Genomic DNA, 72089 nt, shown 5'->3' with positions numbered 1-72089 from the left:
AAATGTTGGGCAATCTTAATAGTAGGCAGTGCTACCAGCCCTGCTTATGATCCAGGCAGAAGACATTGGAGTTAAAGCCATTCTTGCAGGCCTCACTTTGACACTTCAGTTCCTGAGTGCCTAACTATGGAATCTCAAATATTAATAAAAAGAAAAGGAGTACTTGTGGCACCTTAGAGACTAACAAATTTATTAGAGCATAAGCTTTCGTGAGCTACAGCTCACTTCATCGGATGCATTTGGTGGAAAAAACAGAGGAGACATTTATATACACACACACACACACACAGAACATGAAACAATGGGTTTATCATACACACTGTAAGGAGAGTGATCACTTAAGATAAGCCACCACCAGCAGCAGGGGGTGGAAAGGAGGAAAACCTTTCATGGTGACAAGCAAGGTAGGCTAATTCCAGCAGTTAACAAGAATATCAGAGGAACAGTGGGGGGTGGGGTGGGGGGAATAAATACCATGGGGAAATAGTTCTCAAAACTGGATACTCTCATAAAGAACCAACCTTCCACACAAACTTCCTCATGGCTGGACTTTACAAAAACTAGACAAGCCATTTACAACACACACTTTGCTTCTCTAGAAAAGAAAATGGACACTAAGCTATCTAAACTAATACATGCCACAAGGGGCCACAACAATGGTTCCCGTAACCCACCCAGCAATATTGTTAATCTATCCAACTATACTCTTAGCCCAGCAGAAGAAGCTGTCCTATCTCGGGGCCTCTCCTTTTGCCCCTCCACCCCCACGAACGTGATACAGTTCTGTGGTGACTAGAATCCTATTTTCGACGTCTCTGACTCAAGGAATATTTCCAAGACACCTCTGACCAACATATTAACCCACAGAGACCTTCCTGCCAACACTACAAAAAGAAGGATTCTGGGTGGACTCCTCCTGAAGGTCGAAACAGAAGCCTGGATTTCTACATAGACTGCTTCCGCCGACGTGCACGAGCTGAAATTGTGGAAAAGCAGCATCGCTTACCCCATAACCTCAGCCATGCAGAACACAGTGCCATCCACAGCCTCAGAAACAACTCTGACATCATAATCAAAAAGGCTGACAAAGGAGGTGCTGTCGTCATCATGAATAGGTCAGAGTATGAACAAGAGGCTACTAGGCAGCTCTCCAATACCACTTTCTACAAGCCATTACCCTCTGATCCCACTGAGAGTTACCAAAAGAAACTACAACATTTGCTCAACAAACAACCTGAAAAAGCACAAGAACAAATCCGCACAGACACACCCCTAGAACCGCGACCTGGGGTATTCTATCTGCTACCCAAGATCCATAAACCTGGAAATCCTGGACGCCCCATCATCTCAGGCATTGGCACCCTGACAGCAGGATTGTCTGGCTATGTAGACTCCCTCCTCAGGCCCTTCGTTACCAGCACTTGGTGATCTTCCTAAAAACACCATCCTAGCCACTATGGATGTAGAAGCCCTCTACACCAACATTCCACACAAAGATGGACTACAAGCCGTCAGGAACAGTATCCCCGATACTGTCACGGCTAACCTGGTGGCTGAACTTTGTGACTTTGTCCTCACAAATAACTATTTCACATTTGGTGACAATGTATACCTTCAAATCAGCGGCACTGCGATGGGTACCCGCATGGCCCCACAGTATGTCAACATTTTTATGGCTGACTTAGAACAACGCTTCCTCAGCTCTCGTCCCCTAATGCCCCTACTCTACTTGTGCTACATTGATGACATCTTCATCATCTGGACCCATGGAAAAGAAGCTCTTGAGGAATTCCACCATGATTTCAACAATTTCCATCCCACCATCAACCTCAGCCTGGACCAGTCCACACAAGAGATCCACTTCCTGGAAACTACGGTGCTAATAAGCGATGGTCACATAAACACCACCCTATATCGGAAACCTACTGACCGCTATTCCTACCTACATGCCTCTAGCTTTCATCCAGATCATACCACTCGATCCATTGTCTACAGCCAAGCTCTACGATATAACCGCATTTGCTCCAACCCTCAGACAGAGACAAACACCTATAAGATCTCTATCATGCATTCCTACAACTACAATACCCACCTGCTGAAGTGAAGAAACAGATTGACAGAGCCAGAAGAGTACCCAGAAGTCACCTACTACAGGACAGGCCCAACAAAGAAAATAACAGAACGTCACTAGCCATCACCTTCATCCCCCAACTAAAACCTCTCCAACGCATCATCCAGGATCTACAACCTATCCTGAAGGACGACCCATCACTCTCACAGATCTTGGGAGACAGGCCAGTCCTTGCTTACAGACAGCCTCCCAACCTGAAGCAAATACTCACCAGCAACCACACACCACACATCAGAACCACTAACCCAGGAACCTATCCTTGCAACAAGGCCCATTGCCAACTGTGTCCGCATATCTATTCAGGGGACACCATCATAGGGCCTAATCACATCAGCCACACTATCAGAGGCTCGTTCACCTGCGCATCTACCAATGTGATACATGCCATCATGTGCCAGCAATGCCCCTCTGCCATGTACATTGGTCAAACTGGAGAGTCTCTACATAAAAGAATAAATGGACACAAATCAGACATCAAGAATTATAACATTCAAAAACCAGTTGGAGAACACTTCAATCTCTCTGGTCACTCGATCACAGACCTGAGGGTGGCTATCCTTCAACAAAAAAGCTTCAAAAACAGACTCCAACGAGAGACTGCTGAATTGGAATTAATTTGCAAACTGGATACAATTAACTTAGGCTTGAATAGAGACTGGGAATGGATGAGTCATTACACAAAGTAAAACTATTTCCCCATGGTATTTCTCCCCCCCCACCCCACCCCCCACTGTTCCTCTGATATTCTTGTTAACTGCTGGAATTAGCCTACCTTGCTTGTCACCATGAAAGGTTTTCCTCCTTCCCCCCCCCCCCTGCTGCTGGTGATGGCTTATCTTAAGTGATCACTCTCCTTACAGTGTGTATGATAAACCCATTGTTTCATGTTCTGTGTGTGTGTGTGTGTGTGTGTGTGTGTATAAATCTCTCCTCTGTTTTTTCCACCAAATGCATCCGATGAAGTGAGCTGTAGCTCATGAAAGCTTATGCTCTAATAAATTTGTTAGTCTCTAAGGTGCCACAAGTACTCCTTTTCTTTTTGCGAATACAGACTAACACGGCTGCTACTCTGAAACCTGTCAAATATTAATGTGGTTCTTTGTATGGAATTGTTATAAAGACTATTTGCTGAGCATGGTACTTTAATTAATATAGTTTAGGTCCTGAATTCAGTGGATTATTTCAGTTTAAATTAGACAGGTGCAATGCAAACAATAAATTAGGAAAACAAAAAATAAATTAATTGTCAGCCAGCAATCAAAGGCTAGGTGAAAAATATTGGGTCTGAAGGTGGAGCTGAGTGTCACTTGTTATCTCGAGAGAAGAAAGTGTGCCAAGCATATTGAAGTGGCATGGAGGCCAGTCTAGAAGAAGGTGAAAATGGGAACATAAGAAAGAGCAGAATGAGCAGAAGGTAGTACCTATAGTGTAGGTGAAGGAGAGCAAATGGCTGAGATGTTGGGGTATGGAGATGCGTAATACCTTAAGGAGGAAGGAGGAGCTTAGATATGATGTAAAAAGGGAAACAAATCCAAATAATTCAAAGAAATGGGTGTTAGAGGTGAAAGTGAGGAGGTTTTCATAGCAGTGTTTTGGATAGACTTTAAAGGAATGAGAGACAGGATTGCTGGGAAGGAATCGGTTACAGTAGACCAAGGTATCAGCATTTCGGATAGATCAAATGTGCAGACTTCATAAATATCAGCCCTGATTCATTACTCTGTTACTCCAGTTTATGTCAATATAACTCTATTACTTTCAGAGAAGTAACATGAATTAGTGCTTGTCTGCATGTACTGTGGATTGATGCTGCGATGATCGATCCACCGGTGATCAATTTAGCGGGACTAGTCAAAACCCACTAAATCGACTGCCAATCACTCTCTCATCAATTCAGGTACTCCACCGGAATGAGAAGCATAAGGTAAGTCGGAAAGTTTCCCCCATCGACCCAGGACGGTGTAGACATAGCAATAAATCAACCTAAGATACATCAACTCCAGCTAAGTTATTCTCATATCTGGAGTTTCATAATTTAGGTCAAATTATCCCTGTAGTGTAGACCTGCTCTAAGCTAAAGTCTAGATTTGGGGATGTTTGGTACAGAGTAGTTGAAGGTGACACTGAGTTTGCAAGATTCATTGACTGGGACAAAATTGCCAATTATCAAGAACACTTGTAAAATACAGGTTTCAGAGTAGCAGCCGTGTTAGTCTGTATTCGCAAAAAGAAAAGGAGTACCAGTGGCACCTTAGAGACTAACAAATTTATTAGAGCATAAGCTTTCGTGAGCTACAGCTCACTTCATCGGATGCATTTGGTGGAAAAAACAGAGGAGAGATTTATATACACACACACAGAGAACATGAAACAATGGGTTTATCATACACACTGTAAGGAGAGTGATCACTTAAGATAAGCCATCACCAGCAACAGGGGGGGGGGGGAAAGGAGGAAAACCTTTCATGGTGACAAGCAAGGTAGGCTAATTCCAGCAGTTAACAAGAATATCAGAGGAACAGTGCGGGGTGGGGTGGGAGGGAGAAATACCATGTGGAAATAGTTTTACTTTGTGTAATGACTCATCCATTCCCAGTCTCTATTCAAGCCTAAGTTAATTGTATCCAGTTTGCAAATTAATTCCAATTCAGCAGTCTCTCGTTGGAGTCTGTTTTTGAAGCTTTTTTGTTGAAGGATAGCCACTCTAAGATCTGTGATCGAATGACCAGAGAGATTGAAGTGTTCTCCAACTGGTTTTTGAATGTTATAATTCTTGACGTCTGATTTATGTCCATTCATTCTTTTACGTAGAGACTGTCCAGTTTGGCCAATGTACATGGCAGAGGGCATTGCTGGCACATGATGGCATATATCACATTCGTAGATGCGCAGGTGAACGAGCCTCTGATAGTGTGGCTGATGTGATTAGGCCCTATGATGGTATCCCCTGAATAGATATGTGGACAGAGTTGGCAACGGGCTTTGTTGCAAGGATAGGTTCCTGGGTTAGTGGTTCTGTTGTGTGGTGTGTGGTTGCTGGTGAGTATTTGCTTCAGATTGGGGGGCTGTCTGTAAGCAAGGACTGGTCTGTCTCCGAAGATCTGTGAGAGTGATGGGTCGTCCTTCAGGATAGGTTGTAGATCCTAGCTTTCATCCAGATCATACCACTCGATCCATTGTCTACAGCCAAGCTCTACGATATAACCGCATTTGCTCCAACCCCTCAGACAGAGACAAACACCTACAAGATCTCTATCATGCATTCCTACAACTACAATACCCACCTGCTGAAGTGAAGAAACAGATTGACAGAGCCAGAAGAGTACCCAGAAGTCACCTACTACAGGACAGGTCCAACAAAGAAAACAACAGAACGCCACTAGCCATCACCTTCAGCCCCCAACTAAAACCTCTTTTACGCATCATCAAGGATCTACAACCTATCCTGAAGGACGAGCCATCACTCTCACAGATCTTGGGAGACAGACCAGTCCTTGCTTACAGACAGCCCCCCAATCTGAAGCAAATACTCACCAGCAACCACACACCACACAACAGAACCACTAACCCAGGAACCTATCCTTGCAACAAAGCCCGTTGCCAACTCTGTCCACATATCTATTCAGGGGATACCATCATAGGGCCTAATCACATCAGCCACACTATCAGAGACTCACCTCGTTCACCTGTGCATCTACCAATGTGATATATGCCATCATGGGCCAGCAATGCCCCTCTGCCATGTACATTGGCCAAACTGGACAGTCTCTACGTAAAAGAATGAATGGATACAAATCAGACGTCAAGAATTATAACATTCAAAAACCAGTTGGAGAACACTTCAATCTCTCTGGTCACTCGATTACAGACCTAAGAGTGGCTATCCTTCAACAAAAAAGCTTCACAAACAGACTCCAAGGAGAGACTGCTGAATTGGAATTAATTTGCAAACTGGATACAATTAACTTAGGCTTGAATAGAGACTGGGAATGGATGAGTCATTACACAAAGTAAAACTATTTCCCCATGGTATTTCTCCCTCCCACCCCACCCCCCACTGTTCCTCTGATATTCTTGTTAACTGCTGGAATTAGCCTACCTTGCTTGTCACCATGAAAGGTTTTCCTCCTTCCCCCCCCCCTGCTGCTGGTGATGGCTTATCTTAAGTGATCACTCTCCTTACAGTGTGTATGATAAACCCATTGTTTCATGTTCTCTGTGTGTGTGTATATAAATCTCTCTTCTGTTTTTTCCACCAAATGCATCCGATGAAGTGAGCTGTAGCTCACGAAAGCTTATGCTCTAATAAATTTGTTAGTCTCTAAGGTGCCACCGGTACTCCTTTTCTTTTTACTTGTAAGATATTACATGATGTAAGGGAGAAAACACAAATTGCATTATTCCTGTCACCATATATGCAACTAACTTACCAGATCTCTGATGGGGATTGCTGTTCTCCAAAGTTAGGAAAAAAAGCTCTATTTTGTCATGTATACTGATTTGCTGTAAATGTCACCAAAAGATAATAGATATGGAACCCAACAATGTCATTTTTACAGTCACATTTTTGGAAAATACATCAAAGTTTAAAGTATGTAAAATACTGTTCATTTATTGAAATTAAATTCTGAGTTGAAATTTTGTCTCTATCTCCCTATCTAAAGGTTTTAAACTGCTTCCCATCACTGTAGTTTCTGAGCATTTTCCATGTAAAATAGGTAGCAATAGCAAAGTCCTTAATGCATTTCTATCGCTGTACAGAATCTACCAGCTTTAGCCAAAATGTTTTGTTTAACAATCACATAGCATAAAGAGAAAATAAATTGATATTGTAGTAGAAGACTCCAGTGAAGAAAATGGACCAAGTTTAGTTCTCATTTCCAGCCATATAATCTGCCTAAAAAGATTGCATGCCATACACTATTTTACACACATATTATGCATTTTTTCTTCTGCAATCCACCTTAAGTAAATCATTATTAAAATTAAATATACATATATAAAGTAGGTCAGTAATGATTGTGTCCTCACTTTCAAGGCTCTTCAAATTCCTGCCCCTCCATATTTGTCATCTCCTGTGTCACACCTTTGCACTGACAATGATCCCAACCTTGTCCAGCCATTTTTCTCCCTCTCCATGATTAGCCAACAGGAAAGCATGGCCAGGCCTATGGAACCTGGGGAAATCCACTTTTCAGATGCTTTGATACTACTCAATACCAAATACACATCTTGATAAGTATGATACTGCTCTCTACTGTTGTTATTAAATTGAGCAGTGTGCTCTGTTCTAGTTCCTGCTATTGACTGCAGCAAGTGCAGAGGGGGATGCAGGGCATGTTCCCAAACTGGCTGATCATTCTTCTTTAGAGCCGTAGAGTACCATTATACAGGTTAGCTGGGTTATCTTCTAGCACTAGAAGTATCCCCTACTCTCCTCTTGGGTGTACCACACAATCCCTCCTCAAAAACAAGACTTTTCAAGAGCAGTTCATCAGACACACACACACCCCGCCATCCAGAAATAGGAGCATTTGAGGTAACTTTGTGGCCTCCCCTCAAGAACTAGATTTTTTTTTTAGTGGGCAAGAATTTTTGGATCATGGTTCTCATCCCAGCTGTAGAAGGAAACAACAGTTTGAGTGGTCATGGTCCAGCAGCATCTCTTTTGGATGCAACTGCTGCCTGTTTTCATTCATGTCAGTGTGGTTCTGAAAAGGGTTGTACAAAGTTCCAATTCTCAGAAAGGCATAAATCTGTTCTTATATTGCCTGAACTGGTTCTTTCATTGGTAGCAGTATTATCTCTTTCCATTTCCAACAGTTCCATGATGCTCTTTGAAATGGTCATCACAGTATAGCATCATTTGTAATGGGGCATAGTGCTTGGTACTGAAAGCACTGAGTGCAGTCTGTAGATAGAGAAGGAACCAGGAGAGATATGAGAATGAGCAGTGACAAGGAAAGTGGGGCACAAGAAAGGACTTGTTGGGAGTGTTGGAAGGAATGAAAATATGTGCTTTTTACCCTGAGACCGTAGGGGATCTGAGGAGAACTTGTTCATTGTCACCTACACTGGAACCACCAGAATGAAGATGGCTATCATTAAGAATGAAGTAAGATACCTGGTTCGGGAATTATCCATTGAGAAACTTTAATACTGAGCCAAAAGAAAAGAAAAGAAAAGATGTTGAAGGCAAACCGGATGGTTAAGAAAAGGAGTTTAGATTTATGCCATATTAGTCTTCCTGTATCTCAAGAGGAATATATGGATTGGATGGTCTAGACTGGAAGCCTTAAGGAGTGCTTTTAAAATAAGACTGGACAAAGCACCAGTAAATGCTCTACACTAAGAAAAATGTTGTTCTGGGATTCTATCTATCTCTGACTTCTGCATTTCTAGAGCCAGCTACCTAAATTATGATCTAGTAGACAGCTTGGGAGGGATTTAAAATAAGCACTGTGGGTGGAAGGATATGAAATATGGGGATATATTTCCTCAAAATAGTGTCCAGGGTCTTGCAAAGGTAAAGAAAAGGAATAATGTGACTGGTTAAAAAAATGCTGATAAAGAACTAAAGTGGAAGTTAAGCAAAAAAAAAATACATCTTTATACTAATACTTCAAATGCGGGAAATAAAAAGGGGAAAATAAAAGTTATCATATGTGAACACAATTTTGATTTAATTTACAATACTCAAAATGTGTGGAATGAGACCCAGGAGTTGAATGACAATATACTGTAGAGGCATATAATCTGACGGAGGGAAAGGAAGTTGCATGTCACTTTATAAGAAAAATATATACTCAAACTAACCAGGTGAGGAAGGCAGAAAAAATTGGTTTTTGTTCAGTGTGTCAAGTGAAAGTACATGTAGTTACATTTTGTAATTTTAAGAGGTGTTCATCAAACATTACAGATAATATTCCTAGGATTACGGATTACAGAATGTTGGACCAACAAATTGAGGATTGGTGTTGGCTCCAGTCTCAACTCAGAATGTTTTTGCAATATGGAGGTTACATTTTGCACACAAGAAAACACAGAAGGATAAAGTTCTGATCTAAAGACCTTTCTTTCCCTCTCCTTCAAATTCATAAACATCAAAAGCTGGTCTTAGTGAGATTCATTCTTAGGAAAATCAGTGTATTTTGCTCTATTTCCACCTATGTGTTTGTAGAGAATAGAGAAAAAAGAATTCCAAATCAGCTGTCTCTTGTTCATGTTTTTTATTTAACAAAAATGTTTAAGATGATCATTCCTGACAGCCACATCAATTCTGTGAGTTTCTATAGGCCTTAAAATTTGGTGCTGTACTTCTCTCCCTCCCCACAAAATACACATATCCGATTAGTCACAGTGTGGTTCTAAACTGGCACGTTGGCAACAGCTCTGACATGAAAGAGGTACTGTAGTACCACTACACTGCAACATTTTGTTTACAGGGTTGAGTGTTCTTAGATAGTTATGCAGCTCCTCCCCACAATTGCCTGTGTACCTCCTCTCTTCCTTGACAACTAGTGCACAGTTAAAGCTCCTTCTTTAAGTTGGGCAGCCGAGCTCCAGTTGATACATGTGTGCAACTAGCCATCTGCTCTTGATATTCCTTCTGGCTCTGCTTATTGCTGTAGATCTCCCTCCTCCACCTTTACAGCTCCCTTTTTTCTACCTGTCTGCCTCTCCCCTACATCCTCTGTACCCTTTGCCTGATTGTTTAATATAGCCCCACCCTCCATGCATTTGTGACAGCTAGGAGACCTACAGGTTTCAAAGGAGAATTCTAAAGAGAATCTGTGATTCCCATTAGAGTTATTCTGCTAGAAATAGAACATTTTGGGGAGTGCTTCTAGAGGTATGGGGTTTTTTAATAGAGAAAAATAATATATTCCCTTAGGGGGGAAAAGATGAGTTAGTAGTTTCCCAGAGCTTAACAGTTTATAGTTTAACAAGGAATTGATTGGAAACCCTTATAACCTCTTTTACCACAAAAGTTGTACTTTTCTGTAAATTGTTTTCAAGAGACAAATACCTTGAAGGCAGAATTACATGTCACCCATATCATCTTAAAATAGTTGAAGGAGGATTTGTTCCTTTTGAAAGGAAGTGGTCAGGTGCACACCAAAACAAATTATATGAGACAAATTTTCAAATGTAAAGTGTTTAAAATTATACGTCTAAATAACAGTTTCACAGCTGCTAAAAACCCAGCACTCCCATTGACGTATTTTATGTGCCTAAATATGGATGTAGGTACCTATCTGCAGTCATCCAAGTTTAAACATTTTAACTATAAAATATTCATATTTTGGATTGCAGTGCTATGTTGGAGACTTGGGGCCTGATTTTCAGAAGTGTAGAGATCAACAATTCCAACTGAAGTCAACAGGAGCTTTGCATGCTCAGCACCACTGAAAATCCAGCCCAGGGTTCCAGAGCAATCTTAGGATTCCTATTTCTCATGCTTGTAGTTATGGGAAAAACCAAAAAACCCTGTCTGTACCAGCCTCTGAGATAGCCTGAAGCTTAGCAAATAAGAAAATACTTCATCCTGAAAGAAAAAACTTTTTAGAAGAGATTTACTACAGATAACTGAATACTTTGGGAATCTTGTCTTCATTACAGAAGGTTTTCACAAGAAAACAAAAGCTCAAAATATGTCTTCAATGGAAAGACAGGAGCTCTATTTGAGACATTTGAGACTAAAGGAAGCTTTTACTGAATAAGAGAAAAGTGTATTTTATTTTTCTACAAAAGAAAGAAGATACTTGAAAGCCTAATCAAAAGTTTTTTGATAAAGATTTTATGACAGGGTAGCAAAGAGTTCAGTTAAATTGAAATTGCTAGTGTAAGGTGTTAGAAATATTTATATTAAAATAATAATAAAAAGAATGACAGTGTATCAGTAATTGTTCAGCCCTTGACATTAACTTGAATAATAAGTATACTAAATATTCCATATTTAGAAGTAAAGTTCAGTTAAATGAAATATTTAAGAAATACAAAGTCTTTTGACTCATGAAGTATAAAATACTGTTTGTCTGTTCCAGATGATTAGGAATTCAAGATTCTTTTAACTGGTGCTGCTGTTGAAAGGTGTGCAACACTAAGGATAATGGGACACTAAGATTGAAAAGAAGGTACAGTGGTGCCTTCTCAATAATCAACGCACGGTTATCTTATTGTTATTTAATATGCATATTACAGTAGTGTCCGAAGGCCCTCTGACGAACTGGAAACCAATTTTTTGCTAGATGATCTACAAATACAGAACTAAACAATGTTCCTGCCCAAAATATATGCTCTAGAATTAACATCTACAGCCTTCAGGAACTGGAAGGACCTACCCAATGGATAATTTGTGTTGGTATGATGCCTTCATTTTTTTTATCATCTGGTAGGAATTTACTGTATCCAACTAAAAATAAATGTGATAACAGTGCAGAGGTTGCATCTGGGACAAAATGCAGCTGCTAACCTCCTTCAGAAATCCTTGTGGCCAGATATGGTTTGGGATGACATGCACACATCAAGCCAGCGTGAAAATCTCTCCCTGACTTGCAGTCAGTTTCCATGGTCAGTTTAAAGCCTTAGGAATTAATGGATCGAGCCACAGCTACGTTAAAGAGTGAATTTCAATCTATGAAACTCTAAGCTGTGCTCCTTTGGAACAAGGAAACAGATCACAACGCTTAGAATGAAGCCTTTTAGAACTGAAGGAAAAGCATTCTCCATTGAAGAGATCTGGCTATCATATTAATTTACAGGGTAGATGATATGAATCCAGAGTTTGTCCATCTTTAGAAAATTCTGAAATTCTGCAAATTCGGACAATCCTTTCCACCTTAGTAAAAATAATGTTCAGAATGACATCTCCAACAGCCATTTCCCTTACAATTCCAAAGAAAGAAATAAAAAGAAGAGAGACTTAAACAAACAAATTAACCAAATAAAAATAGTCGTAACCCAAGCAGAGACTCCATGAAGTCCATTATGAACTCTGCTATTGACAGTTTGTTTTACTTGGTAGGTGTTTTGTTACTGTGGTGCTTGACAACAGTGTAAAATCATAAAATATATTGATAGAGACTGTCCTCTAGATTCCAAATATTGATTTTTCTTTAAGATCTACAAAGCCACTGTGAGAAATGTATAGAAAAAATATACAATACTGTTATGGCTGGCATCACTAGGTGGTATTGTAACACATAATCTTATAAAATCTGTTTTGAACCATTTCAGCATAATTCAATGTTTGGAGAAATATTTGTAGTGTTGGCTTTCTGTTACAGATTATTTTGGAAAGCCCTGGCAAGGTACTAGGGAGTTTCATCTCTACCGTAATATCTCTAACTAGAGTCATTTCTTAAAGCACATTTGCTCCCTTACAACCAGATGCTGGTGTTTGGGCAGAGACCTCTGAACAAGGAGATTTCCTGTGCACTGCTAGCAACCCCTCTGTTCCAGGACAGATGTATTTGTCTAAATAAAATGAATTTCACAAAAAATATACCTGGATGTCACGGATTTTTTCCTCCAATGGGAAGCTGATCTGCATTGTCCCAACATCTGCTACTACTCAGCAGTTTGGCAACAATATCTAGCTTCATATTGTAGGACCTAGTCATAAATATAGTGTGCTACTCTGCTGTTACAAAGCCCATAAAGAGAGCACACTTTAAATCATAACCCCAGCACCCAGAGCTGTGCTAACCTCATCCGTTACCCTGATGTATTAATAAGAAAGTAAATGGTGGGAGTGGAGCTGGAGAACTTTTATTTCATGCTCCACTTTAGACCAACAGGAAACAATCAATACCTGTCAAATAGAAAACAATAAAAATGGGTAAGAAATTAAATTTTATTTTCAAGCTTCTAAAATGTTGTTAGAAACAACAGTGTAAAGAAATTGAAAAGCATAATATCAAAGTACTTGACCATGTCCTTTTAATGGCCAGACTACTGAGGACAGCTATCCTTCCACTGTATTCATTTGGCCAGCAAAGAGAAAAACGGCAGCTATCTAACGTTTACATATTCCTATATGTCAGTTTTATGTAACATTACAAAAACTTGGCTTTGTTTCAATGTTTTACTTTGGGATTATACTTTATCAGCTGATTTTCTTAATAGGATGATTTTATTGTAACAGTTATCATTTTAAGATCAACATTAGAATAACTATTTGGGGAAGATTTTCACACTACCTTCCCTGTTTAATAGAATGGCAGTAGTTTAAAATGACTGTGTAACAGGGTGGCTCACCTCTTAAAGACTGGAGGGGCTGGGACTAGTCAATCTTGATTACACCTGGATTGGAGGTGGGTGGGAGGGGGAGATGGAGAGTGTGTTTGTGTGTCAGAAAGATCCGTAAGAGAAGACTTAAGCTCCAGCTGGGCAATGGCTATATTGTGGTTTTCAATTTTTGGTTTGCTATTTTGGGAAATCAGAAGTGAATAAAAACCTCATTGAAAGGGCCCGTGAATGAAGTTGAAGGGCCCAGAGAAAGGAGGACCTTGTTAGAAGGACACTCAAGGGACCCCAGGCCACATGGGGGTGCATAGGAGGTGGCAGACCTATTGACATCCAGAAATATGCAGTTTATTCTGGGTATTATGTAGAATAGTTGCATGTTACATGTCCAGGTGTTACTGTGAAAGAAACTGAAGAAATAGTAACAAACTAATCTAATTGCCTGGTTATACATTTTATGTAAAAGGGAGGGGTAACATGGCAATAACATACAGGAATCTCTAGAGCTCTTTGCTGCAGATAGAACAGTGTTATTCAGCATACTCACAATGCTAGAACCTTGTACAGTATGATGAAAGGATTTGCCACATATTTTTTTATATGGCGAATTTCTGTTTGATTTTTCTATTAAAGGGACACTGATAATTAGTCTCTAGGTGGCTATGTAAAATAATAAGGGAATCAAAAATAATGCCAGGGAAATTAGGGACTCAAACTTTGAAAGAAATCAAGAGATTTTAAAGAAAATTCAAAACTCTAAATATTTCCCCATACTTGGAGCGTATGAAAGACCTTTCAACTTGTCAAATCCATGTGTACTAGGATTGGAATTTCAAGCATCTCCTGTACTTTTATATTCTTGAACAATACTCTTTTTGTTTGAATAGAAAAGGGCTTGTTTCTTTTATTTTGTCTATAACTAATGTTATGTGAAGAGCCCTAAATTACATGTTGGAACCCAATAAATTGAAGTCTGTAATCCAAAATGTTGGTTATTAGACAGTGAAATATGATTATAATTGCAGGCTTAGTTGGCACCATAGATTGATATTTAGATTATATTGTGAAAATTGTAGAAGACTGGGATTCAAATCCATCTTTTAAAAATATTAAACCCACCCATTTTTCTTTACAGTTTAAAAAAAAAGCTATGCAAAAATTAATTATCTGTATTATTATAGTTCAGCAAGGGCATCTCTTAGAGTTGTTAATGTAATGGTCAGGCATTTCACTAAGAATATCTCTAATAGTTCTAAAGATGTTAGAATTATCAAGCTGCCCTTGCTGCTTTTTATTTTTTTTATCCTGCATGTGAACATTGATTAAACGAATGATAAGATCCATGATGGATTGATTGTTTTTTTCACATTCCTAATTTGGGAGCTAAAACTTTCTGTCACAGCTGAGGTTGAAAATTATGGCTGAGATAATAGAGGTCTGAGTCCACTGGAAGTTAAAAAGGAAAAAGTTGCCCCTCAAATGTCAAGGCACCTTGTGGTCCAGGATGATTAAAACTAAACTGTTTGCTATATGAATCCCAAGGTGCTGCTATATCTCAGCTACTATGACATTTAGCCGGTGACTTTTCATAGCTTGTTAATAATGTATAGCTGTCCCAATATAAATTAGTAGTGACAGAACTGGCCTGTTAGAGTGGAGCAGTTAACTAGATTTATTCTAGACAGGAAATGCAGGAAAAAATCATGACTAATGTAAAAAAAAGTGTGCGTTTACAAGACTATTTTACTCAAGACAGTGACTGAAGATTGGTACTTTTTGCTGTGATCTATTGTTGTGTCCAGACTCCTAATTATCTCTCAGTGAAATATTTTCCAAATGTTCCCTCACTCATCAAGATTAATACATGTGCAGATAAATATATGTCCTAAACAAATGTATAGTATATACTGGTCCCTAAAGCTCATTGATTTTATTTGACATATTTAATCCAATAAACAGGTAAAGATTACAATTACATAAATGCTGTCTAATAAGTGCAATTGCTGTTAATTATTTTTCCCGAATACATTCAATACATTGCTGTGTTGTGGGAAGCCAGTTTTTAAGACTACAGCCTTAAACCTGACAGATATACAAATTATTCATAAGCTGTGAAATGTCAGAAGATAGATGAAGAGAGAGGGGGAGAAAAGAGTACAGATAAAAAATAGAGACAAAGAACAATGGGTTAGAGCAGGATATGGATTAGTGTTGCAGTGAAAAGTTAGTTTGACATTTGGATAGTTGCAGATCTTCTCTGGAATTGAAAAAAAAATCACTCCATCAGAAAACAGTTGAGAAGCTTTATCCATCTCCATTCCATCATGAAAAGAGCTATAATTATTACAAATCTAAATTCCTTTTTAATCTCCCCTCCCTGCCAGAAAATAACAAATGCAACCCTCAAGTATTAGATCACTGATAAATCAATTTAAAAAAAACCCCAGTGCCTTGTGTTTTACTGTCCTTTTTGTGCCAGGACTCTAGAATAACCTTTAATTACAATGTCATAAGCTGAAACAGAGAACAATGTCATGGTTACAACTGCATGTTTCAGAAGCATCCTAGCACACAGGATAAATAAGATTTACATACAAAATCACCATCAGCTAAACAAAGCACTGAATTTAATAAAATACAATATATGTAATATAACTATATAGCATTGGAAAGCACAGTTACTTTCGGTCATTTGATTGGTGATGGGTAAATACTTCTCCACTTAAAATAGAACTTATAATTCTTGATTTACACTTTATACCCCATATTGTATATATTTATTTATTTAATAGTTACAGGAGTTTTGTATAGGATGTCTTAAGTTTTAACTGAAATCTTTATCCAGCAGTTTTTGGGTTTCAGCTGCTTGCCCATCCCCTAAATAGAAATGAGACACAACACAATCAAAACATCAGTATCGGTGGTAACCACAAAATATCAGTGAATAACTCCAATGACCTTTGAATAACTCCAGTGACCTATGAATAACTCCTCTGGAAACCTTCACAAGCTTAGAAAACTTGCTTTGAAAATTTGTTGAAGTTCTTTTAACCACATCTCCGCCACATCATACCATCACTTATGTGATCATTCAACTAATCATTTAAGTGCAGATGATATGTGTGTGTGTGTGTGCACGTGTGTTTGTGAGTGTGTGTGCGTGTGTGTGCACTCGCACGTGTGTGTAGTTTCTGGCTAGCTAAATAACTGTAAGGCTTTTTTGAAAGGATCTTCTGCACTCTTTAAGAAATGAGTCTGTTAATATATTTGTTTTTAATTCAGTCTCATTTTTAGGAGTAATTTAATTATGGGGCCAATTCAGACTTCTCTACAGTTGCCTTTTTGATCGGTAACAAAACCACCAGTACAAGAGACAATGAGGTTTTGAATACATATTAGATGACAAGCAAACAGTATTGATTTTGCCACTAGTGTTGCAATTGTTTTGTAGATTGTACCATTGCTGTGACTTTTTTTTAGTTTCTTTTACAGTCTTAAGCGCTCCATGGACATATTCTCTTTTATCAGAAAATGAGGAAAGATGAACTTGTGAATGACTGATGGCAGTCTAGATGCTGGGAGATCTGGGTCCTAGTCTTGCTGTGTGCCTCAGTTGTCCAGACTGTAAAAATACAAAAAATACATACACAATAGACATGCTGTGAGGTTCGTTTCATCAGTGTTTGATGTGCTCAAACAGTCTCTGATAAAGATGTTGTGTAATTGTAGTCATTATTAGCTAGTTATATTGCTGTAGCATTCAAAACATGGAATACACGTTGCCTCCCAAAAGAGCTTATAATCGGAAGAGACTCCCCCAATAAATACAATTAGTTAATTAGAAATTAAGCGTGGGAGGAAACAGTATAAAACACACAAACAGAGTCATCAGGGTGCTGATAGACTCATGTCATATGAGTTCTCTCTCTAGCTCTCTGTTTATTTATCCCAAAACTTAGTTTTAGGGTTTATCTTTGTTGTTCGTGTGGGAGACATTACTTGAAGAGGCAACTATAGCTGAACTGCTCTGTAATACTGACCATAACATAATTAAATGTAACATTGTTGTAGAGGGGAATAATACCCCTCAATACAGTAACATTTAACTTTAAATGGGAATACACAAAATTGAGGGCACTTGTTAGATGGAAATTAAAAGGAAATGCCAAAAGGATTAAATGCCTGCAAACAGTGTGGGGTCTATTTAAAAATATCATGATAGAAGCTGAGACTAAACGTATACCACAAATCAAAAAAGACTATAGCAAGGCCAAAAGATTCCAATATGGCTGATCAGCAAAGAAATGGAGGCCATAAGAGGCAAAAAGGCATCCTTTCACATTTGGAAGTCAAAATCTAGTGTGGCTATTAGGAAGGAGCACACTCTCTGCAAAGCTGAGTTTAAAAGTATCAGAAGTCAGGCTCAGAAAGACTTTGAGAATCAACTTCCTAAAGACCAGAATATAACAACAAGATTTTTTTAAGTACCTCAGAAGCAAGAAGCCTGCCAATCAAGCAATAGAGTCACTAGACAGCAAAGGTGCTATAGAAGCACTCAAGACAGACAAGGCCATACCAATAAGCTAAATTAATTCTTTGTATCAGTCTTCACTGCAGAGGATGTGGGGGAGATACCCACATCAGATCTATTCTGTTTGGGCAACAAATCTGAAGTACTATCCCATGTTGAAGTGTCAATAGCAGATGTTTTGGAACAAATTGATAAGTTAAACAATAAGAAGTCACCAAGACTGGTTGGTATTCACCCAAGAGTTCTGAAGGAGCTCAACCATGAAATTTCAGCACTACTAATTCTAGTGTATAACCTATAGCCAAAACAAGCCTCTATTCCAGATGACTGGAAGGTAGCTAATGTTATGCCAATTTTTAAAACGGGCTCCAAAAGTGATCCTCGCAATTACAAGCCAAAGAGACTAATTTAAGTACCCAGTAAATTGATAGAAACTATAGTACAGAACAAAATTATCAGCCGCAGAGATGAACATCATTTGTTTGGGAAGAATCAACATAGCTTTCGTAAAGGAAAGTTGTGCCTCACCAATCTATTAGAATTTTTGAAGGGATCAATAAGCATGTAGATAAGGGTTATCCAGTTGATATAGGGTACTTGGATTGTCAGCCTTTGAACGAGGTAATTCACCAAAGGCTCCTAAGGAACCTAATTAATCATGGGCTAAGAGGGAAGGTCCTCTCATGCATGAATCAGTAACTGATTAAAAAAGAGGAAACAAAGGGTAGGAATAAATCAGTTTTCACAACAGAGTGTGGTAAACCGCAGGGTCCCCCATGGATCTATAATGGGACCTGTGCTGTTCAAGGTATTCATTAATGATATGGAAAAAGGATTGAAAAGTGAATTTAAAAGATGATACAAATTTGAAGTTGATATAAAATTATTCAACTCTAAAGCTGACTGTGAAGAGTTACAGAGAAATCTCTCAAAACTAGGTGACTGCACAATAAAATTGCAAATGAAATTCAATATCAATGGCAAAGTAGTGCACGTTGGAAAAAATAATCCCAACTACACATATATAATGATGGGTTCTGAATTAGTTGTCATCATTTAAGGAGAGTGTTTAGTTTAAGGGTGTTGAACTAATCATAGATAGTTCTCTAAAAATTCAGCTCAATGCACTGCAGCAGTCAACAAGGCTAACAGAATGTTAGGAACTGCTAAAAAAGAGATAGAAAATAAGACAGAGAATATCATAATGCCACTATATAAATCTGTGGTGCACCCACGCTTTACATACTGTTCCCAGTTCTGATTGCCCCATCTCAAAAAGGATATAGTGGAATTCGAAATGATTCAGAGAAGGGCACCAAAGATGATAAAGGGTATGGAATGGCTTTGATCTGAGGAAAGACTAAAAAGATTGTCTCTTTCCTAAGATGAACAGCCCTAATTAAGAGGGTATTTGATAGAGGTCTATAAGATCCTGAATTGTGTGGAAAAAAGTGATTAGAGAAGTGATATTTACCCTTCCCCTGAGTACAAAAAACAGGGACCACCCAATTAAATTAATAAGCAGCACATACCAAAAAGAGGAAATACTTTTTCACAATGTTCACAATTTATCTCTGGAACTCATTGCCATGGGATGTTATAATAGTGAAAAGTAAAACTGAGTTCAAAAAGAACTAGATAAGTTCAGGGATGATAGATCCATCAATGGCTACTAACCAAGATGTTCAGGAACGTAACCTCATGCTTGGGAAACCATAAACCTCTGAGTACCAGAATCTGGGAGGTGTAGACAGGGGTACATTTCTCCAAATTGCCCTATTATGTACACTCCTCCTGAAACTCCAATCACTGTCAAAGATAGGATCTGGGCTAGATGGAGCATTGGTCTGATCCTGTATGGCAGTTCTTATGTTCTTATGAGGGAAAAAGGAGTGGTAAAAAGGAATTGTTGGAGCAAGACTGGAGATGGGTGGGTAAAGAGAGGCTGTAAAGGAGGGAGAGAGAAAGGAGGATGGGCAGGGAGAGTGAGAATGAATAGTGAAGGGCTGTAGTGGTAGGAAAAGGGGACATCATTCTGTGATGTATTACCAGGTGTGTTGTGTGTTAGACATGGGAGGTAATTGTCCCACTATAGTTGACACTGATGAGGCCTCAGCTGGAATACCATGTGCAATTCTGGGTGCCACCCTTTAGGAAAGATGTAGCTAATTTGGAGACTGTAGAGCAACAAAAATAGTAAAAGGTTTAGAAAATCTTACCTACAAATTTAAAACATCGGGCAAGTTGAGTCTTGAGAAAAGGAGTCTTGAGAAAAGGGGAGCAGATAATAGTCTTCAAATATGTTAAGGCCTATTATAAAGAGGACGGTAATCAATTGTTATCCATATCCAGTGACGGTAGAACAAGAAGTAATGGGTTTAATCTGCAGCAAGGGAGATTTGGGTTAGATGGGTTAGAAAAGTTTTCTAATTATAAAGGTAGTTAAGTTCAAATATAGGCTTCCTAGGGACATTGTAGAAGCCCCATCCCTGGAAGTTTTAAAGAACCTTTTAGACAAACACCTATCAGGGATAAGCTAGGTTTACTTGATTCTGTCTCAGAGCAGAGGCTGGACTTGCTGACCTCACAAGGTGCCTTCTAGACCTACATTTCTATGATTCTATAAGTTCTAGTCCTCAGTGTCTAAACTAATATTTTCTTGCTTAGTTCTGCAATAAAGTCATGTATTCATGAATTTGTATTCTGTTGATAAATATATGACCATGGAATCAGAAAATCAACTTGACTAAATTCTTACCTTGGATGTATGTACACATTTCCCTTTTATTCAAGTGGAAATTGTGCACTGCAGTGTCAAAGGGGAAATGAGTTATGTGATTGAAAACCTTTTGAAATACAAAGGATTTGTGAAAAACTCTTTTACTCCAATTTATCTGACAGCTTCTGCTTTTGTGGAAGTACCTGTTTAACTTTAAAATCACGAAAGATAAAAAACAAATAAACACACACTGATGTTCTTATAACTTTTTACCTGAGCTATATGTGATATTTTTTTAGATTAAAATACCATTGAAACAACTGATCAACTTCTCCTAAGAGGAAAAACTGAACTTAGGAAAAATTACACAGTAACTATATGAAGTGTCTGTGAATTAATGTTTAATAATTATTATTAGCAATAATATTTACTCCATATCATTAATCTCATTTAAAAAAAATCATAACTTCATGCCTCAAAAGAGTACTGTCAGTCTGTCCAGCAGTGGGTGCCCCTGATACACAGTCATCAAGATTCCCTACTGAGGCAAGCAATCACAATCAGGAACTCCAGACCCCTTGGTGGGGCAGAGCAAACATCAGTCTATATCAGGCCTAGTGGCAAGTGTGGGGAAGGAAACCCTATTCCACCGGATTCTGATCTATTAAGGGTTCAAGCCTCAGCTCCTAAACATTCCTTGAATCACTTCCCACCATAAAATCTCTGTCTTTGCCATCTCCTCAGCTGGCAGTTGCTCAGCATCCCCAACAGTCTCTGTGGTCAACTGGTCCTCCTCAGCGTAATCAGGGTGCACACCCTGGAGAGTCAAAGCTTCCTCTGTAGAAGCCTCAACATGCATCCTTCCTCCTCCTCAGCCAGCCCCTACTGAACTGGGCTGCCTCCTTTTAGCTGTCCCTACCGCCTGGAACATGTGCAGCAGGAGTGAGAGGGCGTGATCTCCTGGGCCCACAGTGATTGGTCATCCAGTGTGGGGTTGACACATCTCATCACACACCCTCCCCCTCAAGTTAGGACCCGATGGTGGTCCTCCCTCATCTTCCTCCCCTCCCACTCAGGAAAAGAATTCTGCATTCGCATGGGCGTGGCCTGGTTGATGAAGTACCTTGAACTCGCTGGGCCAGAGGGAGAGGGATTCAATGGCCCATTTCACTGCCAGTACCTCTGTTTCTATTGTTGAGTATCTTGTTTCCTGGGGAAATAACTTCCTACATAGGTAGACTATCGAATGTTCTTCCCTATCCTGCTCCTGAAATAGCACTGCAATGAGTCCCACCCCGAGGCATCAGTCTGGGATATAAACCACTTCAAGACATCCGGGTGCAGTAGGACTGTTTCTTGACTCAGCCAGTCCTTCAGGGTTTGAAAAGTATGTTCACAGTCCCTGGAGCACTGTACCCTTTGGGGCTGGGAGTTTTTTGTCAGGTCCATAAGGGGCGCTGCTAGGGGGGCAAACTCTGGCATAAAGTCCCTATAATAACCAGCCAGTGGCTCGGCATCCCTGTCAATCTCTGCGGTAGGCTGGTCCTCCGTAGTGTAGTCAGGGGCCACAGCATCAGCAGTCTAAAGAGTTGACAGTTCCTCTTCAGGAGCTTGCAGCACACATCCTTCCTCCTCCTCAACCAGCCCTGAGTAAGCTGGGTTGCCTCCTTTTATCAGTGCCTTCCATCTGGAGCATATGCAGCAAGGGCAATGGGGCATGTTCTCATGTACCCAGAGTGATTCTGCAGAAAAGGACCTGGGGATTACAGTGGATGAGAGGCTATATATGAGTCAGTAGTGTGCCCTTCTTGCCAGGAAGGCTAACGGAATATTGGGCTGCATTAGTAGGAGCATTGCCAGCAGATCGAGGGAAGTGATTATTCCCCTCTATTCAGCAGTGGTGAGGCCACATCTGGAGTATTGTGTCCAGTTTTGGGCTTAGAGGGCTAGAGCACATGACTTACAAGGAGAGGCTGAGGGAACTGAGGTTATTTAGTTTGCAAAAGAGAAGACTGAGGGGGGGATTTGATAGCAGCCTTCAACTACCTGAAAGGGAGTTGCAAAGAGGATGGGGCTAGGCTGTTCTCAGTGGTGGCAGATGATAGAATAAAGAACAATGGTCTCAAGTTGCAGTAGGGGAGGTTTAGGTTGGATATTAGGAAACACTATTTCACTGGAAGGTGGTGAAACACTGGAATGGGTTACCTAGGGAGGTAGTGGAATCTCCATCCTTAGAGGTTTTTAAGGCCCATCTTGACAAAGCCCTGGCTGGGATGATTTAGTTGGTGTCGGTCCTGCTTTGAGCAGGGGTTTGGACTAGATGACCTCCTGAGGTGTCTTCCAACCCTAATCTTCTATGATTCTATGATTGGTCAGCCCCCGTTGGCCCAGTGCTGGGTTGATACACCCATCAAAAGTACATTAAAAATAACTTACAAAAGTGGAGGAGGAGGAAAGAGAGCTATTCTAGAATTAGAACGGAAGTTGTAAAATGTTGTTTTAATTTCCCTTTTACATAATATTCTGTATCAACAATATTATGTCATAAGAATGAATTTCTGAAGGAGAATATCTAAATTATGCTTATACATTACTAATATTTCTAAATGTTCAGTATTTTGGTTCACTAAAACTCTCCTCTTGCATTTGTTCTCAGCTGTGCTGCTTATGAAATGTAACAGACTTCAGTGCTGGCAGTTATACCAATAAAGTAAAAACCAGCAGGATCTTGTTAAAGGGGAAAAGGCAAAATGCCACATTTATTGTGAATACAGAAATAATCATAGTAAGCAGTTAGTTATAGCTATAACATTCCATTCAATTTCATATTTATTCACACATTCATTCATACACACACAGACACACAGGTTCTGCAAGGTTGTTATCATAGTTACCAGCCTTAGAGTTGCTCATGCTAAGCCACTGGCCAGGTGGCCTGGACATAAGGAGGGAGAAGGGCCTAGTCAGATGCTCATCTGATGCTCCTGGAAGCTGGTTTGCAGAATCAGACCCCAAAGTTCTCATTTTCTAGAGTCCATTTTTATAGGAATTTATTCCTATGCCAGTCTATGGGAATTGCTTCATCATGCTGTTGCTGAATCAATCAGCAGATGGCACATTCCTGACGGCTCCGTGCTGCCAGATGTTACCTTGTTCTTTGGTTCTCCCATCCTTGAGGCTGTTGGGTGGATTCCAGTCTGCCCTCCCGGGGGTCCTCTGGTTATTTCCACTTGACGCCTTCTTCAGCTGATGAACACTGGATTCTTAGGCTGGCACCTCCCTGATCAGTCAGTTATTATCCACACCAAGCATCCATCCACATACATCCTCTATCTCTATTTTAATCACAATTGTTAACAAAGCGAGATGTATACAACAAAAGAGCGGGGAGTCTCTGGGTGCTGTTTCTGTTGTTACAGAATATTGCTTTGAGTCTCTTTCTGTGTGAGTAGTTGTTGTTACAAAGAATTGCTTTGAGAACAGACTCTGTCATAGAATGTACTAACACAATTAGCAGCTTGCAAGTTTCACACAGAGAGGGAGAGAAACAGTACCAAAAACCAAGAGACCTCTTAATTAGTAATACCCTGGAATTTAAACTATGGGGAATCAAACACATTTGTGATTTTAATACAGAACTTCTTTAATATGATCCAACATCCAAAGCAATGCATGTCATAGCCAGTGCAACTCTTGCTGGCTTCCTGCTTTTTCAAGGTCATCTTAATGAGCTTACCCACTTCTGGATGTACAGGGGTTCCTGTATTCAGGAAAATCTAATTTTAGCTCTGTGTATGGAAAAATAGTCGGGGTTGGAGGGCAAGTTTATCTAGCCTTAGTCTGGAATAAATATCTTCCATATGCCAAACATATCAAATGGGTTGGTTTATTTGACTTCAAAAGTGAAAATGTAAACATACATCATTTTTAAAAGGTAAATTCTTATGCTGTTAGATCAATGGCAGGATGTTCTTGACTTAATATTTTCCCTCTTTGTACAAGTTTTAAAACATAGTTTATGTCTCTCAGAGGTTATATGGCAGTTTGTTTGCTTATGATGAGATTAATAGAAATGTCCCTATTATTAATGTTCAGTAAACTGTATATATAACAAGTCCTTGGGATGAAGAGGTTGATATAAAGGTTCTGTGCCAGCAGGAATGAGAGAGTGGAAATTCTTCTGCCCCAAGTAGGAAGACGCAGCCTTCTCTCCTGAATCAGGTCTGTGATCTGTAGGTGACAAATATTCTGATGAATAGAGCTCTAAACAATTCATTATTCCTAAGGCTATGTCTATATTAGGAATTTTGTTGGTATAACTTATGTTCCTCACGGCTGTGAAAAACACACACACCCCTCAGTGACATAACACTGACAGAAGCACTGGTGTGGACAATGCTATGTTGGCGGGAGACACTCTCCTGCCAACAAGAAAAGGAGTACTTTTTTCCATGAACCTGGAAATCCTGGACACCCCATCATCTCAGCCATTGGCACCCTGATAGCAAGATTGTCTGGCTATGTAGACACGCTCCTCAGGCCCTACGTTACCAGCACTCCCAGCTATCTTCGAGACACCACTGGCGTCCTGAGGAAACTACAATCCATCGGTGATCTTCTGAAAACACCATCCTGGCCACTATGGATGTGGAAGCCCTCTACACCAACATGCCACACAAAGATGGACTACAAGCCTTCAGGAACAGTATCCCTGATGTCACGGCAAACCTGGCAGCTGAACTTTGTGACTTTGTCCTCACCCATAACTATTTCACATTTGGGGATAATGTATACCTTCAAATCAGCGACACTGCTATGGGTACCCGCATGGCCCCACAGTATGCCAACATTTTTATGGCTGACTTAGAACAACGCTTCCTCAGCTCTCATCCCCTAATGCCCCTACTATACTTGCGCTACATTGATGACATCTTCATCATCTTGACCCATGGAAAAGAAGCCCTTGAGGAAATCCACCATGATTTCAACAATTTCCATCCCACCATCAACCTCAGCCTGGACCAGTCCACACAAGAGATCGACTTCCTGGACTCTATGGTGCTAATAAGCAATGGTCACATAAACACCACCCTATACCGGAAACCTACTGACCGCTATTCCTACCTACATGCCTCTAGCTTTCATCCAGATCATATCACACGATTCATTGTCTACAGCCAAGCTCTACGATATAACCGCATTTGCTCCAACCCCTCAGACAGAGACAAACATCTACAAGATCTCTATCATGCATTCCTACAACTACAATACCCACCTGCTGAAGTGAAGAAACAGATTAACAGAGCCAGAGGAGTACCCAGAAGTCACCTACTACAGGACAGGCTCACTAAGAAAATAACAGAACGCCACTAGCCATCACCTTCAGCCCCCAACTAAAACCTCTCCAACGCATCATCAAGGATCTACAACCTATCCTGAAGGATGACCCATCACTCTCACAGATCTTGGGAGACAGGCCAGTTCTTGCTTACAGACGGCCTCGCAACCTGAAGCAAATACTCACCAGCAAACATATACCACACAAAAGAACCACTAACCCACAAACCTATCCTTGCAACAAAGCCCATTTCTAACTGTGTCCACATATAGATTCATAGATGCTAAGGTCAGAAAGGACCATTCTGATCATCTAGTCCGACCTCCTGCATAGCGCAGGCCACAGAATCTCACCCACCCACTCCTACAAAAAACCTCACCTATGTCTGAGCTATTGAAGTTCTTAAATCATGGTTTAAAGACTTCAAGGAGCAGAAAAGCCTCCCTCAAGTCACCCATGCCCCATGCTACAGAGGAAGGCGAAAACATCCAGGGCCTCTCCAATCTGGCCTGGAGGAAAATTCCTTCCCGACCCCAAATATGGCGATCAGCTAAACCCTGAGCATATGGGCAAGATTCACCAGCCAGATACCCAGGAAAGAATTTTCTGTAGTAACTCAGATCCCATCCATCTAATATCCCATCTCAGGGGATTAGTCCTATTTATCCTGAATATTTAAAGATCAATTACTTAGCAAAATCCCATTATCCCATCATACCATCTCCTCCATAAACTTATCGAGTAGAATCTTAAAACCAGATAGATATTTTGCCCCCACTGCTTCCCTTGGAAGGCTATTCCAAAACTTCACTCCTCTGATGGTTAGAAACCTTCATGTAATTTCAAGTCTAAACTTCCTGGTGGCCAGTTTATACCCATTTGTTCTTGTGTCCACATTGGTGCTGAGCTGAAATAATTCCTCTCCCTCTCCTGTATTTATCCCTCTGATATATTTATAAAGAGCAATCATATCTCCCCTCAACCTTCGTTTAGTTAGGCTAAACAACCCAAGTTCCTTAAGTCTCCTTTCATAAGGCAAGTTTTCCATTCCTCGGATCATCCTAGTCACCCTTCTCTGTACCTGCTCCAGTTTGAATTCATCCTTTTTAAACATGGGAGACCAGAACTGCACACAGTATTCTAGGTGAGGTCTCACCAGTGCCTTGTATAATGGTACTAAAACCTCCTTATACCTACTGGAAATGCCTCTCCTGATGCATCCCAAAACCGCATTAGCTTTTTTTACAGCCATATCACATTGGCAGCTCATAGTCATCCTATGATCAACCAATACTCCAAGGTCCTTCTCCTCTTCCGTTACTTCTAATTGATGCGTCCCCAACTTATAACTAAAATTCTTGTTATTAATCCCTAAATGCATAACCTTACACTTCTCACTATTAAATTTCATCCTATTACTATTACTCCAGTTTACAAGGTCATCCAGATCCTCCTGTACAATATCCCGATCCTTCTCTGACTTGGCAATACTTCCCAGCTTTGTATCATCTGCAAACTTTATTAGCACACTCCCACTTTTTGTGCCAAGGTCAGTAATAAAAAGATTAAATAAGATTGGTCCCAAAACTGATCCCTGAGGAACTCCACTGGTAACCTTCCTCCAACCTGACAGTTCTCCTTTCAGCAGAACCCGTTGCAGTCCCCCCTTAAACCAATTCCTTATCCACCTTTTGATGTTCATATTGATCCCCATCTTCTCCAATTTAACTAATAATTCCCCATGTGGCACGGTATCAAATGCCTTACTGAAATCTAGGTAAATTAGATCCACTGCATTTCCTTTATCTAAAAAATCTGTTACTTTTTCAAAAAAGGAGATTAGGTTGGTTTGGCACGATCTACCTTTTGTAAAACCATGTTGTATTTTGTCCCATTTACCATTGACTTCAATGTCCTTAACTAATTTCTCCTTCAAAATTATTTCCAGGACCTTGCATACTACAGATGTCAAACTAACTGGCTTGTAGTTACCCGGATCACTTTTTTTTTCCTTTCTTAAAAATAGGAACTATATTAGCAATTCTCCAATCATTCAGTACTACTCCTGAGTTTACAGAGTCATTAAAAATTCTTGCTAATGGGCTTGCAATTTCAGGTGCCAATTCCTTTAATATTCTTGGATGAAGATTATCTGGGCCCCCCGATTTAGTCCCATTAAGCTGTTTCAGTTTCGCTTCTACCTCTGATATGGTAATATCTACCTCCATATCCTCATTCCCATTTGTCATGCTACCATTATCCCTAAGATCCTCTTTAGCCTTATTAAGGACTGAGGCAAAATATTTGTTTAGATATTCGGCCATGCCTAGATTATCTTTAACCTCCACTCCATCCTCAGTGTTTAGCGGCCGCACTTCTTCCTTCTTAGTTTTCTTCTTATTTATATGGCTATAGAACCTTTTACTATTCGTTTTAATTCCCTTTGCAAGGTCCAACTCTACTCGACTTTTAGCCTGTCTCACTTTATCCCTACATGTTCTGACCTCAATTAGGTAGCTTTCCTTGCTGATCTCTCCCATCTTCCACTCCCTGTATGCTTTCTGCTTCTTCTTAATCACCTCTCTAAGATGCTTGCTCATCCAGCTTGGTCTACAACTTCTTCCTATGAATTTTTTCCCCTTTCTTGGGATACAGGCTTCCAATAGCTTCTACAGCTTTGATTTAAAGTAATCCCAGGCCTCCTCTACCTTTAGATCCATAAGTTCTTCAGTCCAATCCACTTCCCTAACTAATTTCCTTAATTTTTGAAAGTCAGCCCTTTTGAAATCAAAAACCCTAGTTGCAGATTTATTTTTGTTAATCCTTCCATTTAGTTTGAACTGAATTACCTCATGATCACTTGAGCTAAGACTGTCCCCTACAACCATTTCTTCTATGAGGTCCTCGCTACTCACCAAAATTAAATCTAAAATGGCATCCTCTCTAGTCGGTTCAGCAACTACTTGATGAAGGAATCCATCAGCTATCGCATCTAGGAAAATCTGAGCCCTATTATTATTACTAGCACTGGTCCTACAGTCTATATCTGGGAAGTTAAAGTCTCCCATGATCACGCAGTTCCCATTAATATTTACTTGATTAAAAACATTAAAAAGGGCTCAATCCATATCCAAATTAGATCCCGGAGGTCTATAGCACACCCCAAGCGTAGGATCATAGGAGAGGCTTTACTAGTTATCTTCCCCAATGTAATTTTTGCCCAGACGGACTCTGTCTTATCCATTGCATCGCTTCTTATTTCTTTACATTTTACCTCATCATTGATATATAATGCTACTCCACCACCTTTACCTTTGTTTCTGTCTTTCCTAAACAGCACATACCCTTCAATATCTGTAGTCCAGTCATGACTACTATTCCACCATGTTTCTGTTATCCCTATAATATCTGGTTTCACTTCCTGCACCAGTAGCTCTATTTCCTCCATTTTGTTACCTAGGCTCCTCGCATTGGTGTACAAACATCTTAATTTTTGCTGTTTGGCCTCGCTCACATTTTGTACCCTATTAGGCACAGTCATTCTACAGCCAGTATAACCTATTAGACTAGTATCCACACTGCCCTCGCTCCTTATATACATTCTCCTACCCACGGCTGTATCCTTTCTTACTTAGTCTTCTTCCCTCTCAATGCTAAAATCTGACGTGGAGATTACCTGGACATCTCCCAACCATCTCCCCCTAATTCCTAGTTTAAAGCTCTCTTTATCAGTTGTGCCAGCCTCCATCCTAGAAGTCTATTTCCTTCCCTACTCAGATGAAGTCCATCCCGAGAGAAATGTCCTCTGTCCGTGAATACCTCCCAGTGGCCATACATCCCAAAGCTCTCCTTATAGCACCACTGCCTAAGCCATCTGTTGACAGTCATAATCTTGTCACACCTTTGTTGCCCTTCTCTAGGAACAGGAAGGATCCCGTTAAAGATCACCTGAGCCTCAATTTCCTTAAGCGTCTTCCCCAGCCTAGCATAGTCTCCCTTAATACTTTCCAGCGAGAATCTAGCCGTATCATTTGTTCCCACATGAAGGATAATTAGGGGATTCTTTCCCACTCCCTTTAGGATCCTTTTCAACCTCAGGTCTACATCCCGTATCTTAGCACCCGGAAGACAGCACACCCTTCTATTCTCTGGATCAGCTCTAGTTACAGGCCTGTCTATTCTTCTCAATAAAGAGTCCCTGATCACATAGACCTGCCTTTTCCTGGTGACAGTGCTATTCTCCAGTCTCTCCCCTGTTCCCTCTGTCTGCAAGTTCTTTCCATTCCTATTTTCCCTTATAATCCTCTTCTATCCATCCTGTATCCTCCTGGGGCTCATATTTGGTGTAGTCACAAGTACCTGCTGAGCCCCTTCTTCATTTTCCAGCTCTGCAAACCTGTTCCTAAGCTCTATTTCTCCTTCACTAGCCCGTCTTTTCCTCTGCCTGGTTCTTTTAGTCACATGCTTCCACTGACCACTTTCCTCACCCCTCAAAATTCCCGAGCCCTGCTTCCATCTGTGAGTCTGAGCTTTTCCCTTCAGATACCTCATGTCTTTGCTCCATCATCTGCTCAAACCCCTTCCTAAACTCAACCAGACTTTCCACCTGCATCTCCAAACCTCAGATCTTTTCCTCCATCAGCTCTATCAGACGGCATTTCATGCAGAAAAAACTCTTACCAGGTCCCCCCTCCAGGATCATGTACATACCACAGCTTCCAAATCCAGTCATCCTCAATGTGTCTTTCACTACAGGAGTCACTCCCACAGCTGCCTCCGTATCTGTCATCGCCTTCCCACCTAAGTCCTGTTAATCTGGGAAACACAAGTCACACCAAAAAGACCACCCCCCCCCCAGCAAAAGCAAACCCCAAACAAGCACCACAATACAAACTCCCCTGTTTACAGCTCTGTTTGCTAGCTTCTCTGCCACTGCAGCTGTCTGTGCCACTGCCTGACTGGCTGGCTACCTTTATAGGACCTCTAGTCAGAAGCCCCACCCCCTAAGCAGGGCTCAGCTGCTCTCCCAGCACAAAGCCCCTACGCACGCACGCACACACACACACACACACAAATACTAAAAATACAAAACCAAGTACAACTACCTTTTCCTCCAACAGAACTCCCACTCAAACTCCCCTGTTTACAGCTCTGTTTGCTAGCTCCTGTGCTGCTGCAGCTGTCTGTATGTCTATTCAGGGGACACCATCATAGGGCCTAATCACATCAGCCACACTATCAGAGGCTCGTTCACCTGCACATCTACCAATGTGATATATGCCATCATGTGCCAGCATGCCCCTCTGCCATGTACATTGGTCAAACTGGACAGTCTTTACATAAAAGAATAAATGGACACAAATCAGACGTCAAGAATTATAACATTCAAAAACCAGTTGGAGAACACTTCAATCTCTCTGGTCACTCGATTACAGACCTAAAAGTTGCAATTCTTCAACAAAAAAAACTTCAAAAACAGACTCCAACGAAAGACTGCTGAATTAGGATTAATTTGCAAACTGGATACAATTAATTTAGGCTTGAATAGAGACTGGGAGTGGATGGGTCATTACACAAAGTAAAGCTATTTCTCCATATTATTTCTCCCCCTACCCCACCCCCCACTGTACCTCAGACGTTCTTGTCAACTGCTGGAAATGGCCCACTTTGATTATCACTACAAAAAGTTTTTCACCCCCACTCTCCTGCTGGTAATAGCTCATCTTAAGTGATCACTCTTGTTACAGTGTGTATGGTAACACCCATTTTTTCATGTTCTCTATGTATATAAATCTTCCCACTGTATTTTCCACTGAATGCATCTGATGAAGTGGGCTGTAGCTCGTGAAAGCTTATGCTCAAATAAATGTGTTAGTCTCTAAGGTGCCACAAGTACTCCTTTTCTTTTTTGCGAATATAGGCTAACAGGGCTGCTACTCTGTCTCCTGCCAGCGTTGCTACCGCCACTCATTGGGGGCAATTAATTATGTCGATAGATGAGCTCTCTCCTGTCGGCATAGAGCAGCTACAAGAGAGATCTGAGAGCGGCACAGCTTCATTGGTACAGCTGTGCTACTGTAAGTTCTCTGATGTAGACATAGTTAGAGCGCTGTAAATCTGTGGATATCCGCTTCATATCCGCGGATATCTGAGGACGATTTTTGTGGATAGCGGAGCGGATGCAGATACAACCGCGCAGGGCTCTAAAGATCTGCTACTCCTTAACTGCTGTGCTGATGAACCCTAACCCTTTCCTGCAATTCCCTAAATGCATCAACCAGTGGAACTCAGCAGCCAATGCAAAGCAGAAACAATGTTTCTGTGACAAGGGAGAAACTGGTCACGAAGAAGCCCTGCCTCTGTCACCAGTGGTGCCTGGCCCATGGCATCCAACTCGGGCAGCCTGGGGGGCACAGCGCGCTTGGGGCCAGAGGCCTGTGGCTGGGTCTGGGCAGCAGACTAAAGTCTTGCTCACAGCACTGCTTCCCGTCCAGTGGCTTGGGCCCCACAGGCAGTGCCAGCATCCCCATGGGGCCTGGCCCAGCAGCACTGGCTGTGCTCCCAGCCCACCAGTTCCTGGGCAGCAGGGCCTGCCCCCAACCATGGCCCTGGTGCCCCATCCCTCCATCCCGCACTGCTTCTACCATATGCTGTCGCTCATGAGCCCCCAGGAATAGCATTCGATGTGACACCCGTTCCCTGTACTTCCCTCCCACCCGCCACCCCTTGTCCTCAAGACCCAGCCCCCGTGCCACCCCTTACCCCCAGTCCCTGACCTTGCACTGCCTATTCCCTAAAAGACATCCCCGTCCTCCCCCTGCACATACTCATCACTCATGGAATGAGCTGTGAGTGCCAGACATGACAGGTGGTGCAAGGCTTGGTGCGACTTATTGGGGAGCAGCAGTGGCTGGGCAGGGAACCAGTGCAAAGGGGCCCAGTGAGAGAGGGAAAATGACTGAGCCTGATTTGAATACCCACAAATGGTTTTTTTTGTTTGAATAGAAACTGGGCTGGAGAGGGTACCCCAGGCATTAAGCCTAAGAGTCCTGACTCTCAACTGGACTGTTCTAGGGACCCAAACAAGAACTGCTGTTGCTGATTTTGAACTGTAACTGCTTAAGCCTCTGTACCTACAGTATTTGAAGCCTTTCCCCTTTCCTGCTAGCCCTAGTAAAAATCTTTCCCCTTATCAAGTGTCTGAGTGGTTATTGGGACCAACCAGGACTTGTGTCTACAAGGCCTAGCTGTTGAAGCACCTATGGTTCTCTGACATGCAGTACATCGGGCATGCTACTGACACCCTCCAGGGTTGAGGTACAGAATAGCCCCGATAATTACAATAACTTTATTAGCACTCTCAGGAAATGTGCATTTTATTCCAACTTGTGAGATGGTTGATTTCAGGAAGGCTTCTAATAATAAAGGTGCACTCTCTCTTGTGATTTGCAAACATTCAGAGCAAATGTATTTAATCTTAACTGTTTTGCAACTGACCAGAGTCATTTTGTAGTGAAGTTCCCACTCTGTGATTATGGACAGTATTCATACACAATTATGCTATCTAATCACAAGTAAATTGAACGTTGTGTACTATAGCATTTATAAGAAAATGTCTAACAAGACTTCTGTTTTGGCATTAAGTAGCCTTTAAATTAAATGATTGTCTAATTGAACAACAAAAGAAAGAAAAATGGTTTTCTGTGCACACTGATTTGTGTGGGATTTGATTTTCAGGGCATCTGAGTGCTTTCATGGGTATATATATATATATATATTTTCCATCTGAGTTGAGTGAATTAGGCCAAATTGTATTTGCTTATTATATGTTTTATTTTTTTTATTCTACTTTTATTCCACATCCTAATGTGGCTGATGTGCTTTTAAAGGTGTAAAATTTACAGGTTTATCAAAGATTCTTCCCCTTCGTCCTCCAACATTAGGCATTCATGAGTAAAAATTATAACTGTAAAATTATGTTCGTAGAACCATATTTAGGTACCTGAATAAGTGGCTTGATTTTCAGAGATGCTGAGTACCATTAATTTTAATGAGAATGGTGTAGCAGATTTTGGTAGTCCTGAGAGACCAAAAGTTCATTTATTGTTAAGCATTTGTGATCTTTCATTCATTTTACAGACTATTAATCCAAGAACTGGTAAATCACGTATCAGTAGTTCCCAATCAGTGATGGTTTAGACATGAGGGCTTTACAAAAACAGAAGCTTGCCTAGCTCAGGTTTCTATGTGAACCTGAAACTTATCAAGGTTCACACATTGACATATGCAGTGTTGTGATAGGTTTCAGAGTAGCAGCCATGTTAGTCTGTATTCGCAAAAAGAAAAGGAGTACTTGTGGCACCTTAGAGACTAACAAATTTATTAGAGCATAAGCTTTCGTGAGCTACAGCTCACTTCATCGGATGCATTTGGTGGAAAAAACAGAGGAGAGATTTATATACACACACACAGAGAACATGAAACAATGGGTTTATCATACACACTGTAAGGAGAGTGATCACTTAAGATAAGCCATCACCCACAGCAGGGGGGGGAAAGGAGGAAAACCTTCCATGGTGACAAGCAGGTAGGCTAATTCCAGCAGTTAACAAGAATATCAGAGGTTTCAGAGTAGCAGCCGTGTTAGTCTGTATTCGCAAAAAGAAAAGGAGTACTTGTGGCACCTTAGAGACTAACAAATTTATTAGAGCATAAGCTTTCGTGAGCTACAGCTCACTTCATCGAATGCATCCGATGAAGTGAGCTGTAGCTCACGAAAGCTTATGCTCTAATAAATTTGTTAGTCTCTAAGGTGCCACAAGTACTCCTTTTCTTTTTAAGAATATCAGAGGAACAGTGGGGGGTCGGGTGGGGGGGAGAAATACCATGGGGAAATAGTTTTACTTTGTGTAATGACTCATCCATTCCCAGTCTCTATTCAAGCCTAAGTTAATTGTATCCAGTTTGCAAATTAATTCCAATTCAGCAGTCTCTCGTTGGAGTCTGTTTTTGAAGCTTTTTTGTTGAAGTATAGCTACTCTTAGGTCTGTGATCAAGTGACCAGAGAGATTGAAGTGTTCTCCAACTGGTTTTTGAATGTTATAATTCTTGACGTCTGATTTGTGTCCATTCATTCTTTTATGTAGAGACTGTCCAGTTTGGCCAATGTACATGGCAGAAGGGCATTGCTGGCACATGATGGCATATATCACATTGGTAGATGCGCAGGTGAACGAGCCTCTGATAGTGTGGCCGATGTGATTAGGCCCTATGATGGTATCTCCTGAATAGATATGTGGACAGAGTTGGCAACGGGCTTTGTTGCAAGGATAGGTTCCTGGGTTAGTGGTTCTGTTGTGTGGTGTGTGGTTGCTGGTGAGTATTTGCTTCAGATTGGGGGGCTGTCTGTAAGCAAGGACTGGTCTATCTCCCAAGATCTGAGAGAGCGATGGCTCGTCCTTCAGGATAGGTTGTAGATCCTTGATGATGCGTTGGAGAGGTTTTAGTTGGGGGCTGAAGGTGATGGCTAGTGGCGTTCTGTTGTTTTCTTTGTTGGGCCTGTCCTGTAGTAGGTGACTTCTGGGTACTCTTCTGGCTCTGTCAATCTGTTTCTTCACTTCAGCAGGTGGGTATTGTAGTTGTAGGAATGCATGATAGAGATCTTGTAGGTGTTTGTCTCTGTCTGAGGGGTTGGAGCAAATGCGGTTATATCGTAGCGCTTGGCTGTAGACAATGGATCGAGTGGTATGATCTGGATGAAAGCTAGAGGCATGTAGGTAGGAATAGCGGTCAGTAGGTTTCCGATATAGGGTGGTGTTTATGTGACCATCGCTTATTAGCACTGTAGTGTCCAGGAAGTGGATCTCTTGTGTGGACTGGTCCAGGCTGAGGTTGATGGTGGGATGGAAATTGTTGAAATCATGGTGGAATTCCTCAAGAGCTTCTTTTCCATGGGTCCAGATGATGAAGATGTCATCAATGTAGCGCAAGTAGAGTAGGGGCATTAGGGGACGAGAGCTGAGGAAGCGTTGTTCTAAGTCAGCCATAAAAATGTTGGCATACTGTGGGGCCATGCGGGTACCCATCGCCTACCAGCACTCCCAGCTATCTTCGAGACACCACTGACTTCCTGAGGAAACTACAGTCCATTGGTGATCTTCCTAAAAACACCATCCTAGCCACTATGGATGTAGAAGCCCTCTACACCAACATTCCACACAAAGATGGACTACAAGCCGTCAGGAACAGTATCCCCGATACTGTCACGGCTAACCTGGTGGCAGAACTTTGTGACTTTGTCCTGACCCATAACTATTTCACATTTGGTGACAATGTATACCTTCAAATCAGCGGCACTGCGATGGGTACCCGCATGGCCCCACAGTATGCCAACATTTTTATGGCTGACTTAGAACAACGCTTCCTCAGCTCTCGTCCCCTAATGCCCCTACTCTACTTGCGCTACATTGATGACATCTTCATCATCTGGACCCATGGAAAAGAAGCTCTTGAGGAATTCCACCATGATTTCAACAATTTCCATTCCACCATCAACCTCAGCCTGGACCAGTCCACACAAGAGATCCACTTCCTGGACACTACGGTGCTAATAAGCGATGGTCACATAAACACCACCCTATATCGGAAACCTACTGACCGCTATTCCTACCTACATGCCTCTAGCTTTCATCCAGATCATACCACTCGATCCATTGTCTACAGCCAAGCGCTACGATATAACCGCATTTGCTCCAACCCCTCAGACAGAGACAAACACCTACAAGATCTCTATCATGCATTCCTACAACTACAATACCCACCTGCTGAAGTGAAGAAACAGATTGACAGAGCCAGAAGAGTACCCAGAAGTCACCTACTACAGGACAGGCCCAACAAAGAAAACAACAGAACGCCACTAGCCATCACCTTCAGCCCCCAACTAAAACCTCTCCAACGCATCATCAAGGATCTACAACCTATCCTGAAGGACGAGCCATCGCTCTCTCAGATCTTGGGAGATAGACCAGTCCTTGCTTACAGACAGCCCCCCAATCTGAAGCAAATACTCACCAGCAACCACACACCACACAACAGAACCACTAACCCAGGAACCTATCCTTGCAACAAAGCCCGTTGCCAACTCTGTCCACATATCTATTCAGGGGATACCATCATAGGGCCTAATCACATCAGCCACACTATCAGAGGCTCGTTCACCTGCGCATCTACCAATGTGATATATGCCATCATGTGCCAGCAATGCCCCTCTGCCATGTACATTGGCCAAACTGGACAGTCTCTACGTAAAAGAATGAATGGACACAAATCAGACATCAAGAATTATAACATTCAAAAACCAGTTGGAGAACACTTCAATCTCTCCGGTCACTCGATCACAGACCTAAGAGTGGCTATACTTCAACAAAAAAGCTTCAAAAACAGACTCCAACGAGAGACTGCTGAATTGGAATTAATTTGCAAACTGGATACAATTAACTTAGGCTTGAATAGAGACTGGGAATGGATGAGTCATTACACAAAGTAAAACTATTTCCCCATGGTATTTCTCTCCCCCCCACCCCACCCCCCACTGTTCCTCTGATATTCTTGTTAACTGCTGGAATTAGCCTACCTGCTTGTCACCATGGAAGGTTTTCCTCCTTTCCCCCCCCTGCTGTGGGTGATGGCTTATCTTAAGTGATCACTCTCCTTACAGTGTGTATGATAAACCCATTGTTTCATGTTCTCTGTGTGTGTGTATATAAATCTCTCCTCTGTTTTTTCCACCAAATGCATCCGATGAAGTGAGCTGTAGCTCACGAAAGCTTATGCTCTAATAAATTTGTTAGTCTCTAAGGTGCCACAAGTACTCCTTTTCTTTTTGCGAATACAGACTAACACGGCTGCTACTCTGAAACCTTAAAATCTTTGCTATAGCTTCTGCTGCTACATGCATGAAAATGGTTTATGGGATTTCAATAAAATCATTGATTTACAGCAATATGTTGCTAAGGGACCATATCAGCATGGAGGGTGGGGTGGGAGCTGGCTTCAGGTATGTATCACCAGAGCAAGATGGGATATTTCCAGTGTGGAGAGTGGAAGGGAGGTATCCATTGTAAAAACATACAAGCCTTGTGTTCTGGTTCCTGCAGCAACTCTGGATCCTCCTCAGTGTTGATTTCCTCAACTGGGTCCGCTGGGTAGAGGTGCAGAATCACATGCTCCTCTTCCCATAGGTCTCCCTGGGCTTCTTTGGTGCCCTGTGCCTCATCAGCATCCCATCATATTATGAAGCCAGTGGGGTTGAGGAGGGACTCATGAGTCACTTCAGGCTCTGTATTTACAGCCCTGGAGACACCCAGTCCAGTTCATCATAGCATGGGACTTTGCGAGGCCCTGTCCCAGAGTAACAGTTTTGAGTACATCACACTCTGGTTTGGAGCCTCAAGGGCTTTATGTGCTCCTGGCACTGGGACAGAGTCTAGTGAATGGCAACCTACGTCAACCTCTGTGAAATCTCCTGATAGAGCTGTGTGCTCCTGCCACTCTGGGCAAAGTTATGGAGGATGGTGAACTCTGACCACACACTGATGAGCACTTGCAAGTGCTCCAGAGATGAGATGGCAGCTCTTAGAACATGATCCCTGAATTCCCAATGAGCTGTTTGGAAGTCCTCAGCACATGTCCTCTGGCTGGGGACCTTTATACGTTTGTGTAAGTTTCAAGCAGAAAAGTGTTCAATGCATTATGGGAATTGCCCTGGAAAACTATTGATACTCATGACCTCGTATACATGCCTTGCCCCCATCCACAGTGCATTGCAGAAGGGTATAGGGTCATGCCGCAGTAGGTGTGTGTATATACCCACACTCCTCATGTGTGCTATGTTACTCTCTGTGTGCTCTCCTTCAGGAACATGCTTCAAGGCTTCAGATGTGGGCAGTTGGGGGTTATGGCACAACAATGCACATGTAACCTTGTACAGTTGGAAGTGTGGATGTAGCCTTTGTTGTCTAGGGGAGCAGTAAGTTGGTGACCTATAACTTCCTCTTACAACTATTTAAGACTGGCCAGGTGGCCTGCTTCTTCCATCTATCTTTAAATGGATATTTAGAAAGTCCACAGTTATTTTTAGATAAGGTAATTTAGAAGGGATATATATTTTCATGTTTCAGGGTATAAGCCACCCACTAACCAAAGATGGCTAGGAAGAATTTTCTCTTCTCACTTTATTTTAGATATGCCTACTTTGGGTTTTATTCCACCTGCTTGTGAAACAACTGACACTAGCCACTTTCAGGGACAGAATATTAGACGAAATGGAATTCCAGTCTGATCTGGGATGGTGATTCTTATGCTGCGTCTTTCTATCTAGTATCTTTGGGACAGCTGGGAAGGAATGTTTCTGCCTCCACTTCTACCTGTTCTGATTACAAAAAGGACCTACTTAATAATGGTAGTAGATTGGGCATCTCTGACATCAGAAGAAAAGAAATACGGGCAGTAGCTTGAGCAAGAAAGTTTGTTTCCCACATTGCTCCTTTTGAATGAGGAACAGATGGGGTGAAGAGGTTGCCCACTTCCTAGAAGGTGCTTCCTGGAGCGGATGGAAGGACATAAGGACTTCTTGCTTACTTTTCTAGGGAATGGCACCATAGGTTGCCTGCAAAGACTTTGGTTGAAGTTGCTGTGGGCAATCACCTGCACCCGAATCACCAACGATAAGTAAGGGGCTTGGGCCTACTGATAGGAGTGGCGTTTTGAGAGGAGTGGGGTTCTGTGGGTGACTAAAAGTTCTATCATGCAGATGGCGTGTGTGTGTGTGTGCACATGCACAAAGGATGAGAGAGCCACAGGCAATCTCACCAGTGAAATACATCTGTTTCATTAGGAAAATGGGAAATATGCCTAGGTTAGATTCATATTTGCTTTAGGTTTCAGATTTAGGTTGACCAGAATTCCAAGAACATATAAGCATGCTGCATATCCAGGCAAGCTAAACATGCTGCTTTGGGTTTGCTGAAACCTTGCAAATTGAAAAAAGCAGTTTTCACACCCTCTTAAGGGACTGCTTTTGCTAGTTTGGAAAACTATCTGCCTGAATATCTTTGGTAGAGTACAGTGGACCACAGCCAAATAGCGTGACTAACTGAGAATCCATGATTTGCAAGCTGTTGAAATTATTAGGAACTACCTTGGTGTTGGTAAAATGATCACACAGTCAGGTTTGATTTAAAAAAGTCAAATCCAGAAAACCTACTGAAACATACTGGACATTTTTTTGAGGCAGAGCTATTATTAAATACACCCGACAACAACAGTCAAAAATAGTTACTAGTGCTTCGTCTTTATGCTCTAGTAATCTCTAGTGGTGATACATTTCACCATAGATAATTTTCTACACCTAGACTGTAGTTACTTGGCTAAATAAACCATAATTTTGTAGAAGGATATCTTCCCAAGAGCATATTAAGAAGAAGATTTTTTCAGGTATTTGTTTACCCACCTTTTTAGAGCCAATAAACTGCAAGCAGAGCCCATTAGGTTTACATTTTAACTAACTGTAAGAGTTTAGACAAGAATTTGAAGAGGTGTTGGCATATGAAACCACAAGAAGATCACTCCTGATTTAATGATGAAACCTTAAGGTACAACAGAAACTAGTCAAAAGAAAAATTACGTATGTGCACTTGTGACCTGCCAGTATAAATGTCAATACATTATATGAATTATCTCCACAGAGAATATATTACATATAATGGGACATGCATAGTATATCACTATGGAATGTTGTTTCTTTCAGGTGTCACACTGGATTTTCTGGTCAGTTTTGTGAAATAGAAGTTAATGAGTGTGGTTCATCACCTTGTCTACACGGTTCAACCTGTGAAGATCATATCAATGGATACACTTGCAAATGTCAACATGGTAAATACTGACAGATCATTCTCAAGCAGAACATTTTAAATTCATAGTTACTATTATATGAGGAAAATGTTTTTGTTTGTAACCCGGGTTAAAATATACAGTTCAAAAGTTAAACTATGCCTTTGATCGGATGTATGTAAAGACAATATCATTATAAGAAACCTCCCTTTTGTTAGTCCATGCATTGCTAAATACACTTGAAAAAATGGAATGAAGGCTAATGATAGAATTAACTACTCTAATCAACATGTTCAAAGGCTTTAAATTAAAAATTTTATGAAGACAGTTTGAAACATTGGCTAAACCTAGAGCTATGGGTTTTCATAGATTTGAAGGAGAGAAGGGACCAGTGTGATCATCTAGTCTGACTGCTTCTATATCACGAGCCACAGAACTTTCCAAAAATAAACCCTCTTTGAACTAGAACATATTTTTTAAAAAATTTAATCATGATTTTAAAATTGCCAGTGATGGAGAATCTACCACAACCCTTTGGTAATTTTTCCAATGGTTAATTACCCTCGCTAATTTAAAAAAATACACCTTATTTCCAGTCTGGATATGTCTAGCTTCAACCTCCAACCACTGAACCTTCTTATTAGTCTCCTAGATTGAAGAGCCCATTAACAAATATTTGTTCCCTGTGTAGGTACCTATAGGCCCTGATTAAGTCTATGATCTTGATTACTGTAATTAAACATGCATGCATCTGACAAAGTGGATGCTTATGCTCCAATATGTCTATTTAGTCTATAAGGTGCCACAGGACTCTTTGCCACTTGTAATTAAACTCTAAACCAGGGATCGGCAACCTTTGGCACACGGCCCATCAGGGAAATCCACTGGTGGGCCGGGATGGTTTGTTTATCTGCAGCATCCTCAGGTTTGGCCGATCGCAGCTCCCACTGGCCATGGTTTGCCATTCCAGGCCAATGGGGGCTGCGGGAAGCTGTGGCCAGCACATCCCTCAGCCTGCACCGCTTCCCACAGCCCCCATTGGCCTAGAATGGCAAACCATGGCCAGTGGGGGCTGCGATCAGCCAAACCTGTGGACGCTTCAGGTAAACAAACCGTCCCGGCCCACAGTGGATTTCCCTGATGGGCTGTGTGCCAAAGGTTGCCAATCCCTAGTCTAAGACAATGGATTAGGTACTGTGTTAGGATACATTTTTAAAAGTTATTTTAACTGGACAAAAAAAATAGCATTAATTGTGATAAATTGCTCAACACATTTTTGACTAAAGGTATGTGTGGTCATGAATAGGTAGTCAGATATTTCTGAAAACTATAGTTGGGGCTGACAGATGAGACAGAAATTTCTCAAATTGGCAATTACTATCAATTGTACATCTGGATCAGGTTTAACAATTAGCCTTTATGAGTCAGTCGATGAATATCAGTTTTGTAGAACTACATAAAGCAAGGTCACAAAACACTTCCATTGTGTCATCTAGTAGGGCCTGTATGTTTCAGGACTAACTGCTGTATGTCATTTGTATTATAAGTTATATGTTGTTTAATATCAGCAGTGCCTTGCCATCTCAATTAGTACCCAACCCATAACTCAATTTCTCTTATATATAAAAATGTGTCCCTCATATTGTTTCTAAACCTTTCTTTCTTCCGTTTGAAGCCATGCTCCAAGACTGACTAACTTCCTTTGTTCCATTATATTGCCTGGTATAATGCAGCTTTGTTCTCATTGTATACCCCATAAGTACTCTGCTTTAGTAGAGGGAAATTGAAGCTGCAATTAATAGCCAAATCTTTCAGATCCTAACCAGCATGGACTGTCAAGCAATCTCAGCTATCTTAACCATGATCAAGAAACCTTGGACATTGGCCCATCCCTGAAAATCCTTTGAAGGTCTCTCACCTGTTAAACACATTCTTTAGTCCTTAGCCTCCAAATATAATAGGAATGTAATCTACCTTCAGGAGACACATGGCAAATTCTTTTCTGCCAACCACTTTAACATCAAAGGTTATGACCTTGTGAGTTACTGTCTGCATAGGAAATATGGCCATGGTACCTATGTTAGAGCAGATTTTGCTGATATAGAACCACTCCCACCTAATTCAGACCTCTGTGATGTTGTAAGAATTGGTCATTTTGGAGTGGCAAATGGCCTAACCAACCTTGGCCTACCCCAAATATTCTTCCTGACCTCACACACTCTGCCATATATGTTGGAGATTTTAATAGTCACTACGCCATCTGGGGATATAGAGAGTCAGATCAAAATGGACCTTTTGGACTGGGTCTCTCTCCAGGACTTTCACCTCATCCATGATCCAAAACAACAGGGTAGTTTTCATTCTGCCAGATGGAAGCAAGACTTACCTGACTCCACCTGAAACACCTGTACTGGCAATCACCCACTTCAACCTGTAAATATTATATCGAAAAACTTCCCAGATAGTCAACACCATCCAATTCTTACCAAAGTTGGAATAACCATACTTATTGTGAGCACCAATACAAACACTTTCTTGGACTTTCTCATTGTGTTACACCCAGTGCACAAGCATTTCATTTGGTTTGTTGGACAACAATCACTACCAATATCAGATTTTGCATTTTGGGCTCTCTACAGCATCCTAGGTGTTGACAAAGTTCCTTATACCTGTGGCAGCCTATCACAGAAGTATGAGTATCCAGGTGTTCCCATACTTAGATTACTGACTGGTCAAGGGACTCTAGAATCTCAGGTCTGTGACAACACTGTGTGCATTCTGTAGCTGTTCACATTTTTGTGTGTGCTGGTAAATGAGAAGAAATCAACATGAACAACGGTGTGGCAGATAGAGTTCATCAGGACCATGCTCAACACAGGAAGAGCCACTGACTATAGAATACATGATCTCTGCTCCCATCTGCATTCCCACCCCTTGAAGTGAGTAAGATCCTGCCACAGGCTGTTGCATTTTCTGCCAGCTTGTATGCTCATTATCCTATATGTGAAGCTCCACTTTCAGTAACTTCAGACATGGCTGTTTTTGATCTACTCCCAAGAAGACATCACCTAGACAGGAGTGTGACTACCTCCCTCGGTCCTCCAGTTACTAGATGGTGGAAAGACCCAGGCCACATTTTCAAGGGAGTTCCATACAGCCCAGTTCATCCTCAAGAACCATGATCACACACATCTTTGTGTTTGGATACGGGCTCACATGAACAATCTCATGGCTCAGGGCATGTGGTCTATTATGGAGAAAACCTTACATATCATTCCCCTAGGACTCAGGGCCATATACAGGACATGTGTGGGTTTTTTCTGGTCATTTGTGGCTGGAGAGTCTTGGTAATGTCAGGCAAAAAGGCAGCAGTCTTCTCCCTAAACAGACAGAGAGGGATCAGGTCTCAGGCCTTCTGCAGGAGGACACCCATCTTTGGGACTTTTCCTGGGGCACAAGATTACCTTGCCATTGGTCCATCTCCTACGGTGGACAATGTGAAGTCAAATGAGCTGAGCACATGTGTTTGCAGTGATTGATGCACATGAGAGTCCTTCAGGGTCTCTTCCTGTAATGGATAGTTCCCCACAAGAATCTTTTCACAACAGAGGAGAACAAGTGTCACCACTTTGTTCATGTGTAGGGGTGGGGGGGAGGGGGAGGGGATGGCACGCATAGTCCTTGATCTCTCTTGGGCATCTTTCTCCTTCCTTGGACAGACTGTTCTATACATTTACTCCCATCCCCTCATTGCCAAAGGTGCTGTGGAAGATCAGGTGGAAGAAAGCCAGAGTAAGGCTCATGGCCCCAGCCTGGCTGATTCAGATTCAGAGATCTCCTTGATCTTTCCCTAGTACCACCAATTTTCCTATCCTTGATTTCTCAATCTTCTATTTTGGAACAGGGGCTCTTGCACCTGAACCTAAATTTCTTCCACTTGACAGCATGGATACTCACTGGTTGAACACCAGTGGAGAGGGCCCATTCAAGAGATGTTCAGCAGATCCTTCTTAGTGGTAGAAAAGATTCCACTATGTCTTTCTAACTCTCAAAAGATTTTGACTTTAGTAAAGCTTTTGATACTGTCTCGCATGACCTTCTCATAAAGAACCTAGGGAAATGCAACCTAAATGGAGCTACTATAAGGCATAACTGGTTGGAAAATCATTCCCAGAGAGTAGTTGTCATTGGTTCACAGTCATGCTGGAAGGGCATAATGAGTGGGGTCCTGCATGGTTCTGGATCTGGTTCTGTTCAATATCTTCATCAATGATTTAGATAATGGCATAGAGAGTACACTTATAAAGTTTGCTGACGATACCAAGCTGGGAGGGGTTTCAAGTGCTTTGGAGGATAGGATTAAAATTCAAAATGATCTGGATAAACTGGAGAAATGGTCTGAAGCAAATAGGATGAAATACAATAAGGATAAATGCAAAGTACTCCACTTAGGAAGGAACAATCAGTTGCACACATACAAAATGGGAAATGACTGCCTAGGAAGGAGTACTACGGAAAGGGATCTGGGGCTCACAATGGATCACAAACCAAATATGAGTCAAAAGTGTAACGCTGTTGAAAAAAATGCAAAGATCATTCTGGGATGTATTAGCTGGAGTATTGTAAACAAGACATGAGAAGTAATTTTTCTGCTCTATTCCGCGCTGATTAGGCCTCAACTGGAGTATTGTGTCCAGTTCTGGGCACCACATTTCAGGAAAGATGTGGACAAATTGGAGAAAGTACAGAGAAGAGCAATACAAATGATTAAAGGTATAGAAAACATGACCTATGAGGGAAGATTGAAAAAATTGGGTTTGTTTAGGCTGGAGAAGAGAAGTCTAAGAGGGGACATGAAAACAGTTTTCAGGTACATAAAAGGTTGTTACAAGGAGGAGGGGGGGGAATTGTTCTTTTTAACCAATGGCATATTGGACTGTATTAGTAGGAGCATTGCCAGCAGATCGAGGTAAGTGGTTATTCCCCTCTATTCAGCACTGGTGAGGCCAACCCTGGAGTATTGTGTCCAGTTTTTGTCCCCCCCACTACAGAAGGGATGTGGACAAATTGGAGAGATTCCAGTGGAAGGTAATAAAAATTATTAGAGGGTTGGGGCACATGACTTACGAGGAGAGGTTGTATTCACCGGTCATGGGCATAGACCAAGCATGGGACTTAACTTGGCTCTCTCAAAACTGATAGATGCTCCCTTCAAATGTATGGCTAATTGCTCACTGAAATACTTCTCCATGAGAGTGGCTTTTCTCCTGGCAATCATGCCTGAAAGGAGAGTTTGGGAGCCACAGGCTCTGATGGCAGAGCCACCTTATATAGTCATCCATAGGGAAAAAAGATATCCATAAGACTGCATCACAGATTTCTTCCCAAGGTATTATCAGAATTCTACATCAATGAGGTCATCCACCTGTGCTTTCCCACAAGTCTCACACTGGGAGAATGGAGCAAAGCTGCATATGCTGGATGTAAGCAGAGTTGTATTATTCCATCTGGACAGGTCAAGACCCTTCCAGAAATCTCCCAGGCTGTTTCGGATTTACATGGAGAGAGTAAAAGGACAAGCTGTATCTACTCAAAAAATATCAAACTGGATTTTTCAATGCATCAGATAATGTTACATGCTAGCGGGCAGGCAGCCACCCAAAAGAGTAAATGTCTACTCCACAAAGGCACAGTCCACCTACATGGCCTCTTTAGTAAATCTGCCAATCCAAGATATTTGCATAGCAGCAACCTGGTCATCCGTACACATGTTCACAAAGCACTATGCACTGATACAAACATCCAGGGATGATGCAGGTTACAATCCATGTTTACAAAGACTTCTTATACCTGATCCCAATGATGGCTACTGATTGGGAGTCACCAGCTGTGGAATATGTACATAGACTAGCACTCAAAGAAGAAAAAAAAATTACTTACCTGTACAGTAACTGATATTCTTTGAGATGTGTAATCTATATACATGTTCCACAACCCATCTATCATTCCTGCTACTTCAGAGTGCTGATGTCCAGGTGGCAAAGGTACTGGGTGTGGCAGAGTGGCTCTGACTCTTTATGCCCTTGCAAAGTGCATGAGGAGAACATAAGTGCATGCACCTCCCTGTTAGATACTTCTGACTAGAAAATTCTGTGACATGTGCACTGGATATTTAATCACCAACTGTGGAATATTTATCTAGCAACACTTCTCAAAGAACATCAGTCGCTGTACAGGTAAGTAACCTCTTTTTCTATAATAAGTTTCATTGTTTTGGGTTTAGATGTATAAATAAGTATGCTGTCTCCACAGCTCTCCCAGCATCTAACAGTTGAGTGAGCAAGACAGAAACTCAGATTGTACCCCTTAATGGTACATTGTCAGGCCAAATTTGGCCCATAATTTAGGGGTTTTCTTAATCCGAACAGAAACATCTAACAAATAGATATTACCCAGAGCACTGGCAAGCTAAACCGTGCAACACTATATGAATCCATGAGGACCTGAATCTAAAACAGGAATCTGTACAGGAATATAAACTGGAACATAAGAATTGCTGTACCAGATTAGAATGTTGGTCATCTAGTCCAGTCTCCTGTCTCAAAGAGTGGCTAACACCAGCATAAAATGTGAAAAAAGGGACAAAAAATTTCATATTCTTTCAATTTTACTAAAGTAAGGGCTGGTTCTGGATACTCCTGCACAGGTGTGCTATGGGACAAGAGGTTACAGGAAATATTCGACCCCTGAACTGGCACAGGGGCAGGCCAGCAATATAGACATAGCTTACCCTTGAGCTGGAGGTTCAGTTAACTTCTAGCAGTAAGTTCAGTGAGGCAGGGATGTGGCCAGGTCTTCTCCTTCTGGCTACACACTTGCTGACGTCTGGCAGCATGAGTAGGTATTATTATTTATTATTTCCTTAGCATCCTAAGAGTATTACTTTCTTAATAAAGTACCAGTGAGATCTATATGACTTGGTCGTTTTTATAATATTGCCTGTTGCTAAATAAATACTTCTCATTTAGTTCCCCTACAGTATCATGTAGTCAGTTCACATATTCAAATCTCTCTCTGTACATAGATATATGCCAAGGGTATTTGTGTTTACTTTTATGTAGCTACCTGACCTATATCAATGTATGGATTTATAGTTTTTTTGAGTAAGCATTGTTTTCTATCCTGACAGGATGGGCAGGCTTGAACTGTGAGGAGGATATTGATGAATGCAGCTCTAATCCCTGTGTACATGGTATCTGCATCCAGAAGGAACCCAGCTTGGGTTACACCTGTTTTTGCAAACCTGGATTTGTGGTACGATTCTAAATGTTCATTACTTCCCCCCAGATCTACTACTTTCCATGCACAAATGCATCCTTTTCTCTCCTTTCCTTCTTATCCTCATTCAGATAATGTCCAGTTTCCAAACAGCTGGACTATTTTAGCAACTCTTGGTATTGTAGCACCTCTATTATTCCAAATAGTTATTCATCCAACACTAGCAAAACATGATCTAATGCAATTTAAGTGTACTATAATGGATTTGTCAGAACCATCAACCTCTATTAATAATTTTTGAACTATACATTGAATCATCTATCACTTCAAAGTACTGTACGTGTCACTATTAGTTACTGTTGCTACACAGTGGTATCTGAGATATGGTAGCATCTCTCTTCACATAAAGTTGGAAACAATAGTGATATAGCATTCCATTCTATGGTAATTGTAGGTAAATGATGATGGTCCAGTGATTAAAGCACTAACTTATGACTTTGGAGACCTGGATTCAATTCCATTCTCCACCTCAGACTTCCTGTTTGACTTTTGGCAAATCACTTAAGGCCAGACCCGCAAAGGGACTAAGGCACCTAAACACCATAACCTCACTATGCCTCAGTCCATCATCAGTAAAATGGGGATAATGGTACTTCCCTACCTTAGAGGCATATTGTGAGGATAAATACATTAAACATCATGAAGCACTTTGAGATCTACTAATGAAAAGAGTTAGGTTGTTGTTGTTTTTAATGACAACTATTATACCTATTTTCAAGTTGTAAACTTAAAATTATCAGTTTGCAGGTAAACCATTAAGGCATATTTCAAGGTTATCAAATGATCATTTAATATATCCTTCTTGCACAATAGTAGTTATCTTCAGCTACTCCAGGTTTACATATCTTTAAAGTGGTCATCAGATTCTTTTCTGTTTTTACCTTTATATTTAGTTGTGATAAAAGCCTTCTAATTAACTTGTCACATAAAAAGGCTATATTGAGACCTTAAATTTTATAGGATTAGGGAAGATTATTAACTAGATAGCTTCTGCATCTGAGGAACAGATCATTTGAAGCTATGTGGAGAATTTGGAATTAACAGAGAAGAAATATTAATGTTTCTATTAATATGTGTGTAAAACTGAGAAATGTCAGCTAGCTCTTATTTCATATTTTAGAGCACTAGTGTGAAACAATGAACTGATAATTAGAACTAGTGACTCTCCTTATCAAAACAAAATGGGAGTTTGATCCAGTCCAATATGGAAGTATCTACATTGTTCCAAAATTCTCGTGGACTACCACAAGCTAACAATAACATTTTTACAGCTGTATAACAAGGTTATAGATTCTATGACTCTGTATAAAAGATGTAAAACTGTACTTTTGACTCATCTAGCAACCACATCAGGTGCTATCTGTTACCTTCACCTTAGGATATAAATAGATTTGAGGTTCCCATCACAGGCAGAAGGAACTATTAGAGAAGTGGGTTCAAACTATAGTATAGCAGATTTAGATTAAATCTCAGGAAAAAACTTCCTAGCTGTAAAAACAGTAGGACAATGGAATAGACTGCCTCGGAAGGTTGTGGATGCTTCTTCACTGGAGATTTTCAAAAGGAAGCTGAATAGATATCTGTCTTGGATGGTTTAGACACAACAAATCCTATATCTTGGCAGGGGTTAGACTAGATGACCCTTGCGGTCCCTTCTAATCCTATGATTCTAAGTCATGTGTGAAGGAACTGTAAAAAACAGATGGAACAACCTCTGGTGAGAGGTTTTTTTTATTGTTATTTAAGTTAACAGTGAATCTTATAAGGCTTAAAGCAAAAACAATAACAACAGAATTACTAATAGGAGAAGCACTCTTTGCGGATGATTGTGCCCTCCTAGCACACTGAGGGAGATCTCCAGTACATCATAGATCGCTTTGCAAAAGCATCACAATTGTTTGGCCTCACAATCAACCTGGAGAAAACTGTGGTGTTGCATCAATCATCTTCACCACTCCATGCTGTATCCCCTACTGTATCCATTAGTGGAATGCAACTAAAGCAAGTTGTTAATTTTACCTATCGCGGAAGCAAAATTTCCTACGATGAATCTCTTGAGAAAGAGATCATGAACAGGATACAGAAAGTTTCTCACTCACTAGGAAAGCTACAAAGTCCTGAAATCCCACAACATAACCCTCTCAACAAAAATAAAACTTTACAGTGCTTCTGTGCTCATATCTCTCTTCTATGGCTGTGAGACCTAAACATCAGACAAACGTCATATCAAACAGCTAGAGGCCTTCCATATGTGGTCTCTGCGTGCCATTATGAGGATCTGCTGGCAAGCCAAATTATCAACCTTGAGGTTCTCCAAAAGTCAAATGCCACAAGCATTGAGGCGATGCTGATAAAAGCCCAACTACGCGACTTGGACACATCATTAGGATGCTTGAACATCGACTCCCCAGAAACATTTTCTGTGAAGAACTGGCACAAGGCATCAGAATCAAGGCCGCCTCAGAAAGTGGTACAAGGACAGCATCAAGAACAGCATATGCTTTGGTGCAATAAAACCAGATGATCTCAAGAAGTCTGTGTCAAATAGATCACCCTGGTATCACACAACACCTGGAGCTTTCCAAAACTTTGAAGAGGACAGAAATAATCTACTGTTAGCTGCAAGGGAAAAGTGTCATACCACTGCTATAGCTACCAAGACACTCACCAATGAGTTTGTCTACCTGACCTGCTCACGAGCATGCACGTCATGCTTTGGACTTCAGAGTCACTCCAGAATCCACAAAAAGAGAGAGCATGAAAACGTCATTGTCGAACTGACGGATTACAGACCTAACAGTAAAGGAAACTCTTGGTAGTGAATAAATTGGATCATGTGTGTCTGTACGTTCACACATGCTCTGTTAGGGGCAGTCAGGGCTTCCTGTCTTACAAATTGCTGTTATCAATAACCAAAATATGCAAAGGAAAAAAAACCTTGTCTATAATGGGTTAAATTTTCAGAGTTACTGTACTGTGTTTCATCTCAGAGAAACTCATTAAAGTCAATGTGAGTCACATAAACCTTTAAAAATTCACCTCATTTTATGTAAATACTTTGCACCTACACCAGCCAAATATACCTTATCACATAACTGAAATCAAATTATTGAATTTAAATAGCATTCACTTTGTTAAATTAAAAAAATACTTTATCCAAGTGAAGGGACATGTTTTCTATCCAACGTTGTTCTTTGAATTTCATTAAGACATTTTTATGATGCATGGGTGTCATGCAGGGCAGTTGTTCCTTTGAGAATCCAGAAATCACTATTTATTACAGTAATTAGATTTAAGGAAAGCTTTGTGCTAGGAATATCTTTGTATGTTTAACCTTTTTGATCTAAGTTTTAAGGCATGGGCAGAGTTCTTGATTGTTCTCAGCCAATCACTCAGAGTAAATTCCTATTCTGTACTGATCTTTCAGAGTAGCACCCGTGTTAGTCTGTATTCGCAAAAAGAAAAGGAGTACTTGTGGCACCTTAAAGACTAACAAATTTATTAGAGCATAAGCTTTTGTGAGCTACAGCTCACTTCATCGGATGCATTTGATGGAAAAAACAGAGGGGAGATTGATTTACACACACAGAGAACATGAAACAATGGGTTTATCACACACACTGTAAGGAGAGTGATCACTTAAGATAAGCCATCACCAGCAGCGGGGGGGGGGGGGAACCTTTCATGGTGACAAGCAAGGTAGGCTATTTCCAGCAGTTAACAAGAATATCTGAGGAACAGTGGGGGGTGAGATGGGGGGGAGAAATACCATAGGGAAATAGTTTTACTTTGTGTAATGACTCATCCATTACCAGTCTCTATTCAAGCCTAAATTAATTGTATCCAGTTTGCAAATTAATTCCAATTCAGCAGTCTCTCCTTGGAGTCTGTTTGTGAAGCTTTTTTGTTGAAGGATAGCCACTCTTAGGTCTGTAATCGAGTGACCAGAGAGATTGAAGTGTTCTCCAACTGGTTTTTGAATGTTATAATTCTTGACGTCTGATTTGTGTCCATTCATTCTTTTACGTAGAGACTGTCCAGTTTGGCCAATGTACATGGCAGGGGGGCATTGCTGGCCCATGATGGCATATATCACATTGGTAGATGCACAGGTGAACGAGGTGAGTCTCTGATAGTGTGGCTGATGTGATTAGGCCCTATGATGGTATCCCCTGAATAGATATGTGGACAGAGTTGGCAACGGGCTTTGTTGCAAGGATAGGTTCCTGGGTTAGTGGTCCGGTTGTGTGGTTTGTGGTTGCTGGTGAGTATTTGCTTCAGATTGGGGGGCTGTCTGTAAGCAAGGACTGGCCTGTCTCCCAAGATCTGTGAGAGTGATGGGTCGTCCTTCAGGATAGGTTGTAGATCCTTGATGATGCGTTGGAGAGGTTTTAGTTGGGGGCTGAAGGTGATGGCTAGTGGCATTCTGTTATTTTCTTTGTTGGGCCTGTCCTGTAGTAGGTGACTTCTGGGTACTCTTCTGGCTCTGTCAATCTGTTTCTTCATTTCAGCAGGTGGGTATTGTAGTTGTAGGAATGCATGATAGAGATCTTGTAGGTGTTTGTCTCTGTCTGAGGGTTGGAGCAAATGCGGTTATATCGTAGAGCTTGGCTGTGAACAATGGATCGTGTGGTATGATCTGGATGAAAGCTAGAGGCATGTAGGTAGGAATAGCGGTCAGTAGGTTTCCGATATTGGGTGGTGTTTATGTGACCATCGCTTATTAGCACCGTAGTGTCCAGGAAGTGGATGTCTTCTGTGGACTGGTCCAGGCTCAGGTTGATGGTGGGATGGAAATTGTTGAAATCATGGTGGAATTCCTCGAGGGCTTCTTTTCCATGGGTCCAGATGATGAAGATGTCATCAATGTAGCACAAGTAGAGTAGGGGCATTAGGGGACGAGAGCTGAGGAAGCATTGTTCTAAGTCAGCCATAAAAATGTTGGCATACTGTGGGGCCATGTGGGTACCCATCGCAGTGCCGCTGATTTGAAGGTATACATTGTCCCCAAATGTGAAATAGTTATGGGTGAGGACAAAGTCACAAAGTTCAGCCACCAGGTTAGCCGTGACATTATCGGGGATACTGTTCCTGACGGCTTGTAGTCCATCTTTGTGTGGAATGTTGGTGTAGAGGCTTCTACATCCATAGTGTCTAGGATGGTGTTTTTAGGAAGATCACCAATGGACTGTAGTTTCCTCAGGAAGTCAGTGGTGTCTCGAAGATAGCTGGGAGTGCTGGTAACGTAGGGCCTGAGGAGGGAGTCTACATAGCCAGACAATCCTGCTGTCAGGGTGCCAATGCCTGAGATGATGGGGCAGCCAGGATTTCCAGGTTTATGGATCTTGGGTAGCAGATAGAATACCCCAGGTCGCGGTTCTAGGGGTGTGTCTGTGCGGATTTGTTCTTGTGCTTTTTCAGGGAGTTTCTTGAGCAAATGCTGTAGTTTCTTTTGGTAACTCTCAGTGGGATCAGAGGGTAATGGCTTGTAGAAAGTGGTGTTGGAGAGCTGCCTCGTAGCCTCTTGTTCATACTCCGACCTATTCATGATGACGACAGCACCTCCTTTGTCAGCCTTTTTGATTATGATGTCAGAGTTGTTTCTGAGGCTGTGGATAGCACTGTGTTCTGCATGGCTGAGGTTATGGAGTAAGCGATGCTGCTTTTCCACAATTTCAGCTCGTGCACGTCGGCGGAAGCACTCTATGTAGAAGTCCAGGCTGCTGTTTCGACCTTCAGGAGGAGTCCACACAGAATCCTTCTTTTTGTAGTGTTGGTAGGAAGGTCTCTGTGGGTTAATATGTTGGTCAGAGGTGTGTTGGAAACATTCCTTGAGTCGGAGACGTCGAAAATAGGATTCTAGGTCACCACAGAACTGTATCACGTTCGTGGGGGTGGAGGGGCAAAAGGAGAGGCCCCGAGATAGGACAGATTCTTCTGCTGGGCTAAGAGTATAGTTGGATAGATTAACAATATTGCTGGGTGGGTTACGGGAACCATTGTTGTGGCCCCTTGTGACATGTATTAGTTTAGATAGCTTAGTGTCCATTTTCTTTTGTAGAGAAGCAAAGTGTGTGTTGTAAATGGCTTGTCTAGTTTTTGTTTTTGAGCCATGAGGAAGTTTGTGTGGAAGGTTGGTTATTTATGAGAGTATCCAGTTTTGAGAGCTCATTCTTAATCTTTCCCTGTTTGCTGTAGAGGATGTTGATCAGGTGGTTCTGCAGTTTCTTTGAGAGTGTGTGGCACAAGCTGTCAGCATAGTCTGTGTGGTATGTAGATTGTAATGGATTTTTTACCTTCAGTCCTTTTGGTATGATGTCCGTCTGTTTGCATTTGGAGAGGAAGATGATGTCTGTCTGTATGTTAGCCTAGGCCTTCTTCTTCACTAACCTTACTAGCATAATTGTACACACTAGGAGATGCTGCCATCCCCAGTTTCAGCACTAAGAAGTTCTTTATCACTGTCAAAGGGGGTTGTGAGTCCAAGGCTGGCTGTATGGCCTAGTGGTGATACTCTGGACTTGCCACTCAGTGGTAAGAGTCAGTGGCTGCCTTCCTTGAACCTAGAATTAATGGCCATGTCACCGAATGACACGGGTTTGTGGATGGGGTAGGAAAACTCAGGCCCACCCTGCCCCATCGGGTTCCAAGCTAGGGCCCTTCAAAATAATGGTCCAGATACATGGCCTATGGCATCCTTACACATGTTCCCTGGGTCACTTCCTACCCCCTTTTCTGTTTCTCCATCTGTGCCTTGGGGTCCCTATTCAGGGGATACCATCATAGGGCCTAATCACATCAGCCACACTATCAGAGGCTCACCTCGTTCACCTGTGCATCTACCAATGTGATATATGTCATCATGGGCCAGCAATGCCCCTCTGCCATGTACATTGGCCAAACTGGACAGTCTCTATGTAAAAGAATGAATGGACACAAATCAGACGTCAAGAATTATAACATTCAAAAACCAGTTGGAGAACACTTCAATCTCTCTGGTCACTCGATTACAGACCTAAGAGTGGCTATCCTTCAACAAAAAATCTTCAAAAACAGACTCCAACGAGAGACTGCTGAATTGGAATTAATTTGCAAACTGGATACAATTAACTTAGGCTTGAATAGAGACTGGGAATGGATGAGTCATTACACAAAGTAAAACTATTTCCCCATGTTATTTCTCCCCCCCACCCCACCCCCTACTGTTCCTCAGATATTCTTGTTAACTGCTGGAAATAGTCTATCTTGCTTGTCACCATGAAAGGTTTTCCTCCTTTCCCCCCCCTGCTGCTGGTGATGGCTTATCTTAAGTGATCACTCTCCTTACAGTGTGTGTGATAAACCCATTGTTTCATGTTCTCTGTGTGTGTATATCAATCTCCCCTCTGTTTTTTCCACCAAATGCATCCGATGAAGTGAGCTGTAGCTCACGAAAGCTTATGCTCTAATAAATTTGTTAGTCTCTAAGGTGCCACAAGTACTCCTTTTCTTTATGTGCATAGTGTATACGACTTCCCAATAATTTAATTAGGTTACAAAACTCATTTTTTTACAATTCAAACTCTTCTGTCTAAAGTGATCAAATAGTTTTGGATGGCATTACCTCACTTCCCTATCTTTGCTGCAGCCTCTAATTTAGGTTGTCTAAAGAAAAATATTGTTAGCAAAATCACATCACAAAATAAAAAAGGACCAGCAGATTTTTTTAAGATAGGCATAATTTCTAACTTGAATTTTGAATTGAAATTGCACAACAGTCACAAATAAATGTTTATTTTAATTAGCATCAGTTGACAGGTTTACTTCATTGGCACCAGTGCAGAGTTTGCTGCCACTTAGAACTTTAATCAATGGTTGACCTAATTTAGAATATCAGTCAATGGTGCTATAAGGAGGGTTTTGGGATGTTTGACCATGGGGAAGCATTCATGGACAGAGGATTGTTTTGATGGGATTGACACCACTTGAGTAGTGAGGGAAATAGACAAGAAACTCAGGGGACATGGTGAGGAGATGCTCATGTAATTACAATGCCTGATTCTAACACTGAGAGGGAAGAAAATCAAGTTTGAAAAGATACAGCAATGAAGAAAGGAACTGCAGTGGGTAGGAGAATGGACATTAAGAGGAAAGATAGTGCTGATACCAATGAAACTAACAGTCAGATAGGCAGTGCTGGTAGTAGAATGACTGTATACAATTCAGCAAGGAAGATGGGCAAAGCCAAACCACAAAAAATAAGATGTTTCTATACCAATGTAAGGCACTTGGGTAACAAAATGGAGAAACTAGAACTACTGGTGCAGGAAGTGAAACTAGACATTATAGGGATAACAGAACCATGGTAGAATAGTAGTCACGACTGGAGTACAAGTGTAGAAGGGTATGTGCTGTTCAGGAAAGACAGAAATAAAGGTAAAGATGGTGAAGTAGCATAGAATGTTAATAATGAGGTAGATTGTAAGGAAATTAGAAGTGATGGAATGGATAAGACGGAATCTGTTTGGGTCAAAATCACTTGGGGACGAAAGCTACTGGAGGTTCCCCGGGATAGTGCTTGGGTATGCTACAGACCTCAAGGATCTGATTTGGAATTGGACAGACACTTCTTTAACGTTTGTAATGAAATAAATATTACTAGGAATTGAATGATTTTGGGAGATTTTAACCTCCCAGATATTGATTGGAGGACAAGTGCTACAAATAACAGTAGGGCCCAGATTTTCCTGGATGTGATTGCTGACATATTTCTTCACCAAATAGTTGCTGAACCACAAGAGGAAATGCCATTTTAGATTCAGTATTTGTGAGTGGTGGAGACCGCATAGAAGAACTGATTGTAGGGAACAACCTTGGTTTGAGTGATCATGAGCTAATTCAATTTAAACTAAATGGAAGGAAAACAAAAATAGATCTGCCAGAAGGATCTTTGATTTCAAAAGAGCTAACTTTAAAACAATTAAAGGAATTAGTTAGGGAAGTGGACTGCACTAAAGAACTCAATGATCTCAATGTGGAGGAGGCTTGGAATTACTTTGAGTTAAATTTGCAGAAACTAGCTGAAGCCTTCATCTCAAGCAAGGGAAAGAATCCCTATTGAAGGATTGCAGACCAATCTGGATGAGCAAGCATCTCAAACAGGTTATTAAAAGAAATCAGAAAGCCTACAAGGAATAGAAGATGGGATAGAGCACCAAGGAAATCTTCCTCGTGGAGCAAGGGTGTCAGAGCCTTCCCAAAATTGTGTGTTGGGGGGAAGGGGGGCGCAGAGGGTTGGCCTCTGAGGCCCTGCCCTCTGAGGCTCTGCTCCTCTTTTTCTTCCCAGGGCCCCTCCCTTTCCTTTCCAAGGGCCTCCCCCTGCCCCTCCTCTTCCCCCCAGAGGCCCCGACCCTGCCCAAGCCAGAAGCCAGAAAGGGGCTGAGGAGCCGGAGTGGGACAGAGCTGAAGGCAGCCCCCGCCTCTGACCTGAAGAGCCCTCCCCAGAGCAGGCAGAGGGACCCAGGCTCCCCATTGTTGCCCACATTGCTCTCCCCGACCTGGCCAAGATGGTCAGAAGAACAAATGGATATAAACTGGCCATTAACAGGTTGAGACTTGAAATGAGATGAAGGTTTCTAACCATTAGAGGACTGAAGTTCTGGAACAGTTTTCCAAGAGGAGTAGTGGGGGGGCAAAAATCCTAACTAGCTTCAAGACTGAGCTTGACAAGTTTATGGAGGGGATGGTGATGAGACTGCCTACAATGGTGTGTAACTGATCTGCGACTGCTAGCAGCATATCTCTCCAATGGCTGGTGAAACTAGATAGGGAGGGCTCTACGTTACTACAGAAAATATTTTCCAGGTATCAGGCTGATGAGTCTTTTCCACATGCTCAGGGTATAACTGACTGACACATATGGGTTTGGGAAGGAATTTCCCCTCAGGTTAGATTGGCAGAGATCTTGGGGTTTTTTTGCCTTCCTCTGCTGCATGGGGCATAGGTCACTTGCAGGTTTAAACTTGTGTAAATGGTGGATTCTCTGTAACTTGAAGTTTTTAAATCATGGTTTGAAGACGTCAGTAACACAGCCAAAGGATATGGATCTATAACAGGAATGGATGGGTGAGATTCTGTGGCCTGCAATGTGCATGAGGTCAAAGTAGATGATCATGGGGGTCCCTTATGACCTTAAAGTCTGAGTTTAAAAGTGAATAGGTAAGCATTATTTAGCTCACATAATTCAAGAACCAGGGGTCACCCAATGACATTAATAGGCAGCAGGTTTAAAACTAACTTAAATAAGTACTTCTTCACACAGTGCACAGTGACCTCCTTGCTAGTGGATGTTGTGAAGGCCAAAAATATAACTGGAATAAAAACAGAATTAGATAAATTCATGGAGGATAGGTCCATCAATGGCTATTAGCCAAGATGGTCATAGAAGCATAGTGTTAGAAGGAACCGCAAGGGTCATATAGTCTAGCTCCCTGCCAACATGCAGATTTGTTGTGTCTAAACCGTCCAAGACAGATGGCTATCCAGCTTCCTTTTGAAAATCTCCAGTGAAGGAGCTGCCACAACCTCCCTAGACAGTCTGTTCCATTTTCCTGCTGTTCTTACAGTGAGGAAGTTTTTCCTGAGATTTAATCTAAATCTGCTATGCTGTAGTTTGGATTCATTGCCTTTTGTTCTGCCCTCTCTGGCAAAAGAGAACAACTTTTCTCTTTGTTATTGCAGCCTTCCAAGTATTTGAAGACTACTATCATATTCCCCCCTTAATCACCTCTTTTCCAAACTAAACATACCCAGTTTCTTTAGCCTTTGCAGTCTAACCCTGTGATCATCTTTATTGCTTGCCTCTGGATCCTTTCCAGTTTCTCTACTTTCCTTCTATAGGTTGTTGACCAAAAGTGGACATAGTACTCCAGCTGAGCCCTAACCAGCACCAACTGCCAGAAGCTAACACTGGTGACAGGGAATGGATCACTCAAAATTGCTCTGTTCTGTTCATTTCATTCTCCTTGAAGCCTCTGGCACTAGCCACTATTGGAGACAGGATACAGGGGCAGATGAACCATTGGTCTGACCTAGTATGACTGTTATTATATTCTTAATATAATAGTTGGTGGGTAAAGAGGGCCCATTTCCCAAAGCTGAAAAACGGAGCCAGCATAAATATTTATCATGAAAATTTGAATCATAATTGGGTGCAGTTTAAGAATGATTTATTAGATGCACTAAAACCCCACAGTTTGATAATCATGTAAAATATTATTTTATTTGGTTAAAAAATATCCTGGTTAAGAGACATGTGTGTGTGTGCGAGTTGCTGAGTGAGAAGTAATTTTATCCCCAATATTATTTAGTCTAGAGAAATGAAATGGTAGGCTAGCTCTTACGAATTGTTTCTCTTAGTGCCAACTTAGGGATGTGATTCCCACTGTTTTAGTCACAAAATCATTTTCCATAATGCGGTGGGGCTCCACTCACCACTGTGGCACCTCCAGCTGGCCGTCTTGGAGATTAGCTCTGCAGGTTGGTATGCCCTCTCCCCATGGTGCCTCGACCACCGTCATGCCTATTCTCTGACCTGTGTCACTCCAGGGACCATGGCATTCTCTTCATGACACGGCCCTCTAACTGTAACACCATCTGTACTCCCCTGCTGCCAATTCCTCAATGGTGAGTCAAGGGAGGACCCAGGTCTGCCTACTACTCTGGGTCCCAATGCAGGGACCCTGTAGATGGCAGCCATGTGCTGCGTCCCCTCCAACTTCTCAGTACATTTTCCTGGGCCACTTCCCTGCTGCCCCAGCATGTCCTTACCCTTTACCTCAGGGCCTCGGCATGTCAGTCCTAAAAGCCAGCCAGGAGCTCCCTCTCATGCCCTCCCACCTCTCACTATCTGCCAGAAGCTGCTCTCTCCATGGTGCTAACTTCCATTCCTGCTAAGAACCCAGTCCTCCCTTTTTGAGCTACAGGCAACAACTGACCCTGCTCTCCCCTGTGGCTCTTGTTATATGCACCTGCTAGGCCTGGATTGGCTGTTCCTCACAGCCTCTCTCCTATTGGATGCTTCTCCACAAAGTCTGCCTAGGCCTCTGTTAACCCCTTATATACCAGTGTGGGGTGGATGTCCCATCACACATATGTTAACGGGCTCCACAATTAAAACTAAGCAAAATAATCACAATGATTAATAAGGGCTATTTTAGTCTTCAAAAAAGAAGAGAAAATATTAAACTAGATAACAAAACACAAATTAATCTGGTACTTTCACTTCAGCCTATTCTGTATGCCTCTTTAATTTAACAGATATTACATCTTTGAGAGTGAGCCTGCCTTTAGCAGGGCTCTTTTCTCTTGGTTCATACAAGACATTATTTCCCAACAATATTGTGAATCCAGTCTTAGCAAGTAAAAACTGTTTATGGATGTGCAAAATAATATTATGGACAAGTGGATCATGCCAAGTTACCATAAATAACCTATACATTTTATTAATGGGCACTGTAAACAATTTTAACTAAATCCTGTGGAATCAAAGAAAATATTTAAACCAGTTATTTAAAAGAAGACATTTAAAGAGCTGTCTAAAGACAGGCTAATTAGCAAATATTATGAATTTTAAAACCCATTAAATCTCACTTTTTTTGTTTACCAGTGTTTAGCCCCTGCTGTTTTTCCAGGATTATATGATATAACCATCCAGTGATTAATGAGAGCAACTATTAATATATTACATTAAAAGAGCATTTCCCTATCCCAATAAAATTTCTACAATATATTTAAAATCTAATCCATTGCTAGTGTGTTAGTTAATTTCCTCTCCCCAATCCATGTTTTGGGGATGTCATCCTTGGATTAATTTTCTTGAGATTTCTCTGTTGATAGTGTCTTTGTTCTTCTTAGCTGTCTGTGGCAGCTTACTTATGGAAATAGACAGGACAAGTTGATGAGTACTGTGTGTCTATGTAGGGTAGCAGGGAGTGTGTGTGAGAGAGGTGCTTACTTCAGTGTTTTATATGCTTCTTTCTATATTCATGAAATTATAGGAAAACATATTTTTCAGGCTTGTTTAGCTTCAAGCTGGCTACTGTCATCCTTTCATTAGCTCCATCCCTTCGGGGCTTGGTTTTGGTGACATCTTCATGTCCTGAATAGGCAGTCTGCTTAATGAATATGCAACACACTTCTAATTGTCTTTGTTCTTCTGGGGCAGAAAAATCTCATATAAGTTTTAAGGTTTCTGTTTTGTTCAGTCTTTTTATTCAGTCTTCTTTTCCAAGATATGTGCTCAGTTTAACCAGGGTTAAACAGGAATTGAACTTTTATTGCAAAAAAAAAGGTCTTAAGAGATTTTAGTTCTCAAAACAGTCTTTTTAAAATTAAGTATTTTTAAAGACAGTTTTTACCTTAAATAGTTATTTTAAAAGTTGTTTCTGTAACAACTTTTGAAGAAATGATTCTTTTTGTCTTTCTGAGTTGGGTGAGGAATTGTTTGAGTTTGCCAGATAGCTAATTAATTCCCTAATATATTCTATATTTAAATGGCTTCTTCACATTAGTAGTTAGTTTAGGAAGGTCATTAGATTCCATTTTGGAAGATAAAGCATTTTTACCATTTACGTAGCAATGGTATTAGGAAATTACATCAGAAGTTTTGCATTTAACTAACATATCTGCATGTATGCATTGTACAACGGCTTGCCGTCTGAACATTTAGGAAATGAATAAAGGTTTAATACAAAATATTTCTCAACTATCAATGTCTTGATTTCCAGGAGGCAGATTTTAAAGTGATTACAAAAGAATCCATTTTACTATCTTGTCTTATGATTCTGATAACACATCCCCACTCATGGTTCCTCTTTGTTCTTAACATCCTCATGATCTCAGCATCTTACTCTTTTGCAAGGTCTGTTGTTTTAGATAAAACAATCTCTTTGCCAAATGATGTTTTAGACAAGATAGGTGTCCTGTTCTGTGCTAAGACACTCTGATTTAGTTGCCTTTTAGACAAAATGGTGTTTACTAGTTGAAGTATACAATTGGCAATTAAAAAGTTGCATCAAATATTCTATACAAATCACCAATCATAACAACCAAGGCTATGTTCATTTTCCAAAATATAGTATAAAATAAACTGACAGAGAAAATTAAAGCAAGTTAAAGTTTAAAATGCAGCTTTTTCTGAGTTTACATAAACATTCGTAGTAGTCATAATATGGTGTTATGTCCTTTAACATTTGGGCCTTGTCCCTGAGGTGACAGAAAGCCCTCATGGGAAACAATTTAAATCCTAAATAAATTAGTATAGGTCCAGTGACATCATCAAGCAATATGCTGGGGGGAAAATAGAAATAATCAATAAATATTTCTGTTCTGTAACTGAAAAAGCAGGATGATATATTCATATCTTTCAGTTATTAGGAAATACTTATTTGATACGTATTTGATCAGTAATTAGAAAGGATGTTAAACAGCAGCTATTACAGTTAAATATTTGTCAATCAGAAGGACTGGATAACTGGCATCCAAGGCTATTAAAAGAATTGGCTGCGAATGTTCACTGGATGACTATTGTTGATTTTTAACAAATTAAACTCTGGGGATGTTCCAGAGGATTGGTGAAAAACTAATGTTTAAAAGGAGTAACTGGAATGACCCAGATAACAGGAGGGCAGTAAGTCTGACATCAGTCCTGGGTAAAATTATGGAATGAGTTTTGGGGTGCAAAAAAGTATATGTAGGTGATGAGCACCAAATAATTTTATCCCTGAAATTACTAAAAAAATTTAATCTAGAGAGAAAGGAAATAGGCCCAATCTTAATAATTGTTTCTCAAAATGCTAATTCAGGGATCAAACCTATATTATTTTTGTCACATGTGGTTCTTATCATGATGAAAGAAAAGCAAAATGCATGTATTAATAAAAAAGAAAAGGTGAATGAAACAAAAACAAGCAATAATGGTTATCTCTCTGTGGAGAGCTTTCAACAGAGATACTCTACCTTAGAGAATGGTAAGTTAAGAACAAAGTATATTATTCCCCATATCATTAGAGTATCATATATAACTAAAACAGTTTATAGATGAGCAAAGGAATTTCCTTTAAGCGTTGATGATTCCTGTTTAGGGATCATGGGTAACAAAATCATTTTATAATGGGTAGAGGTAAGTAATCTTAATTTTTTTTCTAGGTCATGGAACTTAGTTAACTTGGTTACTTAGAAGAAGCCATTCAAGACTTACTCAGATGAAATAACATTTTTTTCTTACATACGCAAATCATTTTAACGAGTGGTCTTGAGACAGGCAAATTAATGAATACTACCCATTTTAAATTTAAATTACATCCCACTTCTTCTTTCTGTTTATCAAGGTTAGCTTATGTCTCCTCTCCAGGAGTAAAGAGTCTGAACAATCTAGTGCTTAACAGGAGAAGTTAGTATCTTAAAATTACAATGGCATTTCAACATACCATAACTTTTTTTACAAGAATAGTTTAAATTTAATCCCTCAGTAGTGCTTTTGCAGTCATCGTCTCACCAATTTTGCTGAAGTCTTGGTGATGTCATCTTGCAGATGCATTGCTAGACTGGAAGCTTGACTGAAGCTTGCTTCTTCTTGTTGCTGTGTTGCAGCTTCTTTTCTTTTAGTCTTCTTGCTGCAGTTTGCTTGCTTGAAAAAGGTGAAATGAGTAGGCTGATGCAAAACAAGACTGTTGGGATAAGACTACTGAGTTCATATCTAAATTCAGAGAAATTTTTATCCTTTCCATAGTTTCTCAGAAGGTGAAAGACACACTTCTGTCAGGGACTTGGCTGGATTCAAATAGCTGCTATCAGCTTTTCATTGGCTCAATACTTTTATTGGGATGGTTTCGGTAGCATCTGCAGTTCATGAATATGCACTCTGCTAATGCATATGCTGAAGGATGTAAAACTTCTTAAACTTTGTGGTTATATTGTTTTTCTCTTTGTGATGAGAAATTCTCAATATAGCTTGAAAAGTTAGCCTTAACTCTATTTTTTCTTTAGTTCATTTTCTAAGATTCCTTTAATTCTATCTGGGTTTAATTGGACTTGAAATTCAGTTTCATATTAGTCCAAACACTCCTATTCATCTTCTGATAATTGTCCGCATGGATCCCACTTCTGGTGAGCGTGCACCCCAGGTATGCAAGTTCAGAATCTTTTGGCCAGCACTGTCTATTGGGGCCATGCCTGGACTCTGAATGCCCTTACAACCCTCCCACACCCAGAGGTATAAAAATCAGAACAGTCAAGCATCCCACAGTTTCTTTAAATCATCTGTGGGTATGACACAGAATGTTTGGCATTGTCCACTTCTGTTGCACGCTGCATGACTCAAATCCCATATATATCTAGTTAGTATATTAATCTAGATAATATAGTTGTAAGTTTTTCTGATTATTTTTATTCCTGTTGGCTTAAAAAAAAAAGACTTGTTACTGATAGGGACTTTCCTGGTATTGGGATCTAGCCTCTCTGACTGATACAAATTCCCCAGGGTTAAAAATTTGCCCCTCTTGTGATGCGGTTGTTCTGCTGAACAACAAATGATATTTGTGCCTTTGTCATTCCTTTTCCAAGAGAACTCTGAAAGCAAGCCTTAGATAATTCCTCCTGAAGTGTTCTGAAAGCCTCCTCAGATACTCAGGAGAAAGGCTCTAACAGGCTTGAACAGGCTTTATCCCTGAGTGCTCCTGTGAACTGTGGTTCATCTTAGAGCTCTCAGGCTCACTCAAAGATGTCAGTTTCTGAGACAAACAAAGCAGCTAAGTCTTCCTTCAGGACTAAAACATAGATCCCCTTCCCCTCTCCCCCAGGGCCTATGAAAGTGGGACTCAAAAGTCACCATGTGTTAGACTTGTCTCAGGCTCTGCAATCAAAGCATAGCAATGACCTAAGATGGGTCCCTCTGGTACATAGGAACCACAGTGAAATTAATGTCTGTGGTACTGGTGAAATCTGGGACCATATTTTCCTCAAGCACTGACTGTCTGGTATCCAGGACTCTGGGTATCCAACATTCTGGTACTCAGCATCTCCATCCTGAATTTCTTGGTACCATTTTTATCATCATACTTATACAAGCAGAAACTCTGGCATTTGTACCAACTCACCTCCCTTCCTGGATAGAAGAGACACAGGAACATCCTATCATACAAGACAGCATTGCCCCACTGCTGGAGAAGAAGTACTCCTTTTCATTTTCTCCTTATTTATTAAGAAGGGAATCATCCCCTGCTTACTCTTCCTCTCTGTGGTCATCACGTTGGGAATTAGGGAGGAACTCAAGAAAATGTTCACTGAACAGAAAAAGGCATAGGTCTCACAAGGAACAGGCCCCACTGGTATTCTCCTCTGTGTCCATCAGTCCAATATTCATTTTGTCATCACTTATGGCCCTACTTGGCACCCTGGAGTATGCATCCCCATTCTCGCAAGCCAGGTTTCACTGCCACTCTATTATAATGTTAGATCTCCTTCCACTAGGAGATTGTATACACCTTCCCAACCTAAATCAGTTGGTGTATTCAGAGATCCTAAATAAATAGGAGAAGGAAAGCAATGAGAGTCAATAAACAGATGCAGAGGAACAATTGATCCCAGCAGCAATTTCATCATTGGCCCCTGCTGAGGCAGTGAATCCCTCCATTCCTTGTCCAATGGATGATAGTAAGGCATTCCAAGATTTGATGGAGCTGGAGCTAGAGCAAGACAAGTCACAAAATCAGCTAAACATTCTATTCTTTTTCATGCCTGGTAGACTTGCCATGCCTATTAATGAGGGATTGTTGCAGCCTGCAAAGGAATTGTGGCAGACTCCAACATCAATATCAACAATATCCAAAGAAGCAGACAGACATACCAAGTCCCTACCAAGATATTTGAGTACTTTTATTTGCATCTGGTACCATGGTCATGTATCATAGATCATGCTCAAGAGCAGATGATTGCTCAGACTTCGCTGAGGGCTGCTTTCAATGTGATTGACACTGCTGCATGCACTATGGCTATATCTGTGGTGATGCAAACATTCTCCTGATACCAGTCATCAAGGATACCTAAATAGATTCAGACAATTATAGAGGATCTTGTCTTTTAGGTCTGTGACTTCTTAAACTCCAAGGCTGACAAAGTCTTCAATTTGTTAAAAGGCTCTTGGAGCTATCTTGTGCTCTCTGGATTTGCACACCCCATCCCCAAGGATGAAGCGAACCAGACACCAAAGGCTCTGCAAGCAGAGTCCCTGTATTCCATTCTAATATAAACCATAGAAAACATGCAAAACACTAAAGAAGAACCAGAGATCCCAATGTGGGCAACCCTGTTCCACTTCCTCAGCTGCTGTGAACTCCACATCTTTCTCTTGAGAGCAAGTTTGATTTCATAGTCCAGAGCCTGGCAGAACCTAAAAAGGATTTATACCTTTTCTCAACAAATCACTTTTTGACAACCACTTTGCATCTTTCTGGGACATTTGGGCAGGCATCATCAAGGACCACTGGGTCTTAGAGTTTGTCAGCAAAGGGTATTGAATGCAATTCTAGGAAATACCTACCACCCATCTTTTTTTCCCCATCTCTTTTCAGGGACCTTTCTCACAAGACACTGTTGAAACAGGACATTGCATCCCTGCCACAACTTGAAGCAGTGGAGGAAATGCCCTTGGCATTCTGGAGCAAGGGGTTCTACTCCAATTATTTCTAATCCCAAAGAAGAAAGGGGGTTGGCAACCTATCCTGGACCTTCAACATCTCAACAAGTTCATCCATCATTTCAAATTCAGATTGGTGACTCTAACCTCTATAATCCCCTTGTTAGAGCCTCAAGACTAGTTTGCCTCTCTCTACCTTCAAGGTAACTCTCCATACACCCAGCTCAGAGGAAATATCTCAGATTTAGGGTAAGGAAGATTCACTACCAATACAGGATCATGCCCTTTCATCTTTCCACAATACTGAAGGTTTTCACCCATTGCTTGTCCATGGTGGCAGCTTATTTGATATGACAAAGTATTCAGGTGTACCCCTATCTCAACTATTGACTCTTCTGCAATATATCTCACCAGAATGTGCACAGCTTGATCCATGTAATCCAAGGACTCTTTTCTACTTTGGGCTTCAAAATAAAAAGGGAAAAATCCACTTTCACTCCAACTCAAATTACAAAGTGCATAGGAGCCATCGTAGATGTGAGGTCAGTGAGTGCTTGTCTCCCACTAGGAAGGTTCCAAACTATAGTGGTCCTTGTCAACTATCTAAGGCTCATCCAAAGATATTAGTAAGAGCATGCCTCAGACTTCTTGGTTTTATGTCTTCCTGCACCGACATGACACAGTTTGCCAGATTTCCTCTATGCTCCATGCAGAGGTGGTTAAAATCAGCGTATCTGCTAAACAAACATCTCATGGACCTCCAGTTGACAATCCCACAGGAAGTTCTCTCTTTGTTAAACTGGTGGAAGGCTGCCTTCATGTTTTCAAGGGAGTACCCCTTCTCTTCACCTCTGCCCAGACTCTGGTGACAGATACTTTCACTCAAGAATGAGGATTCATTTAAAGTGCCTACAGATTTAGAGCATGTGTTCTCCACAAGAAGCCTATTTTCACCTAAATATTGTGGATTTCAGAGCCTTCTGCCTGGCATGCAAAGCATAATTCCCACAGTCTAGGTTTCCACAATCCAAGTGCTGACCGACAATATCACAGCCGTACCAGCTCAGTGGATGGGGGATGAGGGGGTCAGGTTATCTCCACTCTTTCAAGAGGCTGTTTGGTTTTGGATTTTCTGTCTACTTAATCAGATTATGCGCTGTACCTGCCATGCATTCAGAGTTCTCTAGAAAATCAGATACCTTCCTCAGATACCTTTTGGACAATGGGATTGATGCACACTTACTGGTCAGTCCTGTTGGTACTTGGCATCCTCAGGGAACTGATATCATACAGAGGCTTGGTGATCATGTTAGCCTTAGCATGGGCCAAGCAATTCTTGTGCTTGAATCTGACCATCCTGTCAATGCATCCCCAATCACATTACCTATGCTGCGTGACAATGTCACAGAATCACAGGCAGATCCTGCACCCAAATCAGAATCATTACATCTGGCAGCCAACATGCCAAATGATTAAATGCCACAGAAAGGAGCCATTCAGCTAAAGTTCAAAACATTCTGGTTCATAGCAAAAACAAACAACACACACTTCAAAAAAACTCTACAAGACTGATTTACATAGCAAAGTGTGGAAACATTTTCTATTTGGGCATCTGTGATGGTCTTTGCTCATGAGGAGAGTTGCCTAGTGGTCAGGAGGCTGTAACCCTTGGACTTGTGAAGAGTGTGGGTTTGGTAGGGGAGCTGTGTCCCTCCAATCCACTGGGCTATGACCTAGAGCCCTGTGAGATCAACAAAAGGGTCTGACACCTACGAGCACCTTAAGATCTCAATCCCTGGGCCACTTCCTATCACCCTGGTATTGTCCAAAGTTCACAGTCTGTAACAGGAGAGTATGAAGGGGGTCAGCTCACTGCTTGGGGCTTGGCTTGGCAAGGTAGCTCTCTCCCTCTTGGGGTGGCAGCTGCCTCCTCGTGTGCCTTGGCACTCTGGTCAGGTCAGTACCAAGTCTCTCCCTTTCAGGGGTAGTCAATAAACAAAACATGGGGAATTAACACAAATAAATTGGTTAGTATGTGGGAGGGGAATATGTCTCCTTCTCAGGGTCTATCAGAGGCAGGCCCTTCCTCCCCTCAGGGAGGGACAATCAGGAAGCTGGTAATGGGAGAAATCCTGCTTTCCCTCAGCCCTTTTCTCGGTATTGCAAAGTAAAGGTCCTTTCTCTTGCCTGGCCTGTCCACAGATAAGCTGTTCTGCTCCTTTTTAACTCTTCCTCCAGTCTGCGCATCTCTTGCAGGTGTGGTGGGGCAGGGCTGGCTGAGCCAAGAGCAGCTCCTCAACCTGTTGCCCAGTGAAGAGTTTTTATATCCCATCTCAGGATCCTCAAAATCACCTGACACCCTTGACAATCACATTTCTTCTCTTTTGTTCCATTGACTAGCCCTAAAACAATTGATATTGCCCATCAACTCCATAAAAAGTATATTTAGCAACAATTTCTGCACATTACACTCATATTCAGGACCATATATCATATCTCTCACTGAACAGTTACTAAATTCTTCAAGGGTCTCATGCTCATATTTTCCACACTTGTCTGGGACCCCAATATAGTGTTAATAGGCGAAATGGGCCTCCTCTGTGAGCTCCTAGTGAGCTGTTCTTATACAACCCTTCCTTGAAGCCTTAACGTCAGTTTGGAGAGTAGGTGCAATTCAGGCTTTCAAAGCTGGTCCATGTTTCATGGTACTCCATAAAGATAAGGTGACTCTTAGGCCTTAGCCCAAGTTTCTGCACAAGATCAAGTCAGATTTTAATTTGAATAAATTTATTCACCTACCAATTTTCTTCCCCAAAGCTCATTTAAATTAAGAGGAAGCTAAACTAGACATCTTTGATATGTTGGGGGCACTATCATATTATCTTGGTAGGACGTGGCCTTTCGGGAACTCCCCTAGATTTTTTTGTGACCTCTGCAGGCAACATTAAGGTTTAGACCATATCTTCTCAACTGCTAAAATGGATATTTAACTATAAGATCTTGCTGTGAGTTAGCCAGGTAAGATCCATGTATACACACTGCAGCCCACTCCACCTGACGCAGCCTGCACTGATGCCTTAAGAAACATTCTTATTTTAGGTTTCAGAGTAGCAGCCGTGTTAGTCTGTATTTGCAAAAAGAAAAGGAGTACTTGTGGCACCTTAGAGACTAACAAATTTATTAGAGCATAAGCTTTCGTGAAGTGAGCTGTAGCTCACGAAAGCTTATGCTCTAATAAATTTGTTAGTCTCTAAGGTGCCACAAGTACTCCTATTCTTATTTTAGAAAGTTACAGGATGGTTATGTGGAAATGAGTCCACATATTCACCCAGCACTATTCCTTAGTTGAGGCTTCCAGACTGGATGTCTGCTTTGGTAGAGCCATTCTGCAATCCTTGGTTAAATAGAACTCCTTCGCTCCCACTGTCAAGCCGGGAGGTGTGATCTATATGGACAATCACTGAAAGAATAAAAAATGTTTATGTACCTTACTGTTGTTCTCCAAGATGTATTGTTCACGAGGATCCTACAATCCACCTTCCTTCCACACTTCTGCAGACTCCTAGAGCTCGGGAATTCTGTGTTGGCAAAGGAAATGAGGGACAATTAGCCAGGCTCTGCTTTTTATGCCCTTGGGTGAGGGCATCCAGAGAGAAAGTGTGGCCCTAATGGACATTGCTGGACAAAAGAATCCAATCACATGTTCATGAAATTCATGGTCACCAGAAGTGGGATCCAATTGGACAACACATCTAAAAGAAACCCCAGTTCCTGTAAAGCCAAGTCACCATTCTTTCCCAGGTGCTTGAGTCACATTGGAAAGTATGTTTTTAATGAACAGGGAAGGCTAGCTGAACTAAAAAAGAAAGCCAAAGCTGGCTTTAATATTTGTGTGCCGGTGTGTATTTAATTTACCCATGAGTTTATATCTTTTATAGACAGACACACAGAATTACTATCCCAGAAACTGCATTCATTCTTCCCTTTGTAACAGCACTGTGGATAGGCATTTTGAATATATGATTGATGGATATTTCAGACTTCCCAAGGGTTGGGTACCCTGTTTATAAAAATGGAGAGTCACAGTGAAATGCATTCTGAGACTATTTAGACATACACCACAATTCTTTCTTCCCCAAGAGCTAACTTCAATTTCAGTGTGCTACAAGCTGCTTTGTGAGGATGTGGCAGCAACAGGCTACATAAATCAAGTTAAAGCAAAAAAGGGCTATCAATATTGCCAGACAATAGAACATAAGGTAATTATAGAATCAGAACAAAACATTCAGGTTGGTGTAAAGATAAATACTTTGTTGAGTACCTTTTGTATTATTGTATGTTAGCCATCAACCAGGATATTATTGTATTATACAGAATATGATTTTAAAAGGACTTTTATTATTGGTGGCAACACTATTATGATATTTGCTAATGTACATTATGTATGAAACATATCTTTATTTTTACTAATAATTGTTTTTTGTATTAAGAGGAAGACAAAATGGCATTGTTGTTTTAAAATCAAGAAATATACATTTTGCCATGAAATTAGTTGGGCAAAATTTGCTGTCAGATTAGATTAATTTTGGAAAGTTCTTAAAGCCTAGTATAAACACAGTGCATTTTAAGACCAAAAGAAAGCAATAATTTGCACTATCTAATGTGACTATGAAAATGCAAATGGCCTTCAAAAATGGCTTTTTAAAAATTCTCTTTCAGGGACGAAGCTGTGAGCTTAATTACAATGATTGCCTAATACAGACCTGCTCCGCTGGGTTTCTTTGCAATGATGGAATAAACAATATCACCTGTTTACCTGCTATCTCCCAAAGCAACAAAACTATCACTGAAATGGATGGAGTGCCCCCTACTGAGGTTTTAGATAGTGACCTTACTCCAGCAATGCCTGTTTCTACTGGGATTTGGTCTAAACATGCTACTCCTGATTTTCATACAATGCAGATATCCCAAGGTAAGATGGTGATAGGTTGAATAAAGCTCTGAGGAATCCACATGTTGAAACTTGTCTCTTTGGTGACAGTGTAGAACAAAAATGTTTTCTTTTCCTCTGCTCTGTTTGTTTGTTTTCCAAATCTTAACTCTTTCTTTCTATTATGCCTCATTCTCTCTATGTGAGTTTTCTCACCATACTTAGTTAATCTGTCTAAACATAATTGGAAGTTTAGTGTTTTCTTTCAGAAAATGATTTCCTGTCCCAGT

General features: G+C 41.1%; 1 long non-coding RNA gene across 1 annotated transcript; it reads left to right on the top strand.

Annotated features, from left to right (window-relative positions):
- The first annotated feature begins 20274 nt into the window (after nt 1-20274).
- Nucleotides 20275-39570, top strand: LOC122459266. Its single transcript, XR_006279823.1, has 3 exons — nt 20275-20358; nt 24023-24029; nt 39560-39570. It is a non-coding gene; the product is annotated as an uncharacterized LOC122459266 (long non-coding RNA).
- The last annotated feature ends 32519 nt before the right edge of the window (nt 39571-72089 follow it).

Source organism: Dermochelys coriacea, chromosome 3 (assembly GCF_009764565.3).
Source record: "Dermochelys coriacea isolate rDerCor1 chromosome 3, rDerCor1.pri.v4, whole genome shotgun sequence".
Classification (NCBI taxonomy): Eukaryota; Metazoa; Chordata; order Testudines; family Dermochelyidae; genus Dermochelys; species Dermochelys coriacea.
Note: the sequence above shows the minus strand (reverse complement) of the source record. Positions and strands in the feature narration are given on the sequence as shown.